The 66,719-nt window shown below is 38.4% G+C and overlaps 4 protein-coding genes across 8 annotated transcripts; 1 reads left to right on the forward strand and 3 right to left on the reverse strand.

Annotated features, from left to right (window-relative positions):
• The first annotated feature begins 6,911 nt into the window (after positions 1-6,911).
• LOC143877318 (protein transport protein SEC16A homolog) lies at positions 6,912-21,418 on the forward strand. Its single transcript, XM_077379315.1, has 13 exons — positions 6,912-7,088; positions 7,192-9,241; positions 9,392-9,712; positions 13,700-13,828; positions 13,911-14,033; positions 14,224-14,394; positions 17,208-17,333; positions 17,416-17,550; positions 18,585-18,712; positions 18,790-19,219; positions 19,331-19,465; positions 19,603-19,901; positions 20,119-21,418. The coding sequence occupies exons 2-13, from the start codon at positions 7,544-7,546 to the stop codon at positions 20,660-20,662; spliced, it is 4,239 nt and encodes a 1,412-aa protein (XP_077235430.1). The 5' UTR covers positions 6,912-7,088; positions 7,192-7,543; the 3' UTR covers positions 20,663-21,418.
• A 624-nt stretch (positions 21,419-22,042) lies between these two features.
• On the reverse strand, positions 22,043-36,258 carry NS1 (Class II aminoacyl-tRNA and biotin synthetases superfamily protein). The gene is made up of 15 exons (XM_077379316.1): positions 35,760-36,258; positions 35,604-35,672; positions 35,120-35,230; positions 34,911-35,018; positions 33,373-33,510; positions 30,171-30,251; positions 29,877-29,954; positions 29,682-29,750; positions 28,930-29,004; positions 28,688-28,771; positions 28,479-28,565; positions 27,224-27,319; positions 27,054-27,128; positions 24,250-24,376; positions 22,043-22,438 (listed from the first exon to the last, which is right to left on the reverse strand). The coding sequence occupies exons 1-15, from the start codon at positions 36,183-36,185 to the stop codon at positions 22,323-22,325; spliced, it is 1,740 nt and encodes a 579-aa protein (XP_077235431.1). The 5' UTR covers positions 36,186-36,258; the 3' UTR covers positions 22,043-22,322.
• Positions 36,259-37,584: 1,326 nt separating this feature from the next.
• On the reverse strand, positions 37,585-47,410 carry LOC143876542 (uncharacterized). 5 transcript variants are annotated; one of them, XM_077378252.1, is made up of 10 exons: positions 46,963-47,387; positions 46,288-46,379; positions 45,514-45,895; positions 44,967-45,090; positions 44,782-44,849; positions 40,157-40,229; positions 39,508-39,623; positions 39,280-39,384; positions 38,936-39,035; positions 37,585-37,880 (listed from the first exon to the last, which is right to left on the reverse strand). In XM_077378252.1, the coding sequence occupies exons 4-10, from the start codon at positions 44,988-44,990 to the stop codon at positions 37,704-37,706; spliced, it is 663 nt and encodes a 220-aa protein (XP_077234367.1). In that variant the 5' UTR covers positions 44,991-45,090; positions 45,514-45,895; positions 46,288-46,379; positions 46,963-47,387; the 3' UTR covers positions 37,585-37,703. The 5 variants fall into 5 exon arrangements, with proteins under 5 accessions (XP_077234367.1, XP_077234369.1, XP_077234368.1 ...); XM_077378254.1 differs by lacking the exons at positions 40,157-40,229; positions 44,967-45,090 and having other exon boundaries at positions 46,963-47,410; XM_077378250.1 differs by lacking the exons at positions 44,967-45,090; positions 45,514-45,895 and having other exon boundaries at positions 37,637-37,880; positions 46,963-47,379.
• A 3,150-nt stretch (positions 47,411-50,560) lies between these two features.
• Positions 50,561-56,584, reverse strand: LOC143877321 (putative glucuronosyltransferase PGSIP8). Its single transcript, XM_077379317.1, has 5 exons — positions 55,928-56,584; positions 53,482-53,740; positions 52,661-52,862; positions 52,385-52,532; positions 50,561-51,455 (listed from the first exon to the last, which is right to left on the reverse strand). The coding sequence occupies exons 1-5, from the start codon at positions 56,203-56,205 to the stop codon at positions 50,915-50,917; spliced, it is 1,428 nt and encodes a 475-aa protein (XP_077235432.1). The 5' UTR covers positions 56,206-56,584; the 3' UTR covers positions 50,561-50,914.
• Between the last annotated feature and the right edge of the window lie 10,135 nt (positions 56,585-66,719).

Genomic DNA, 66,719 nt, shown 5'->3' on the forward strand with positions numbered 1-66,719 from the left:
CTAAGAAGTGTGTTTGGTGAAAATTTATTACAAATTACAAGTGAGCTTGCGTTCAAAAGCATTCAAGGCATATATGCCAGCCTTGTGCATACCCCTCACTTTATTTTCTGTCTGCTGCCACAACTTTCTTTTCATCACTTGTACTTTACCATTTTTTATATAGACATCAAACCTTTGATTCACGCTACAAACACCATTATTTCACCCCTCCTTTCTACACATACCACTTCGAACAAACACATGTGCCACGTGAAATTTCTCGGTGTATAGTTTGGGTCTAGTCCACCACATCATGATTCTCTCACCTTAGTTCAAACGGTTGTTAGGTTCGCTTACACCGAGAATTCGGTGTAATTTGATTACACTGTCCGGGCAATTCCTCTTTACCTGCACCTCTACTACTAGTTAGCAGGGTATGATTCTGTTTCTAGACGGCAACATTTGGAAAGATCACATAATTGGAATATGACATGGTATCTTGATAGAAGTGGGAGTATTCTGATATTATTATTATATTGAGTTAGGCCATTAAATTATCCTGCCAACTTGCCCTTACTGGAAAGAACCTCACTTAGCGGTCCCCCACAGTGTAGATGAGTAGTTAGGGTTGGGTCTTTTCTCTATCTCTTCTTTTTTATCTTTTTTCATTAGGGTTGATCCCTACCAAAAGAAAATTGACCCCTAACCTCAAGTGATGACCCTTACATACTAACTAATTAGGTTTAAGGGTCACTAAAAATAAAGAAGTTAACGAAAATTATAGAACACGGATGCGAAAACCATCGCTAGAGATTATCTCAGCAAATAAATGGGGTTTAATTGCTAGGGTCGAAGGTTTGGAAGGATAAACATGCAACCCCATTGGTCGTTTCGTGTCAAGAGTTGATGATGACTTAAGCCTTTTGATGGGTCACTAGTAGGGGAAGTGACGGGACGAGATTAGGAGTTTTTGATTAAAGGCAAGTTAGATCATCATTTTACCTTTTAATCATTTTTATTTAAGAATTCTTCTTCTAGCTTCATCGTGGGTTCTTATATGTTTCCTCATTCATATGATCCTTTCAATCGTTGTTGTACGCAATCTCAAAAAAGTGTTGAGAGATCCAATAATTTGATCATGGGAAGCTTAGGATGCACTCTCAATCAACCTAATCTGATCATGGGAAGCTTAAAAGGGATTTGGAATTCAAGCCCATAACTTTAGGCATTTTACACTGTGTTAGTTTCTCTTATTTTGCTCTTACTTATTCTACATATAGGATAAAGTGAGGTGGATGTCATGGCTATTTTTGGGTATCTATACATTAAAAGTTGATCACACAAAGTTACTTCTAAGTGGTGTTTTTAGTCTGATTGATTGGGGCTCAAGTCTAAGGGATTCCTTGGATGGCATAAAAAAAATTATCCTTATTTACAAATAGAATTATTTTAATTTCTTGTTCGTAGACAGGACATTAAGGCCTCTTTGGAAGCCATTAACTATTATAACCATTATTTACATATAATCATATTTAGCTTCATAAGCATTTGGATATAAGATAATGTACAAATAATTTTAAGAGGTATCCAAAGAGGCCCTAAGGTATGCTGAGAGCTTTTGATTTTGTTTTGTGTGCAGAAGTTTTAAAGAAATGTAGAGTGGGAGTGGCTTTCAGTTTCACGCTTATGTTGGGTTCCTCAAAATAGGCAGTTTGAGAATTGAAAAGGTTTTCAGTGATGGGCATGTTTTGGGTATGCTGGGCTACCAAATGTTTTGGGTATTCCCAGGAGAAAGAAGCATAGCTATACCAATGGTTTTCTTTCAAGGTTTTTGATGAAATTTTTACCTGAAGAACTGCTGCCTAAAAATATGGGCTACCAAATCTTGGAAAATTTCTTTTCTGGGATAAGCTTTTGAGGAAATTTTTTTCATTTCTGCCAAATTATAAATATGGGTTGCCAAATCATGGAAAATTTGCCTTTTGGGATAAGTTTTTCAGGGAAAAAATTTCAGCTAAGCCAAATTAACATGCCCAATGCATCTGAAAAATTCAAGGAATTTCCACTCAACCTAAAAAAACGGGTTCTTCTCTACTATGCAGTTGCAATCAGATGACAACCGTGAGGGAGATTCCCTCAATGTAATCAGATGACTGGATAGAAGTTCTCCCCACCTTTGGAGATTTTTAGAGTATATAGATGAGATTTTCAATTGACTGGAGGGTCATTTAATTCGATTTAAGCAAGTTCGAAGATTGGAGAAAAAAGAGGCAGACCGTCTAGCTTGGGTAGAGATTTCTTTACTTCACTGTACTTTATGCCCTCATAATCAGATGGTTGGATAGACGTTCTCCCCACCCTCGGAGATTTTGAGAGTATATAGATGAGATTTTCTACGGAGTGGATGGTCATTTAAATGGATGGTCATTTAATTTGATTCAAGCACGTTCGAAGATTGGCGAACAGGGAGGTGGACCGTCTAGAGCGTCTAGACAGTCGCCGTAGTTTTTCGATCTTTTATCCCCTTGGGCACCTATATAGATTTCTCTTAACTTCTCTGTACTTTATGATCCTTCAACCGGCTGGGGCGTGGTTTTGTCTTTCTAATAAAATCCCTCGATTTGAAAAAAAAATAAACAAAATTGTGAGAGCTGTTATATTGCCCATTTTGATTAGTGGAGATTTCATTGGATTTGCCTTGTGGTTTTTTCTTCTTCATTAAAGGGATTTTTCAAATAAATCTTTGATTTTGCCGTGTGCTTGCTGTATTTGATTATTTGTCTCACTTAGAATTGCTTTATTACTATTATTGCTGTGCTTGGTATTATCCAATCAGTTGGCGATTGCATACTTTAAAGCATTTTGGCAGTCGGTTTTTAATTCACACGTAAACTTGTTTTGGAAATATCAGATAGCTAAGACTAGATCCACTCTAACTGCTGGGATATAGCCTATCCAAATGGTGAGGATGATAGGGCTTTGAAAGTTCCAACTTCCAATTCCAAAGGCTTGCTAGGATTAGAAATTCTAATTTCATACTCAACCAAGGCTTATTGGTGATTTTTATAAGGTTTTTTTTTACATGTATAAGGTTTTGAATAACCTCATGTGCCATCCAAGGTTCCCATTATACACATTATGGTTTACATTTATAAGGTATTTTATGTTTAAGGGACCCCTGCCAAGGCAGCACACTTTAGATAGTAAGTTGGCCCCCTGCCAAATATGAGAGACCTTCCAATGAAGGAATAGTGTGAATCTCACTGACAAGGAGCATAAATTTTCAGGGGCAAATAGGTGCAGCCCATTTAAAACATCCACAACCACCTTTGAGTTGAATTCGATCCAAATGCAACCTGATTAACAATGGCTATTTGATCTTTTGCCATCAAAGGACTTTAGAATCCAAATCCGTTCCCAATAAGGGCCATCGAGTCTTGGGGACTCAAGTTTTTCAACAAGACTCTCCTCTTTTACTCGTCTATCACTCTTCTCTACTTTCTCTCGGCGTACCGGTTGCTTTGAACTTAGGGTGCAGCCCTTGTTCTTAGCATAAGCATTGTACCCACGGGACTAATTTCTTCGCAGCCACATGCTTAAGTGAGTAAATTAAAGTCTTTAAGAGAGAGCCTCTGCTTGCCTTGCCTACATCCCATTTTTATATCTTTTTTTCTATTTTCTCTCTGTGTTTCATAATTTGATTATGTGCATCTCCACCGTTTGATCATTCGTTGTACCAATTTGTTCCAACATTTCCAAGCGCTACCAAATGAGTAGACCCGTAACATGGCTGGCTTCTATACAAGATCAGAAGCTCTAGGGTTGAACACTTTGCCTTGGAGAAGAATTCTTTTCTCAGCAAGAGAATGCCGTGAGAAGAGGTTGAAAGGTTAGATCTGTGATTGGGAGCTTAATGCTAGGCCTTGACCTTTCATTGCCTTAGTAATATGGAAGTTGAGCAAGTATATAAGTAACCCTAGAATGATGTAGGAAATACACTGACTAGAATAAGTAGTACTTAAAAACGACATTAGATTATGTGTACATTATGAGAGACATCCCCAATGATTGAAAACTACGGTGATGCGACTTGTTACTCGAATCCAAGTGAATCTATGTATGTTTGTATCTGCATTGATTTTTACCTTGAGGTATTATTTCTTGAAAACATGAGGCAAATATTCACTGCGCACATGCTACCATTGAATTTGAGTTAATAGCTTTTGCCTGCTGGAGAAGCAGCAGAGAGACTAAGGAATGCATTGGTAAACATACCAATATGGAGTTAATGAATTAGCTGACACTTTATATAGCTGGTTTTTATAGTTTGAGAGCTACTAAAAAGACGCTGTCGAGGAGCTTCCTAAGCCCTCCCTATCATGCCACTTACCCAAAACTACATTGATAGCCCTCTTTTTATAAAAAAAAATAACCTTGTATTTTTTTTTTACAAATAGCAAATATGTCCCTATTTAGCATAGTTTCAAAAGTCCAGTGCATCCGAGTCCACATTTCCCCCCCTACAAAGTCAATCAAAACACCTTTGACTTTCCCGAGTATTCAACCAAGTATACCACTACATTAACCAATTATTTGGCCTAGGGCTGCAACTCGGGTAAGGTTGGATCAGATGGAGGCCAACCCCTAACCCAACCTGAGCTAGCATTCCCTCAACCCTAACCCAACCCAACCCAACCCAACCCGAGCCTCGGGTTGAGGATGGTCAACCCTAACTCAACCCGCCTCTAAATCTCTCAAGCCTAACCCAAACCCATCTAACCCGAAATCGGGTCGGTTGAGTCAGTTTGGTTTGGGTTCACCTTGAGCCAAACAAAGAATACAATAACCCAAAGAAAATCAAGATAAAATTAGAGAATGGAGGTTGGGTTTGGGTCAGGTCTCCAAGGCCTCAACCCTAACCCAACAAGAAATTAAATTGCCACCTTGAGCCAAACAAAGAATACTATAACCCAAAAAAAGCAAGATAAAATTAGAGGACGGAGGTTGGGTTCAGGTCAGGTCTCCAAGGCCTCAACCCTAACCCAACAGGAAATTAAATCGGGTTGGGAACATGAACCCAACCCAACCCGGGGAAATGCCGACCCAACCCAAGCCAAAATCAGGTTGAACCAGTTGGTTTCGGGTTGAGCCCGACTCAAGTTGCACCCCTGATTTGGCCTCGTCAAATGAGTACTCAGCCGCGTCACACGGAATCAACTAGGATTTGCTTTAGTCGCGTTGTGACCTACATCCGCGTTTTGAAACATTGCTATACAGTTACAAATGACAATATTACAAGAGTTGTTTGGATAACCCTAACCATCGTGTGCCTTGGTATCATTTTTTAATGTTCTAAGGTGAATTTTCTATAAAATTCTGGGATCAAATGTTTTATTATATTAACAATGTACTTAGGATTCAACTTTCTTGAAAGCATTGGACCATTTGCCATTGCTATAGTGTAGACAACGATACTAATATTTAGTTAGTACTTTGTTGTCATCTTTGGACAAAGGTTTTAATGTTTTATTAGACTCAGACCAACTTTCAATACATTTGTGACAGTGATGGGTAATTAATTTTGTCTAGAAGCTTTATTGGAGGCCCTCACCGATCATAACTGTACAAATGTCTGTTTAGAGTAATGGAAAGTTCTCATTATACCAACTAATGTTGGAAAAAGTTTTTTCGGATTATTTCTGTGGAAAATAATGTTTTCACTGTTTGGTAAACTCATTTTCCATGGAAAATTTCCCCCAAATAGGAATTTTTTCCATATTTTCAAGGAAAACTACAAACCCTCTAGACCTTGGAATTTTATTTTCCACGGACAATATTATTTCCCACACTTTTCTTTTCTATGTATCCAAATGCCACCTAAGGACCTGTTTGGATCTATGAAAACAATTCTTCAAATAAATATTCCATGGAAAAAGAAATTTCAGGGAATTTTTTCTAGAAAAAGGGAAATTTTTGGTTTCTAGAAAAAAATTCTATAGAAAACTAGTTAGCCAAACATCAGAAAATTAACTCTCATACGAAATTTTCTTCCATGATTTTTTTTATTTTTATTTTTAGAGGTCCAATCATCCAAACAGCCCCTGAAGTCACAATGGTCAAAAGTCCATTGATCAATGCCTTCCATAGTCCGGAATTGGACTCTGTCTCTTTTTACAGGTTCAAAGATTCATGCATGGCCCACTTTAATTTATGGTAGAAGATTGGCAATTCAAAACCAACTTATTACAAAAAAAAAAAAGGGCAAATTACGGTGTACTAAGATTTAGACGTTGTAATACTTCATTGCGCGGGTCCCACCTTCGATTGATCCAAACCGTTCATTCTAAAAACCTTGGATTGGATCTTCAATGACTCAAAAAATACCCCAACCTAGCTTGTAAAATCCTGGATTATATAAACCTTGTATCCAAACGAGCCCTAAAAGAAGAGTGGCCAGGGTTAAAGTGTACCAAAAATCAGCCCTATAGGACCATCCTAATCCAATCAAAGGTGGAGTGGAAAATGGACAGACATTATGTGTCCATGTTTAAGAACACTTTCCTCTAAAAAAACATTGAAAACATTTTTCATTATTACCAAACAAGTCCTCCAAAGGGCAAAATTTGGATTCTTCCGAGCTCTTTTTACCTTGGAAAACCTTTTCTTGCACAACCCAATAAAGCAAAAGAAAAAAAAATGATAAACTTAGGAAATGTTTTCCTGTTCACCACAAACAGAGGTCACGAAACATTCCTCGTAGGACGTACATCACTTTCAGGTTATGAAACCAAACCTGTGTGGGCCCCACGGATAAGTAAGATGTTGCCACGTGTGATTAGTTTTGGGACCTACCAATTTGGTGGTCCTCTCAGAAACGGGGCCCGCACTTAATTTCCTCATATCCCGGCGCATACCTGTAATTTGTTAGTAATTTAAATTCAAAGGCGGATACTGAAAAAATAAAATAAAATAAAATAATACTAAAAACAAAACTGAAGAAAAAACGAAGGCTTTGGTGGGTGGTGATTCGAAATCGAGGGTTTGTTCTCTTCTTCGACTTTCTTCTCGCGCGATCTCTCAAATCGCTACGAAATTCCACAATTTTATCTGTAAGTCGTTGATTTTCATGGTTGTTTTTTACCCTTAATTAATCGTAGGTGTAGAGTTTTAGGGAGAAATTCCCAATTTTAGGTTCTCATTTTTTTTTTCTAGGTTTATGGTTGCGGAGTTTTGAGAAACCCTAGATTTTGCTCCGTTTGAGCTTTTGGTTGATGATTCTGCGATTAAATCCTAATTGCGTAGTTAGAATTGTAGATCTTATTCGTTTCGACTGCCTAGGGTTTTGTTTTCGATTATAGATCTGGATTTTCTGGTAAAATGGGGGGAATTTGAATTCGCGGTGCCGATTAGCTCATTTTTGCAAGTTTTAGGTTAGGCAAGGAGAGGTAAGGAGGTGAATCGGGCGGTTGTGTGATTAATTGGTGTGAATTATAGCCTTGGATCGGATTTTGGGTGGTAATAGGAGGTGATCTTAAGGTTTAGGTTAGGGTTTCACCTGTATTCGATGGAAAATCCTTCATTGCAGGTGGATGATCAGACGGACGCGGATTTTTTCGATAAGCTTGTTGATGATGAGTTTGGAATTACGGAATCTGGTAGGGGTTCTCAAGAAGGTGCTGAATCTGATGTGTCAAAGGCATTCACAAATCTAAGCATGGGGGATCTGCATACAGTCTTGGAAGATTCCAAAGGAGAAGATCGGTCTGAAAGTGTGATCTTACCATCGATAGAGACACACGAGAAGGACATTTTAATTGAGGAAGAGAGTGTTTCCCTAGTGCCTTCTAATTCATTAGGTTTTGACACCGTAACTGAATCCAGTGATGCTGCTAACACGTTAGACAAGGCATCAGATTCCACGATGAGCAAGAGCAGCGGATCTAGGGGCACGGGTGTCAAGGAGGTGCAATGGAGTGCATTTAATACAGATTCAGCTGACCATGATGATGGCGGATTTGGGTCCTATTCGGATTTTTTCACCGAGTTGAAAGATGGTTCGACAGATCCATTCCGGGAGGCGGGAGATAAGTTGAAGGCTAAATCTGACTCTAATCCCATTAGCAGTGTAGGAAAGCCGGCCGCTGATTTGGCAATGTCGTTCAGTTCCTTGGAAAATCAAGATAGTCAAACTTATGGAGCATTCAGCGAACAGAGTCAACAGACTGCAGATGGGCATGATTTGCATAGCAGTCAATATTGGGAAAATCTCTATCCAGGGTGGAAGTATGATCCAATTTCCGGGAAATGGTATCAATTGGATGGTTTTGATGTACCAGAAACTACCCAAGAGACTTTTCAAGACGAGGCTCCGTTATCTGGTGAGGATGTTGTTTCGAACCAGATGTCAGAAATTTCTTATTTGCAGCAATCTGCCCAGTCTGTTGTGGGAACTATGGCTGAGAGTTGCTCTACTGGTAGTGTGTCTAACTGGAACCAGGCTCCCCAACAGAGCACTGAGTACCCCGCAAATATAGTGTTTGATCCTCAGTACCCAGGTTGGTACTATGACACAATTGCCCAAGAATGGCGCTTGTTGGAATCTTATACTCAAACTAATCAGACGGCAAGTACAGCTCTTGAACAGAAAATTCAAGATAAAGATGCTTCTTCGGCTGGTTTCTTTTCGGACAAAGATCATAGTCTATATAATGGATTCGGTCAGAATAATTCACAAGCCCAAGGTGGTCTCTGCCAAATTGGTGATTGGGCTGGATTTGCAGGTAACTATACTCAGCAGAATATGTGGCAACCTGGGCCCGTTGCTCAGAGTGGTGCTGTGTCCGCATTCACTGGAAACCAGCAGATAGGGAATTATTCTACAGAGCATGTGAATAACTACACAGACCAGGGTTTCGAGGCCATACAGGCAAATCATAGCTATGACAACAATAATGGTGTGACTGGGTTCCAGAGCTTTGCTTCCACAGAGAACTTGCAACAGTTTAATCAAACAAAGTTTGATCCGAGCCAGCAGACACATTTCTCCCCTGATTACCCTGGCATTCAGAAATCAATAAATTATTCTCAGCAGCCGGTTGAGACTGGAAATGCTTCTTTTAGTCAGTTCTCTTATGCTCCTGCTGAAGGGAGGTCATCCGCAGGCCGTCCTCCACATGCTTTGGTTACATTTGGATTTGGTGGAAAACTTGTAGTCATGAAAAATATTAGTTCATCTGGCACAAGCTCGGCTTATGGAAACCAGGTGAGTCTCCAAGTCCATGTAGCTCCAATTTCCTGTTTGAAATGGATCTGTTTAGTATTTTAGATGTTCTGTACTTGTTACAGTTTAAGATTGTAAACTTTGACGATGGGTACTGCCTAAAGGTCTTGATGATTTGTGTTTTATTTGAAGGACCCTGTAGGACACTCAGTTTCACTCCTCAACTTGATGGAAGTTGTCATTGACAAAACTGATGCTGCAAGTAGTGGGTTTGGTGCTTTCAGTTACTTCCATGCTTTGTGCCAGCAAACATTTCCTGGTCCACTTGTTGGTGGGAATGTGTCAACTAAGGAATTAAATAAGTGGATTGATGAGAGGATTGCAAACTGTGGATCTACAAGCATGGATTTCAGAAAGGCAGAACTATTGAGGTTGCTATTTTCTTTGTTGAAAATATCTTGTCAGCATTATGGAAGACTTCGATCTCCTTTTGGTGCTGACCCAACATTACAGGTAAAATGCAACAAGTGTTCCTATTGCAACAAGTGTTCTCTAAGTGTCATATAATATCATTTTCATTTCAAGTCTTTATGTATCTTTATACTCACTGTACTTAACATAAATGTGCTGAAGCATACTGTTTTCAGGGAAATTATATGATGCCCGACCGTGAAGTCCCGTCAAGGTGGTACGTCAGAGGTACCAGCCTTGATATTTGATCCAACAGCAGCCTCTTAAAAAGTGGTCTGCTGTTGGATCAAATATCAAGCGTGGTACCGATTTGACGGTACTTCACGGTTGGGCATCATATAAAAACTCCTGTTTTCATACCATATATGTTTTTGGAAACACTTGTTAATTTTTCGGCCTCAAGCTGATTATTTTGGATTCCTGCTCCTCTTGTTTTATGCAATCAACTCTATTCATCTTTCACCTAACTATTGTTTATGTTGGGAAAGTTGCCTTATTTCTCACCATGATCAGTTGCTTGGGTGGGAAGGCAAGAGGCAAAAAGGAAAGCTATCTTTTTAGGAAACCTAAATATCAAAAGAGAGTGGGTTTTCTCTAGCGGAAGGACATCAAGAGAGGACGACGAGAGGCTTGGGTGTGACGTCTACCCTAAGGGAGAGAGAGAAGAAGAGAGAGAAGAAGAAGGAAGAAAAGGGTTTTTTTTTTCTTCGGTTCTTCTCGAGTTCCTCTTGGGTTTTCTTTCGGGTTTTCTCGGGTTTCTCTTGTGTACGATCTTGGGTTTGAGAAGCAAGGAAAGAGTTGCAGGTTTGTGGGTTTGTGATTAATCCATTGTAATCCTTGTATTTTGTTTTTCTCATAGTGGAAGATCGTGTTTCTCGCCCATGGAGTAGGCTTGGCCGAACCACATAAATCTTGGTGTTCATCTTGTGGCTTGCTTGTGTTTATTTAACTTTCCGTTTAATTTGTGCACGATCGGATTGATATGCCTGGTGGATTTTCTCTACAGTTTACATACTATAACTCCTAAGGGTCTGTTTAAATGCACAGCATAAGCTCGGAGAGTAGTGAAATAAGTAGTCAACAAGGAGGAGACAAGCATTGGATTTGCCTGGAACTTACCTAGGAGAACAGTGGTAAGTAGTGTTTGGTTGTCAACCTAGTAGAGTAGCGGTAGGGGGTGTCATTACCAATATATAGAGAGGAAAGAGGGAAGAGAGAGAGAGAGAAAAAAAAGCATCATTCCCGAGAAATCCAAGAAAAATCCCCCCTTTTTTGAGGATTTTGGCTTGGATGTCATAAGGAGGGGACAGGGGTGACACATCACCCTACATGCAATTATTAGCCAGGATACATCCCTGGGAGTCTCCTGGGATGTCAATGCTATATTGGCAGCCAAACAAGGGGTTTTGCTGATGTGGCACCCAAATGCCAAGCAAAACCCCTTAAGCCATCCCGGCTTTTGTGCAACCAAAGACACCCTAAGGCAATTTCCCTTCATTTTGATCATCTGTCTCATTGAAAACCATCAAGCATTTTAGATTATTGGATGCAAGCATAATTTACTATTGCATTTTTTTGAAACATGATAGTTTAGTATATTCATAATTTTTTATATTAAATTTTGAGTGTATTTATTTTTATATATCTTATTATATGCATACAATGTATGAGTATAAATGAAACACTAACATGAATAATAGCATAATTAAAAACACGGACAAGAATTTTTTCCTATGGTTAAGCTGGTACATTTATACCTAAAGTCATTTTCGCTTTTCTAAGGGGCATTGTTGATTATACCCTTCTAGAGGCAGTGTTATTAATCCTAGTCACAAGCAGTCACCTAGGTCTTTTGTGGTTCCCTAGAAAGCTGAGAACCTCCTTGCCTTGGTCACTAAACAACCTTTGCCTAGGTGAAAGACCCAGCTTGGCACATATATAATCAAGGATCATTTGACACTTTGGTGCGTGAATCTTTCCATACAGGCAATCAATTTTTTAATCTCCATGTGGTGTATCTAGTTTACCTACTAAATATGTTATATCTTATTGCCACACACACCCACACACACACCCACTCTCTCTCTCTCACACACACACACACACTGGAAAAAAATGACCATTTCAAGTGCCTGTTTTATATCATAATAGGGTAGATAAAGGGGTTGTTATTTTTTAAAAGATTGTTTTGATGGACATATCTGTAGAGGTATTGAAGCAAACCCTCAATGCTGAAATTTATTGAAATCAGCTTTTCTTCTTTCTCGCCTTTCCAATGTAAGCTCTGAACTCAAGCAATCTCATCTATCATAGTTTGAGAAGTTCCGCATCAGTTTGAGTGGTGATTCGCAAACGAAAACTGTTTTGAAGTTTAATGTCCATTTTTCAGTGTTGCTTTAAAGGCATTTCTCTTTATTATTTGTCAAGTGACCGGAATGGTTCAAGCTAAATTTTGATGGAAGTTCTTAGTGTATTCATGCAAATGTGACTGAGAGTCATAGAACTGGTTGGAGCTGGACAATGATTGATCATATGAGTAATGATATATTGGCCTATGCGGATGTGGGTCATGTAGGTGAGAATCACCTACACTTGTGCTGAACTCCGGACAAGATGAAATGGTGTGAAGCTTCTTCCTATGATGCAGCTGGGTAAGTATGGGATTGAAGGGGATCTGTAGATACGATTGATTGGTTTCATAAGAAATCTCATACTCCTTGAAGATGCTGGTTTCGACTTAGGGAATTTGTTTTCATGTTGTCTTTTTTGAAGATTATTCAGGCCTTTCATATTAATTGAGAAGGTTCATTTGCTAAGTTTGGTTGTAGATATAATCAAATTTTATATTAGTTGTACATGCCTGGTATTTTAGAGTGGTCCATAGGTTGAGGTCTTTCTTTTTTGGTGCTTTCTTCATTCCATTTTGATGCTCGCTTTCTGTACAGTTTTTTCTCCTGTTCAATAACATCTGTTTCATCTGTTTAAAAAAAAGGAAAAGATAGAAGGAAGAAAGTTCAGTACAATCGTTACTTGGACAGAGTTTGTTCGGAGTGTTCATGATTTGGCCATCTTATCTCAGTCTCTCTGTAAACTTTTCTATCTTACCTTTGAACATTGATGATATGATTGTCTTGTTGAACTTTATATCAGTGTTTAAAAAAGCGGATGCGAGTCAAAATGCGGCCAAGAAAAATCCTTGTCGACTCGGTGCAGACATGGCCAAGAACGCAGTTGACGCAGTCATAAGTCGGGAGAGTCAAAGGAGTTTTTATTGACTCTATGGGGCAAAATGTGGAACGCGACAGCAAAATGTGGAACGAGGCCTAGGGAAAAGGGAGTCCATGATGACATGGGGAAGTTTTAAAACTATGCTTTATATTTGCCGCGAAGGAATTGAGTCCCTTTAGCATTGGATTGGAGGTTGCATATTATTCTCATGGCTGCCTATGATCTGAAGTCAAATATAGTCATGATGATCACTTCACCATGACCATATCACAAGAGGGGTGTTCAACAGTCCTTCCTATTATAGTTCTGCTGAGTGATATTTGCGATATTATGATGTAATTATGCAGATATAACATTCTGTTTGGCTTTCCAAGACCGAAAATCTCCTCTCCATATCTAGCCCTGATGCAATTCCATATTTAAGTAAAACAGTGGGGTTCCTTTTTGTTCCGAATATCATGCTTGTTTGTGAATTTGTTAATTTTTTTATAACCTTGGCTTTTTTTTTAATGTCAATGTAACCTTAGATTATTAAGAACCAGTCTTAGTTCTTACACTCATAGAATTGTCCCATATTGGCGTTTGATCCATGCTTAAAGTAGCTGGATGTTAGTAAGTGATTTCTGAGTCAGGTTGTGAAGGTAAAACATATGGTTTATATTGTCTTCTTAGTCATCCATTGATGTCTACAGATATGCGTGTTTAACTTCTTTTTCCCATTATAAATCATGTCTCATGTAGATTTACTTATATCTTCACATGAGTTTTTCCTTTGTGTTTCTTATTTCTCCTTTCTAATAGGAAGCGGACGGTCCAGAATCAGCTGTTACTAAGCTTTTTGCCTCTGCTAGAAGGAATGGTTCTCAATTGAGCGAGTATGGTGCCTTCACTCATTGTATGCAAAATTTGCCATCTGAAGGGCAGATTCGAGTATGTCTTATTTTTGTTGCAAGCTTATTCACTTAAAATAAGCATGGAGTTCAAGTAATAACATATACATTATTTGTTTTAGACAACTGCTGTTGAGGTACAGAACCTTCTTGTTTCTGGTAGAAGGCAAGAAGCTCTCCAATGTGCACAAGAAGGTCAGTTATGGGGCCCCGCTCTTCTTATCGCAGCACAACTTGGTGAGAAGGTTTGTACCGCTTTCTTCTGCTTATTCATGCCGGTCATTTCCATTTTTTAGTTAGAGCGTTTTCTATCTATACTGTCTTTGATTTTTATGGTTATTTCCATTTTATATATGTTATTGTTTGATGGGGTAAAAAGGGTTTTCCCGGTATTTTACTTGAAACCAGCATCTCATGGTTCCTGTTGATATGCAGTTTTATGTTGATACTGCGAAGCAAATGGCTCATCGCCAGTTTGTATCTGGATCGCCTCTTCGGACATTATGCCTGCTCATTGCAGGGCAACCCGAAGATGTTTTCTCTGCCGGCAACTCAGTCAATGCTAGTGTATCTGCTGCCATAAATACATCTCATCAGCCTATGCAGGTAATCTATCTACGTGATTATTTTTATGTGATTATTTTTTTGGTTGCCCGCATTTTACTGGTTTAACGGGTCAATATGTCATCAAGGTTTTAAATTTCGGTTTCGGTTTCAGTTTTGGTTAGCACTGAAACATTTCAGTTTCGGTTGGAAATTTCAGTGGAAATCTTCTAAATTCACGGAAACGTATGGAAACACATGCGAATGATCCATTCCAAAAAATATATATATGCAAATGATAAAATTGTAAGATAAAGCTGCGGGAAATGCTAGAATAAGAACAAATACATACTTAAAAACCATCACATAAGTAAGAAAGCCATCCATAATGGCTTAATTGCATCAAGCACCTAGCGACATTCGCTGTAGCCAAGGTTTTAAATTTCGGGATTCACCGAAACTGAAATTTCTGCCGAAATCCCGAAATTTCGGTCGAGAATTGGTAGAACTTATCGAAACCACTGATTTTTCTCTCGAAATTTCGCCCGAAATTACCGAAATTTCTGTTGAAATTTCGTAAAGGAATAAAATAATAATATTATATTGAAATTTCGACCGAAATTTGGTACGTTTCGGAAATTTCGGTTTTGGAATGTTTCAGTGTTGACCGAAATCCAAAATTTCGAAATTTCGGATTTTAGTCGAAATTTATGACCATCGTTGTAGCACATGTCAGGAGCAATAAAGTCAATAAAGAAGTATAATGTAATGAAGTATAAGAAAGTACAATGCCCAATCATCTCTGCAAGGACCCCCAACTTTATGTTAGTACCTTATAGAGTTATGAGGTGGTATTAGTCCCATGTCAATCTGACATCCCATGCATAATATCCGATTACTTTGTTGTGCAGTCCAATTATGCTGTCTACCAAATATCATTATCTACATAACTCAACTCAACTCAACTCAACTAAGCCTTTGTCCCAAACTAGTTGGGGTCGGCTTATGAATCCTTTAGAAAATTTTCATAAAGAAGGTGAAAGGATCTACCCGGCTCAAATTAACTAAGTCTAATCCCGATACTACTTTGGTTCGTCTACGTGGATCATTTTCTTCCAATCTATCTTATCCAAGGTCATGTTCTCTGTTATGTTCATAGCCCTCAAGTCTTTCCTCACTCAAGTTGTTTTCGGTCTGCCCCTACCTCTTTTTACTCCATCAACTTGGCACGAGTCACTTCTTCTCACTGGAGCATCCAAAGGCCTACTTTGGATATGCCCAAACCATCTTAAGCTGTTCTCTCTTATCTTCTCCTCAATTGTTGCCACCCCCACCTTTTTTACGGATGTCTTCCTTTTTAATTCGATCTAACCTTGTGTGACTGCACATCCATATAATCATTCGCATCTCCGGTACCCTCATCTCATGCACATGATGTTTCTTGGTGGCCCAACATTCTGAGCCATACAACATGGTTGGCTTCATAGCTGTCTTATAAAACTTTCCCTTCAACTTGGTAGGTATTTTACAATCGCACAAAACTCCAGAAGCATGCTTCCACTTCAACCAACCTGCTCTTATTATGTGGTTCAGTTCACGAAGGCGGCCCAGTGCACGAGGCTCCCACCATTGTAGGGTCTGGGGAGGGATAGATGTATGTAGCCTTACCCCTGCTTTGCAGAGAGGCTGATTCCGTTACTTGAACCCGTGATCACCAGGTCACAGTGGAGCAACCTTACTGTTGCGCCAAGGCTCGCCCTCTGCAAAAGAAAACATTTCCTCTTTATGTGCTTAGTTAGAGACTCATCATTTGTATGATGCATAGGTTTTGAAATTTGAAATGCTAGTGATTTCACATTGAAATGAAAAGTGGGTCCACCTTCGATTCAGCTAGGATGGGCCCACAAAGCATGTTGACAAAGATTTTTAAAAAAAAAAATTAGTATTTTTCTACCTTTTCGATTGGTATTGGCACCACTATTTGCATCATTTATATTCGAATGACAACTTATCTATAAATGCAACAAATCAAAGGTTGAAAAATCAAAGAAACACGTTTTATGGAAAAAATTCTAATTTTTTAGGGTGTTCTAAAACAGGGTTTTCCGAAAAAATTTCCAAACATTTTAGGATTTTCCACACCAGGGTTTCCCAGAAAAAATTCCATAAAGAGCAGAAAAAACACATTTCTTTGATGTTCAGGGTTTTTTCAATTTACGGTAGATTGGGGAAAGATTTTATTTTGTCTTGAGAAAAAACTGTTTTATATGCTAGTAACAAATAAGTTAAAAAATGGCGGGTTTTAAACTCTTTAGTTCGCATGTTCTTAACTTATTGGGCCCTTTTATTCCAATAATTTACTTAGTGAACCTTCTTCGATTCAAACTTGAGATGTTATATCATGCATCATTATCATCTTGTTCTTGTTCACCATTGCCCATCAATGTGAAGTTTTCAATCATTAAATGTTCTTACTGAAAATCTTTTTCCTCTATCTTACTGAGAACCCTGTGAGAAAATTCGTACACAATCCTAAAGTTGTTACTGAAAACATAATTCTCATGAGACCCCACCAACCTTCCTATACTGGGATCCTTCTTAAGTTGGTGATATAATTATAAAACAAGGCTCAATAACTATGGTTCTATTTTAAGATAGGTGGATCATTTTTTTCTCGAAAAAGAAACGCAAATTCTTATGGAGAATGGACTTTGAAGCATGCAGTGACTTGAGATGCATCTTACAGGCACACTGGCTACCCATGTGGAGTCTTAGTTCCTTCTCAACTTGGAACTTTGAATTATGAAATTTTCAATATTTCCTTTGTAATATTTGTAATTTCAGCGAACTCATCTGATATTTTCTCCTTTGTATAGATTCTTCCTGTAGGCATGCTGGATGATTGGGAAGAGAATCTCGCCATCATAACTGCAAACAGGACAAAAAATGATGAACTTGTAATTATTCATCTTGGAGATTGCCTATGGAAGGAAAGGGGAGAGGTCTATATTCCAATCATTTCTCTCTCACAGATTTTCTTATCCTGAACTTTGGCATCGGTCTGACACAAGTGTTATTCTGCAGATTGCTGCTGCCCACACCTGCTACTTAGTTGCAGAAGCAAACTTCGAGTCATATTCTGATAGTGCGAGACTGTGTCTTGTTGGTGCAGACCACTGGAAATATCCCCGAACATATGCTAGTCCTGATGCTATTCAGGTCACCACCGCTCTCATTTGGCTTTTATTTTGTCCATTTCTCCAGGAAGTTTCAAGATATCACTTCTTAACATATTCTGCAGTCTTGAGGCTATGGGTTTAATGCTATTTTCACTACCAAAAAAGAAATGTAAAGCTTCACCGGTTGAACTTCTATATCTGGGTTGTGTATTCTTCCTCATGGGTGTCATTTTCTATGTTTCCATTTTTGGTTTGCACACATATTGACCAAAGGTTTATCTTCATATTAGATGTCAGCACGATGGGGCCCCACCCTCTTCGGTTTGAACCAAAAACTTGGTTTGCTGGTAGTTTTCACATGTCAGAATTTAGGTCAATTTTTCTGATTATCTCCATGTTTCTAATTTCTGTGGGCATGCAATTACTGGGAAGTGGGATGTATCCAATATGGGAAGGACTGGAAGAGAAAATGGCTGGGATTTTGAAAGGCTGTGGTTTAGGAGTTACTTATGGGTTGGAATTTCCGCAGTAAAGGTTAAGAATTTTCCCCTCTTCGGTTTGCACAAAAAACTTGTTTTCCTGATAGTTTTCAAAACTTGGTTTCCTGATAGTTTTCACATGTCAGGATTTAGGTTAATCTTTCTGATTATCTCCATGTTTCTAATTTTGGTGTGAATGCAATTACTGGGAAGTGGGACATATCCAATTTGGGAAGGACTGGAAGAGAAAATGGCTGGGATTTTGGAAGGTTGTGGTTTAGGAGTTATTTATGGGTTGGAATTTCCGCAGTCCAAGTTCTGCCATTTTCTATTGGCTGATGGTAGATATTTATAAATTAGCATGTGGTACAGACTTTGGACGCATAGAAATTAAGATTCTGTAGTTTACAAGTTGTGAGTCACATGTTTAGTTTCACCAGTCTTTGCTTCAATTTGCATCCACAACTCCTTTGTATTTTACTAAGTTTCTCCTATTTTCAATTTTTTGGATATTCACAAGCATAATTATTATGCATCTGTTTTCAGTATCATTTAAAAAATTTATACTGATTTGAGCTATTGATTTTCTCAACAGCGGACAGAGTTATATGAATATTCAAGGGTGCTTGGGAATTCTCAGTTTATCTTACTTCCATTTCAGCCTTATAAGATCATCTACGCCCACATGCTGGCAGAAGTTGGAAAAATTTCGGATTCTTTAAGGTAACTAGCATTATCTCCATCCCTTGATGGGTTTGGATTGTCACCTTCAATTTTCTTAATTATCACTGTTTACTCAGGTACTGTCAAGCAATATTAAAGGCACTGAAAAATTCTGGCCGTGCACCGGAAGTAGAAACTTGGAAATCATTGCTATCATCCCTTGAGGAGCGCATTCGAACTCACCAGCAGGGTGGATACAGCACAAATTTAGCCCCTGCAAAACTTGTGGGTAAATTGTTCAACTCTATTGATCGATCTATTCACCGTATGATTGGTGCCCCACCACCACCTACACCATCAATGTCTCTAAGTAACTTCCCAAGTAATGAATATGATAACCACTCAATGGCCCCACCAAAGGTAGCAAATAGTCAATCAACGATGGCCATGTCATCTTTGATGCCATCTGCATCAATGGAACCCATAAGTGACTGGACGGCTGATGGCAATAGAAGGACAATGCACAATAGAAGTATTTCAGAGCCCGATTTCGCAAGCCCAAAACAGGTGGATATTCATTTGAACAAATAAATATTGGTGCATATATTAATTTTATTTGTGGGTCATATGCTCTTGTAGAACTTTTGATTACCATTTACTTGATTCATATGGGATCAGGTGGATGCATCAAAGGAAGGTGATGCACGAAGTAAAGCATCAATGGCTGGTGGGCCATCTCGCTTCGGCCGCTTTGGATCACAACTCCTCCAGAAGACCGTGGGATGGGTCTCAAGATCTCGGACAGATCGCGAGGTAATTACCTGTACAAGACTTTTTAGTCATCTTCTCTTATCATCCAGCCTCTTTGTTTGTGGTTGGCTTGCTTTTATTTTTTATTTTTTTGAGGAGTTTGCTTTTAATAGTTCTTATATTTGCTGCATGCTTTAAAGGCAAAATTGGGTGAAAAGAACAAATTCTATTATGATGAAAAGCTTAAGAGATGGGTAGAAGAAGGTGCTGCACCCCCAGCTGAAGAAGCAGCCTTACCACCCCCTCCCACAGCTGCATCTTTCCAAAATGGTACTTCTGATCATAACATAAACAGTGCATTCAAAACCCAAAATTTTCCCGCTAATGGAGGGCCGGAAGCTAAAAGTCCAAATCCCATGGAACGTAGTTCTGGGATTCCACCAATCCCACCTAGCAATAACCAATTCTCTGCTCGTGGCCGAATGGGTGTACGATCGAGGTAGATGTAATTTTAGATGTCACACTCGCTCTCTAATATTCAATTTTCTTCAGTCTCTATTTCTTTCAATGTTAAATGGGCGTAAAACAAATTTTACACCCATTTTTAAGTGGAAAATGGACGTAATATTTGCTTTACATCCCAATTTACGTCGAAAGAAACAGAGCCCTAGGGATGCAGTGGTGGCTAAATTACTCCATTGTATGCTTTCTTCCAGGTACGTTGACACCTTCAACAAGGGTGGAGGAGCTCCAACAAACTTATTCCAGTCACCATCTGTTCCAGCTCCCAAACCTGCGGGTGCTGCCAAATTTTTTGTTCCCACCCCCACCCCCAGGCCCACAGCCTTAGGTGAGCAGACAATAGATGCAACAGGAGAGAGCTTTCAAGAAGTTGCCTATAACGAAGAGCCTTCTACATCAATGAATAAGGATCCATCCTTTTCATCACAGTCATCATCATCTTCATACATCCAAAGGTTTCCGAGCATGAATAACATTTCCCCTGTTGTGAACAAGGGAATGGGAGGTTTGCAAAATGGCAATGGTTCCCTTGCTACTCGCTCAAGGGCAGCATCGTGGAGTGGAAGCTATACGGATATGTTCCTTAGTAAAACTACTGAAATAAAACCTCTGGGAGAGGTGTTAGGCATACCCCAGTCAACCTTTAAGCCCCATGAATCTTCATTAATGAGTCCTGACAGCACATCGTTGCCGATGAATGGTGGCAGTTTTGGTGACCTTCACGAAGTTGAGCTCTGAGCCACCACAGCAAAATGGAAAACCCAATGGCTGTTTTGGTTCTTCTTGATGGTCATCTTGGGTTGTTTTGGTTCTTCATGATGGTCATCAGGTCATTGATTTCCCCATTTGCATCCCCCTAAAGATGGAAGGTTGAGAAAGGAGTCGAATTTTGCAAAGGAAACTTGGTGGGAATTCAATGTGTTGGTTTTCTGTACACTATATCCAGTTTTGGATGCCCGGTGAGTTGCGCTCTGATTTAAGCTTGCCAACGAGAACGTGTGGGCACCACTGTACAGTTCATTTGTTGATTTATTGGGGACAGGAATTCCCATATAATACCATTCAAAAAAAAAGGAGTTCCCATATATTGTTTTGTAAGTGGCCCTGGAAGAAGAAAGGAAGAGCATAAAGAAAAAGCACACTGCTTTTCCGACTTCATCAGGGAAGTGAATTGCTGATTGCAAAATAAGATGTTATTGCCTTCCTAGTCTTGTTGTTTGCACAGGAAAGCCCGATATAGAAAGCCAAGAGTTACTTTTTTAATCTTTCTGCCGAAGCTCAAGTGTATCTCGGATGGACAGTTCGGTTGGGGATGGTAATTTGGCTGTTTCATATACTTCAAATGCGGTTGAATTGCCATCCTTTAAGTGTTTTTGCATTTAATATGTTATTATCTACAATTTTGTCCGAATCAGAAGATGTTTTCAGTTCAGTTCGCAATCAAAAGATGTTTCCAAACAGTGCTGAAATAGAGTAATCTAGACATTTGGTGCATGTACATCATGCGGCCTCCCTCCTACAGAGGTTGATCAGCTTGTCTTATGGATTTATAAAATTCTAAAACAATTGATTATCTAATGCGAACTTCTCTCATGAAGACCTTAGGTTTTTGGTAGGTAACTTACCTTTTCTTAGTTACAAAACAACCCTTAAACCAATAATTAGATAAAACAAAAACAAGCTTTCTCAATAGTAAAAATTCTCTTCGTGAAGTCAAAAGAAAGGATATTTCAAGATGGAAAACACTTAAGAACTCCATTAGGGGGTGAAAAAAAACACGAAAGTGGAGACTGACGATCTGATCATTTCCAGTGTTTTTGGCATTTGATGGGATTCAAGCTCACTTCATTCTTCTTTTGCATGTGTCACTGGGATCCCATTTTGCTAGCAGTCCTCTTTCAAGATTGATAGTGTTCAAGCGAGTTGCCTGAGAGGAAAAATCGAGTCGGGTCGCTCTACCCTTCTTACAGTGTTTGTTGGGATCACAAAAAAAAAGCATTGCCGAGTTTGGTTCGAGGTTTTCATCTCGTCTGCAGACGGCCAATTATGTGTATCCTCTATAGAAGTCTTGCTGTTGGTGCTCATTAAATTATAACACTGCAAAGAGACAATCAATAATAGCAAATATTCAGTGATTATGCATCAGCAATTCTGCAGCCATTTGATATAATAATTGAAATGGCCAATGATACAAAGCCGGATAATGTGATCAAGTAGGTATACTTTCCAGTTCCTTCACATAAATTCGTAAAATAGAAAACAAAAAAAACAATTTGCAGATGACATTATGACTGGATACCGAAATAATTTAATTTAAGCAACTTAAAAGCCAGAATGAAAAAAAGAAAAGAAAAAGAATATGCTGCTCCTCGATGTGGTCCCCAGATTCAAGCAGCATCTAGAAATCGGCAGATCCAGGCGTCCGGGGAAATGGAATGGCATCCCTTATGTTCTCCATACCAGTTGCGAACTGCACAAGCCTTTCGAAACCCAATCCAAAGCCAGCATGAGGAACTGCCAACAGAGGAGACCAGGAAGATATCAGACTACACACTTGATGCAACCTAATTGGTCATTTTTTAAGTGCAAATGTCATCAGGATATATGACAACCAAATAAGAACAATTTTCAGTGACAATCAATAATTTGTTATAAAAAAGAAGAAGACAGAGGAGGAGAGTTTTCCCAATACATAAAGTTCATATCATGGCTTAAAGCAACCATCCGCTTAGTCTCAAATTTTCAAAATTGATGACACGCATTAGAAGTGCATGCATCATCCAATACATCACTGTTTATCCAAAACCACAATCCGTAAGATCTATCCAAATGCTTCGGGTAAGATACGTTATCAAACTTTTGGTATCCAACATGTACCACGTTTCCAGTACTTCAAACCATGGTCTAAAGAGTCCTCACTTACAAAAGTGTTCCCACTTCCTCATTGTTCTTATGCAAGATGTAATTGATGGTTACATTCAACATGACTCGTTATGTCCACTATCTCATCACTGATGCATTTTTTGCTTTCCCTTTGAAACTATTGCAGAAATTTTATTATAAATGCCCAAAAAGAAGATTACAGGTCAAGATGGGATCAGAGATTGCCCCAGAAATAGCAGTCTACAGACGTCCCCTTTAGCAAGAGTGTCCACAGTATCACTAGCACTGCAGTGGGCACAGGAGTACACAGGATGAGAGTATCCACTCAGCAACTCCCTGATCTCGTCCGATAGAAGCAACTCTCCAGGGGTCCCATCACCAAAGATGAACGCTACTCTCAAAAAGCCCGATTCCCAAGGGACCCAAGAATGTTCACCCTCAGAAAACCTGCCACCTTCAAACCAGCAAGCTCACTCACTTTTAAAAATTGCAACAACATACTCATCTATGTTTATTCACCTTGTGATTTTGCACCACCATATCCTTCGCAGGCATGATCTTCATGACCTCGTCTCAAAGGAAGGAGATTCTATTAGTTCCACATGCAAGCCAGGTGCAGTCAGATTTTCTCTATGGTTCAAATCTCATCCACCTCCAGATGCATCTTAACAAACAAAGAACTAATTTTTTTTAACCTCAAAGATTCACTTAAAGAAAAGTGTGTGCACGCGCACGAGCGCGTGCAAGCCGACCCCAACTAGTTTGGTACAAAGGCTTAGTTGAGTTGAGTTGAGTTGAGTTGGGGTAGGGGGTAACTGGACGCTTGCACCCTGTCGTCTTGTTTTAAATCCCTTAATGACAATGTGCCTCGCTCCTATTATGTATAATCAAATTTCAAGTAACGTGGTTCCCCACAACATCAACATACCAATGCACTGGTAACCCCTTATTTTCACCATGCGTCATGCCCATGCGACAATGATCCATGATCAAAATATGCATTGTCAATCACAATCTGCACAGACACTACTCATCACAAGGATAGGTGCTCACCACAATCATGTTCTCACATACCCACGAGGCAGCATCATTTGAGAATCACATCCGTCATGAGTGCTTTTTTTTTTTTTGGCTTCATTTAACATTTATGTGCATGTTCCTTCTTGTACATGTTTCAGTACATCAAGGCTAAAACTACTGAACAACAAATCCATCCAAAAATAACAATGGAAATACATAAGTAGTACATTGAGGAAATTTTTTTAAAAAAAAAGGTAGTACACTGAGGGCATCATCATACAGTCACTATAAAAGTTGGGTTATGTAATAGCATATGAGTGGCTCGGTATATGGTTATGTACATCAGGAAACTGTGCAAGGGTTAGAATACTCGATGTCATAACATTATTCATTCCCAAGGAAAAGGAAAAGAGATCCCTGACCTGAACCAAATCGCCGCAGATCAAGGTACCACCAATAATTGTCCTTATTGAGGTTCAACTCATCTAAACGGTTTTCAAGAAATTCAAGTCGTTCTTCTCTTTGACTCCCACCAATGAGCTCACCAACCTGATACACAATGTGTTGGGAGGCAAACCCAGTTAGAATCAGATAAAAAGAGTAAAGGAAAACAGACATTTCCCAATCATCACCACAAAAAGGGATCAAATAAAAAGGTCATAAAAATAGAATGCTGGGAAGAATATCAAATGCAAGTGAAGTTCATGAACTGATGAACAAGCCCATAATTCTGCAAAGATGATTCCCAAGGAGAATCAATCGAGAACCAAAAGTACATCGGAGGGGAACAAAAACATCAATGTAATGTCAATAGTGAGCCCCAAAAATCCATTTAAAGCCCTTTGAATGCATTTCTTTTAACCTATTGATCAAATACAGGGTCCCGCCACTTAAATAGCATAATCCCTTCATATATATACCCTAAATAACAACCTAAATGGACTAACTTTGGAAAACCTAAAGAAACTCCATCCCAACTCTGCCGTTCTTTCTCTTCGCCTCCCCTCCTCTACTAGACATTCTTCCTTACCACTCCCCACTTGCTTCTTTGTCTATTTCTTTGTTACTTTCCGCCTCTTACATCCCTATATCATTTTCTACCCTCCCTTCAGTTGGGTTCATAAACCGTTTCCCCTCGGTTGGGCATATAAATTGTTCCCCCTCGGTTGGGTTCTTAAACCGGTTCCCATCTTCTATTTCAATATTTCCCACTCTTGATCTTGATCCTTCTTTCGTTTATCTCTCATTATCTTGGCTGAGACCAGTCCCTTTTTATCTCTACTCTAGCTATCTCTCTTCTTTCTCTTGGAGCTTACCTACATATGGATGACTAAGATTAAGGTCCTACATACCACCCAGTTATGGATTTTCCCTATGTTCTTATTTTCATTACAACCTACTAGTATTTCCCTCTTTGAGCCTCTCCCGTTAGTTTTACAACCTTGCTTGCCTTAACCAGCCTACCCTAATTCCCCCTAATTATGTACGCTACACCTATCCCTTATCCCTATCCCTTCTAGATTTCTTTGGACCAAATTTAGGGAGTTTATTTTATAGATATGACTTGTTTGACAGGCCTGATTAGATATCTGATTATTATTGATTAGTGAGCTGATTCCCCCTCAAAAGCTTTGATTCTCTGTGAAAACCAAACTACCGTTTGATTACTATGATGTTTATTCTGGTACGAGAATGTATAGTATTGTTTTAATGAAATTAGAACCTAACTATTAAAAAAAAAAATGAAATAAGAACTGATTTACGCTCTAAAAGTTTAAATGATTCGCAAGCCCTAGGTTTGCAATAAATTGGTATCACATCCAGGCTTGCATCATACATCAAGTTGGCTACATTTTGCATATATAGAAATCGTGGTGTTCCAACTTTTGGCATAGACAGAGACGTCATGTTCCAAGAAACTGTGTTCTTCAGGCATGTCATCGAAAAGCTGGTAAGCCTTGGAAACCATCGGAAATCAATCCGGTTTCAATCTGAATTTCTTCCATGTAGGATTCAATCGTAGTTGGGGTTGTATCCTTCCGTGGTGAGCTTGTTTGTTCTGTGTTAATGCGAGCGGAAGAAGAAGAAATAGCAAAACCAATAACTCAAATATAAATTTTCCTCTTTGGTCTGTGCTTTTCACAAAAACCCATAATACAAAGAAGAGAAACAGTAAAAATATCCAAACGTCTAGAAAGTCCCTTTTTCCTATGCTCCAACGTGCATATATAGTTCATTAACAAAATAAAAGACTCCATCTTAAAAAAGACTCTTAACTTTAGATAACCACTAAACCTATTAAATGACACAAGCGACCCCATATGTAACTCCCAAGTAAAGTAAAACTCCAAAAAGAACTCCTAAAATCTCTTAATACTAGCTATTTTCTAGCTATGATAAAGATTATCATTATAAGCTAAAATCTCTAATGTGAAGCTTGATTCTCAGCTCCAAGTTTCCCGACATTGCGCCTGCATCATGCATGAGAACCAGCTTGCCTTCAGGTTGATTGCCTTGTTCTTCTTTGCAATGCTGAATCAGATTTGATTCTCTTCATAAGATTTTTTTTTTAATGGTAGCCATTTTTATTTCAAGAAAAAGGGGGACCGAGATGGTCGATTATCTTCATAAGATAGCTGCAAACTGGTCGAAATCGCTGCAACAACTTTTTTTTGTGAAACTTTTTGAGTGTTCACCAACCGGAACTGGTTTGAAATCTGCTGTTGCTTTAGATACACGGCAGGTCAATTCACTCTCGGGAAAGAGGAGAGGAGGGCAATATAGTTGATGCCAACGTCGGGTACGGGAGACTACGTCGGTGTGGGAGTTTGGGCGGCATGCATTTTATAACTACGCCAGCTTCTTGCACCTGATATTATAAGCTCCAGCAAATATTACAAAATTTGGCAACTAGAATAAACAAACATGGTTTTCCAGTGCTATGTTTCATCAAACACATTCAAAGCATAAAAAAAACTCTACATGTAACCATTCCTTCTTTTTTTTGTGAACTGGTAAACCATACCTACTCTACCTGTAACCATCAAACAGTTGCTCATGCGTTTAAACATGAAAATTTATAAATTAAGAACAACAAGCAGTTTCAACTTTCAATGTCGAAGTATAAATTGCCAACCAATGTATATTACTTACAACTATTACTATGCCTAAAAGGCGGAAGATGATAATGACTGGAAGTAATAGACCAAGAATTTCAGAGGATTACCCGGGGAACCAAGAGGTCCATGGCTGCAACAGTTTTCCCATCATCATTTTCCCGCATATAAAAAGCTTTTATTGCCTGAAAAGTTCAAATTTTGAAAACTTCAGATATAAAAATCAAGCATATATATGCTTCTTACATGATCAAAGGCAGGGATTTAAATGAGAATGTGCCTTTGGATAGTCTCTGATTATTACAGGGCATCCAGCAAAAGCATCTTCGGTGATATAACGCTCATGCTCACTTTGCAGATCACATCCCCACTTTACCTATCAAATGAATAGCATCCACATAAAAGCAAATATTCAATGTACTTCCGGCGAAAGCCCAATTTTATGGAAGTTGAAGACCTAAAATTGTCATTCACAACTTTCTATTTTCATCACAATAGTGATGAATTTTAGTTTTACTTTTTTATAGGCTACAACGAAACATACTAAAGCCCAGTGTTTAAAAACTCGTTGACACGACAAGGAACTCGCCCGAGTCGACAAGGATTTTTCTTGGCCGTGTTCCGTGTTGCACCACATCCGCATTCCGCATTTTGCCCTACGGAGTCAATAAAAACTCCTTTGACTCTTCCGAGTTATGACCGTGTCAACCGCATTCTTGGCTGCATCCGCACCGAGTCGACAGGGATTTTTCTTGACCGCGTTCCGCGTCACGTCCGCATTTTTAAACACCGCTAAAACCTAATATACTTCCTGTTTGTCTCTAACTTGAGACAAAAGGAAAATGTTATTCACCAAAAGTATATCTTCTGTTGGTCCATCGCAATCATATATATCCGACTTAAATACATTAGTCAGCATCATTTTGATAAGTTCACCATTAAAAAAAAACACATCATTTTGACAAGTTAAACTGCTTCTGGAAATGCATAAACCCAATCACTGAGATAGTGGATGGAATGTATCTTTCTTTCATGAACCTGAGGTGGCCAATGATGTCGAGGAAGACTTGGCCAAATGAAGTGAAAATAGGGATGTATTGTATGTGGTGAAATCTCAGCCCCTAATGTAATTCATGTTCTTTGTGAACAAATTCCGTCACCGTTGAAAAAACACTATATTAAGGGATAGTATTTCATTCAAAATATTAACATATAGCAACAAAACAACAATTGGGCGTGAATTGCTTTGACTAAACCCACAAGCAATAGAAAAGTAAAAATTCACACCAGTAAAGGATTGAACATCTATACAATACAGTTATCAAAGCACATCAAATTTAAATTATTAACATTTAATAAGATGGTCGGCTCCCTCAAAGTATTGACTGCTCAAGCATTACAGAGCATAAAATGGAACAAGGAAAAAAGGCAGTACTGAAAACCAGACATAACTCAGGCATATGTATTAGTATTACAATAAGGCATATTTGTGGCATTACGAACTGTAGATTAGGATAATTGAAAATGTGCAATACCGGGAATTCAAATTTCTTCTTTGCTCTCAGGAGTAGTTCGATGGCATCAGTGTATGTCAACTGCACAAAGTCCTTTTCTGCCACATTCTGTCAACAGTAAAGATCAAAATATGTGCAAAGTAATCGATACTATTTGTTGTTTAACTGGATCAGAATCCACTATGTAGCAAAAAGCCTCAAGAAGGGAATAAGTTAAACTGAACCCATACACTCAATCTATCAATAATTCCTTTCTCAATCCAGGTATTGAAGAAATCCATGTCTTCCTTGCAGTTCTCGAGAACATACCTCACCTACCATAGAATAGAGTTTATCATGTTACAATGAGGATCTAGAGATGAAATTACAATGCACAAAAAATAGAATGAATAATAAAAATAATATATACATATAACAGAGTATATATCTCCAGCATTAAGTATTAGACAAATAGATGTGAAAAGTAACCTACTACATACTGGAGATAGGCAGTTGCGCATGCCATGTCATCATTTAGATCAGCAAATGCAAGTTCTGGTTCAATCATCTTCAAGAAAAAAGAGAAAATATGTAAGAGGCACAGTTTAAAAAGATGCAGTAAGTGAACCATGATGATTACAAGATGAAGACAAAGAAAACTGCAAAGCTGATCCTATAACAGCAAAAAAAAAAAGGCAAATTATGTAGCAAGTGAACCATGATGAAACATTTTTTTGTTTTGAAAAAAAAATATTTATCCATTTTCAACTAATTATTATATTTCAGGTGTTTTTAAAATATTGGAAAAATAGAATTTAAAATTGAAAGCTATTTAAAGAGTATTTGAAGCCGTTGTTTTCTGTTTTTAACACGATTTTTATCGCTTTTCTCCTATTTCGAGTACAAATGGAAAGAAACCCTAAACACGCAGATATCTTGAAAACAATACAAATTCTTCGCCTATTGCAAACCTATTTCTTTTTATGTCTGATAATCAAATATATTTTTATTTAGAAGCCCTAATTGTTTTGCCAAAAATTAGTCATGAGCAAAAAATTTCCCTTTTTCAGGAGGCTGTTTTGCTACTCCATTTTTCAAACCATAGCCAAACAAAATCAGTACGATATCAAAAAGTAGGGGAAAAAGTATGTTGGACTTCTCATTAAAATGGACAATTCATTTTTCGCTAATATCGCAGAAAACAGGTCAATATATTGAAGAAATTTGAACAGAAACAAAAGATACCCAGAATTCAGCTAAATGCCTTGAAGTGTTAGAATTTTCTGCTCGGAAAGTCGGACCAAATGTATATACCTGGAGGCTAGTAAAGAGATTTAGTCAGAAACATATTAAAATATGATAACTACCAAGGAAAATGCCAGACAACCTGACTTCCATCAAGAAAAATATCATGAGCCAGAATACGAAAAGAATTCATACATCAGAGAGGGCAGTTGCATATGTTTCAGCATTGAGTTGACCGGAGACTGTCAAAAATGCTGGTTTTCCAAAAAAATCCTAGCAACAAAAGCAGAAAAATGAGAAATATATCACTAATGCTTACACTGCCTAATGCAATACTGGTTCTTTATGACATAACAGGTACTCTTTCTACTATAAAGGCAAACAATAAAATTGAAAAAGTAACCAGTTAGAAACAGTGAGAACCTTATCTGTTGCATAAAAAAGGAAATATATGTAACTATCGCATAGGAAGAGTGAATCCAACCCCACCTGTGACCAATCAATTGACCCATCCTTATTACAAGGAATGTTACCAAAGGGTGTACCAGTACCTTCTCCAGGGCTTGAAATCTATCAAATGAAAGAAATAGAAGAGAAGCATTAAAAAGAAAAACAGTACAAGACTGCCAAACTCAGTAACAAAATTGTATGTTCATCTTGCAACATTTTAAGAAGAGAAAAATGGAAGTTAGAAGCTTCTGATCTTCAGATCACTAAACACCTCCTATAAAGCTATATTGAATCCATTGGTCATTAACTAGCAAATACACAGAAATTGCAATGTGCACCATACAAGTATCAAGGATTAACTTCAAATCAAATATGATGCATGGATGCATGGATGCACACAGTTGATATATCAGTTCAACTGTGTTTGTTATTGGAATAATTAGCCAACTATCAGCTTGCACTCAGACAAAATATACCTGGTATCAGTGGTATCTTGTCTCATTGTCTCTTGGAAAGAGGACCATTTGTTCCTCATTGATTTCCATTCAAAGATGCTCACATGTCTCCTTGATAAGGGAGATATACCTGATTGTGGCATAGAGCCACAGACAATGTGAAAGGGGAAACCTTCAGCTGTAATAAAAGCTTTTTTTTTATAGGTAGCTGTAATTAAAGCTGATCAATATTTGTAGTCTCACAGCTACGAGAGCAAACTTTCAACGGAACCAAGCTATATAATCGTAGTCTCAGTCAGAGGTGTTTTTGTAGTCTCACGGGTGTTTTTCTTCAAAACGGTTGGTGGAACCAAGCAATTTAATAGTTTAACCTTCCTTATTATCTCTAGGCCTCTTTTAAAAAAGAATTGAGAAATGCGAGAATGAAAGGGTACATTCATAATGGCAGCCTTATCTGAGCTATCTAATAGTTTAACATTAGTTACCATAGTGGAAAGTGAGAGCAGGAAGTGAGGCGTATAAAAAAGAGAGAATGCAAAAAAGTGGAAAATAAACAACAAAGAAACAATGGGAAAAATAAAGAGGAAAAATGTGGGAAGTATTAAAAAAACATGGGAACTGAACAAGAAAGTGTATGAACTATGAAGCCTACCATGAAAAAAAAATGAACTATGAAGCCTATATGGAAGAGAAGAATGGAAAGAGGAAAGGCAATCACAGAGGTTAGGGGCGAAGGAATGATGTAGGTTAGGGTTACAAGTAGTTAAAGGGTACTTCACAGCTTTGTAGAATTCAAAAGTTTAGAGATTTATAGCTATACAAGCTTGAATTTTTAAACATATTGTTAAGTTTTTGAAAAATAATTCCTATAAATTCTATTTGGAAAGGGAAACGATATCAGCACAACCCTATGGCCTATTTTGATATTTTCTCAAACCATCTATTCTTTTAGTATTTTAAGACCAGTCAAAGGGTTATTACATCTCCCAAAAAGATCTAACGAGACAGCTGGGCTTGTGCAAATATCAAAATGTGGTTGTGCTGATAACATTTCCCTTTGGAAATTAAAATGATTTTTTAAAGTTCTAAATACACTTTCAAGTTTTGAAGACACTTCTTTGGCATGAGCAAAAGGGGAAAGCACTTTAGTAGAAACTAATCACATAAATGGGAATCCTTAAATTTTACAAAGTGAGAAGAATTTAGCTTCCAGTGTGAGCTTCCGACCCAACTAGGGAAATTCCGGTAACTAACTTTAGCCTTCCATGTTTGTTGTTTCCAGGTCCCTTGTGGAATGAGTTCGAGAGATGAGACAATGAGAAGGATACATTCATAATGACAGCCCTTCTAACCCAAGCTAACTAATGGTTTTTTTTAACCTTCCCTGTTTGTTTTTTCCAGTCTCCTGTGAAAAGAGTAGAGAGATGAGAGAATGAGGAATACAATCGTAATTACAGCCCTTTCAATCAGTAGAAAGTGACAAAGTGTGATGATAATTCTCTTGCTAAGGACAGAGCTTTGAGGTCCATTATTGTTGATTACGACTGAAACACCACTGGTGTAATTTTTATTTTCTCTTTTTAATGCCTTGTGTCTTTATTATGCATCCTTCTATCTCCTGAATAAATTGTTATTATTGACCAGAAAAGGAGAGAAAAATAAAGAAAGAAAAAGTAAAAGATAGCAATAACCTATTAACCTTATCCAAGTATAAAACAAAGGATAAAATGGATGGACTCATTTTAAGAAAAAAAACACAAGATAAATATAAGAACATAATAAAATAACCTTTACGATAAATATAAGAACATAATAAATATATATTAATTAAGATAAATATAAGAACATAATAAATAACCTCTTTTTCAAATATAAAACAGAAGACCCCATTAAAAAAACATAGAGCAATAAAATAAAAGGATGGCCTCACTGTAAGAGCAACACAGATGCAGGTCAAAAAGCGACCGAAGAAAATCATAGTCAAATCGGCACGAAGCGGTCGAGTACTCGGTTGATGTGGCAAAATACTAGGTTGGCATGGTCATAACTCGGAAGAGTCGAAGGAGTTTTTATTGATTTTGAAGGAAAAAAACAGAATGCGGCCGGGGCAAAAAGCGGAACGCTGCCAGGGCAAAAGGGAGTCGATTCGGGGGAGTACACGATGATGGGGAGAGTTTTGAAACAATGCTTACACCTACTCAAACTAGAGAATGTATGTCAGTCATTCCCAACTTTCTTATGAAACTCTGGAAGCCTGGAACTTGTCTCTATCAAAGATGGTCAACACATCTGCAATCTAATATTTGCACCTCAAAAGCGATATGGGTGAATAAATATTGGAGAGAAAATTCACAACTCACCCTAAAGATTCAAAATGTATTGAACAATGATATAATCGTAATAGAAATAGAAAGAGAGAAAAAACAATCATAAGACGACAACATTTAACAGAACCCTTTCCACTCATCCGTTAGTGCATAACCGGAATTTACATAAAGACAATCCAAGACATCTAATTCATTGATCATAGGACTTGCTTAAGTAGGTCACTGATCATAGGACTTGCTGAAGTATACCAAGAGTACATTTTCATGGTTAATACGAAATAATATAAATGAATAGATCGAATCATGAACTTTTAATAATAATAATAATAATAATAATGAATAGATCGAATTATGAACTTTAAAGTTATTAAAATAAACAAAAAATGATTGAGACAAGAGAACATAAGTAAATTTAATTCATAGATTTGCTTCAAAGCAGAAAAGTATTGATATGCATACCAAGGTAGTCACACAGAACTGTTCACCAGCTCCTTCGCAATCTGAAGCAGTAATAATTGGACTTGAAATCCAAACAAACCCATTTTCATGAAAAAACTTGTGAGTTGCATATGCTAAGGCATTCCTCACTCTCATAACCTGCAAACAGATTGCATAGTACAGATTACCATGTTAATTCCTTATAAAAGGTAAAATTTAGCAACTCCTCACATTCATAATCAAAGCAGAATGCATATAATAATGCAGGACAAGGCCATTACAAAAAAAGAAAAAGAAAAAAAGGAAGCCACCAAAACATTAAAGGAGGAGAAATAAAAGGGGAGAAGAAAGAGCATAATTAGTTTTGTACTGTTGAGTGCTGACATCAGTACGACGGGTGCTAATGTCAGCAGGAGGATCCAACATGGACAGATGGAGCTAAAATTCTCCGAAGTCTGACATTTTGCATGCTGGGAACTCTAAAAATTGTGGAGTTCCGATCCGAATTTTTCTACAGTAAAAATTCAAGAGGTCCAGTCTAATTCCTAAGGTTGTGAAAGCTGTTTTATCCTATCTTTGATATTTCAGTAACCTGAATTTTAGTGTAAGTACTAGTTCAGAATTGAAATTTCTGACATAGTAGATCATGTAGTTACTTAATCCCAGTGTATTTCTCAGCAAGATGTGACTAATTTATTTACAGACTGTCTCGCGAATAACAAGTAAAACATGAAGCAAAAGCAAAAGCAAAATTGTCTGGGTGGGGAACCATTTCAAACTAAAATGTATCAAATGGATTTCAAACTAATATGAAACAAAAAGCTAAGACAAGGGTGCTTTGGATAGCTCTCAAAATTATTTGCATATAATCTTATATGCAAATGATTTTGAAGTCAAATATGACTATTTGCAAATAATGGATGGTTATAATAGCTTTAGAAGCAATTCAATTAGTGGCTTCCAAAGAGGCCTTTATGCCCAACTTGCAAATAAGATTAACTTAAAATAAATGTATTTGCAACTAAGGACCAATTTTGATGGCATCCAAAGAGGCCCTAACACAATAAATTAGTTTTGAAGTAAATCAGCATATGGATTCCAAATAAATATGAAACATGCATCTAACATTCACAATGTAAGCCTAGTTTCATACTAAAGTGAAGCACATGTACTTCAAACTAATATGAAGAAGAGATCTAACGACTAACCTTAACCTTATAAGCTAGTTAGTACTAAATTTCAAGCTATATGCAAAATATGGATTGTAAGACCATTTTGTCCTTCTTTGACCTCGCACATCACCTTAACCTTTCATAATACAAATTGAACTCAGCCTCTCGTGAAAACAGTGGCTTAAATGTCTTAAGGAAAGCAGTTCGAAGAAGAAAAAACAAAATTCAAACCTAACCAATGACAGATCAGAAGCTTAATTGTCTTCTGTAAGGCGTTTAAAGGTAGCACCATTTAAAGAATCAATATTCCAAGATGTCCACCAAACCATTCAAAAAATATATAAAATAAATAAATAAACAAATGCTCAACAAGAAGCAGAATCATACCGCACCAAACGTATTCGTCCTAGGACGAAGATGAGCTATAGTTCTCAAAAATTCTCTGCTTGCTCTCTTCTTTTGAATAGGGAAGGCCGTAGGATCGCTCTTCCCAACCTATACAGGTGTTATTTCACAATAGTCTATTATTAACTAGAGACATGCTTAATCCACAATAAATATTGCAGCAAGTTCCAAACAAGAGATGAGCTCCTTACCGTTACGAGTCTTGCTACCTTCAATTCTACTTTCTGCTTAGACCCTTGACTCCTTACCAAAATCCCTTCTATCAACACAGATGCACCAGTTGTGATGGCTCCCGATTCGACCTAATAACAAACCCCGGCATCAACTAACTTACCCGAAATTTGAAAAAAAGAAAAGAAAAAAAAGTATACATACTATGACATCAAGAGTCGAATTTCTGGACTCAATTACATTATGGGGCCGTTTGGATAGATGGGTTGTATACTCCATGATTGTAAAATCTTGGATTTTACAAGCTTAGACCTAGATTTTTTTTTTGTTAGAGCAAAAACCTGGATTTTAAATGCATAAATAAGGTGTGTCACCACTCAATCTTGTAAATTCCTGATTTTATCTTAAAAAATCTAGGTTCTAGCTTGTAAAATCTCCTGGATTATAAAATCCATATATCTAAAAAGAAAAAAAAAGATTCATAACTACGCGTTTGAGAAATACCTGATCATAACCTAGGGCATCTGAGTTTATCACGCATTGCATGTTGGAAAGGCAAGAACCATCATTAAGCTAAAATTTTCAAGAAATTGGGATCAGTCTAAAGTGGATTGTAAGAAAGAGAGTTGAATCGAAATTGAGAGCATCAAAGGCTCAGACCTCAATGAAAGTAACACTGCTCTGAACGCGGCAGGTCCGAACCCAACCCCTCACGATTAGATTCTGCCCTAACCGATCCAACCCTTCCTCGGGCCCACCCTTTATGTCGACAATCTTCAGACGCTTTTGAAACTTTCGGACCTTTTCACCGGTACCTGGCTTGTTGCCGGATTCTGTGGTGGGCTCTGAAGAAGAAGAGAGAGCGCTGGTGCAGAAACACTTTGAATTGGTGATGGGGAGTTGGAAGTGGAGAGGGGGAAAGTGGGAACGAAGAAGAAGTGATTTTGGAGGGAGAAGAGAGGGATTCATTAGGGTTTTGAATGTGTAGAGGGGTTTAGGGTTTTTGGCGGTGTAAAAGAGGAAGAGACGAGCTGCAGAACGAGTGTGGAGGCGGTAAGAAGAGGAGGAAGAGAGAGACGCGGCCATCTTTTTTCGCGGCTATTCCTGGCCACTTACTGCCTACCGTTTTTTATCGATTTCTTCTTCTTTAACAACCTGTAGCCGGGGCTCTGATATGGCCGCTAGGGGTGCAACTTGGGTCGGGCTCAACCCGAACCCGACGGGTTCAACCCGATTTTGGCTCGGGTTGGGTTGGCATTTTCTCGGGTTGGATTGGGAAAAGCCAACCCGATTTTAAATCGGGTTGGTTAGGGTTAAGACCTTGGCAACCCGACCTGACCCAAACCCCGACCTCTGTCTTCTAATTTTATCATGATTTTCTCAAGATTATGTTTTTCTTTCTTGTATTTTTCTGTTTGGTCGTAGATGACTCGATCCTAACCCGACTCAACTTGACGCAACAGAAATTCGGGCTGGCTTAGGGTTGACCATCCTCAACCTGAGGCTTGGGTTGGGTTGGGTAAGGGTTGAGGAAATGTATCTCAGGTTGGGTTAGGGTTGAATTGCACCCCTAGAAATGGCCGGGGCTTGGGTTGTGTCGCCCTTTTAGGCTCTTTTTCTTTCCTGGAAAAAGATTTCTTCGGAAAGTGCAAAATCCAAGCTTTGGTAACCAACTTCAATATTTTAAAAAAAAAAGTAATGTATGGGTAATCATATTATGTTGAAATCTAACACAATTCATCATCTCCTTCATTTGTACTTGTTTTTTTTTTTTTTTTTGCATTGTCATTCATGAAACTACAAATCCTAACCACAGGCTAATTGTCATTTGGCCATGTTGGATTGTTACAGCCGTCTAAGGATGGGCGCAAGGTCATATCGGAAACAAGGGAGAAACAATTATACAAAATCAATGGCAACAATATTGACATGTGCTCATGTTTAGAGTGCATTTGAAGCCCTTGTGTTTGTAACTAGAAGAGTTTGTTCTTGAAAATTCTTTCCAAGTACACTAGGAGTATATTTGTTATTGTCCTGAGTAGGGGTCTGAGTGGGGGCCTGCCTAGGTATGAGACTAGGTGGGATCAAGCCTAGTATGGGACAGGTTTAAAGGACCTAGCCTAAGGCATTTCATTAGCTCCGAAAGCTTCTGGCATATTGCTTATGTACCTAAGATTTGATATCAGAACAACCACCATGCCCCCTATCTAAGTCTCAAAGTGCAACAGGACTACATGGAAAGAACTACCCGGTAAAAAGCTAGAGTGAAAGCAGTCATAGAGTTGGCCAACAAGGATGGCGGATGCAAATGGTGGGATGTTACGGCCGTGAGTGGGGTCCGCCTTGATAGGTGGGACACAGCTTAGTATGGGGCGGGTCAGTCTTAAAGGCCCTAGCAACGCGTTCCATTCGCTCTCGAGCTTTTGGCATATTTGTTAGGCACCTAACAGTACTTGGATTCATCATACATTTCTTTTGGGCGTGCTGAACAAAGAAACGTCTCTCTCGTCCTTCAATTTGCTTCAAAACACAGTAAATAAGATGGTAATAACTTCTCTCTTAAATTTTAACAATGTAGATAAAAAATAATAATCCGCCCTCCTTTCAAGTGACACGAATGAGAAGAACAACCATGACAAAGATGCATGTCATGAAAAAGATTATGAGCCAAGTGAAGCAGGTGGTCTTGAAAGTTTCTGAATATATTTCCATGGCTCGTGTGTTGGCGTAACCAGTGCTCGCCAGGCTATGCTCCACTGCTCTTTCAGTAGAATCAAGTATCTGCTCAAATGAAATAAAAGTTAATATCAGTCCTAGAAAAAGGGAAAGCCATAACCATTACAACCCTTGACAGAAATCAACTGAAAGGCAGAAAAAATATGAATCTGACAGAAGATAACACTATCTGCATTTGTTTAGTCCGCTTATTTTGATTTTGAGAACCAATTGTGAGTACAAAACTGATTATTGGACTCAAAATTAAACGTAAATTTGTCTAATAATAAGTTTTGGACTCAATTGGTTCTCAAAATCCAAAACAAACAGGGCCTTAGACTAGCTATTTCTGATGCATGAGCACCTCAATAATCATGATCATTTACAGCTCGTGTCTTAAGTTTTAAAACCCCAAGATAGCCACACACAAAAAATACCTGTTAGAATTACATGGTTTGAAAGTAGAAGTATTCAACGGACTTGCTTAGTCAACTCGACCGGATAAAAATTCGTGGCGAATTTAATGGGGAAACTCGGCCATTAAAGAATCTGAGAAAACTCAGTTATATGCTTGAGGAGCACAAACAAATAAAAAATGATTGAAAATCTCAGAGGTATACCATACCGCAAAACCTCCTAAACTAAAAAAATGAAAGAAGAAAGGATTGTGTACTGTAACCAAATTCAAAGGCCAGACAACTCAGTAACTCATTGAAACTGAGATAAGTTCAGAGTTTTTAAGCCAAGAATCAGAATTTAAAACTGTAATTAACTTGTACTCCTTTGTTACAAACCTATGGCAGTCTTGGTTTCAGTTTTTGAATCCCCAGTAAGAGACTGCTTTAATTCTCTCTTTTTTCACCTATTCTGTGTCTCATTAGAGCCTTTAAATGTCAGAGAAGTAAACGTTCGAGCAGAACAGTTTTGGAAGGCAAATAGTTCCAAAAAAAAAAAAAAAAAACAGTTTTGGAAGGTAAAAAGGGGACTGCTAATCAGGAAGCCATCTGCCAGTCAAGTCCAAAATCTATACAGGTGTGGTAAAAAACTACATTTTGTTTTCTTGACTGAACAACCTAATGCTGAAACTGCACATGGACATTTGATCCAATTGAAGGGACTACCTTCTCAGTGCCTTCCAAGGATTGGTTCATCAAGAGACTACTCTCTTTGAGTTGTTGAGCTAATCCAACCATCTCATCTGTCAAATCTTCTTGAAGCTTTCTGTTAAAAAAGGATGTTGAAATAGTGAGAATCTAATTCCAAAGAATAAAATAAAAGCAGATTGCTCTCTGCAATAGAATTTAGAGGTGTAATCCATAGGGCTCGATGTTCCTAGGCTAATCTAATCTACATCTACAAACACAGAGAGGCGAGATAGATATATAAACTGCATTGATCTTATAAAGTGACAACAGTTCTAAAAAAGAGAAATAACAGTTCAATAGAATTTGAAGATAGCAGGTACCTGTGTTTCTCAATGTGTGCTTGTGCCAAGGCATCCAACTTAACAGGCATTGTAGGATCACCTTCTGTAATCTCATGAGTTGCTGCTTCAACTTTCTTATGGAGTCTGCATATTTGCACCGAGTAATTCAATCAAAAATGAATTTTTAAAAAAAAAACATAAAAGAAATGTGTGAATATGATCCAAGCACCAATTATGTCAGAACACAAACAGTAGAGTTTCAGTTACCCATATCTCCTTTTTCGTAGTCCTGGAGATATATGAGAGCCAACTTCCTCTGTTCTAGAAAGCACTTCCTCAACTTGAGCTCCTTCAACAGCCTCTAAGGATGCCGGCACAGAAGGCTGGCAATGCTTGCAGAAAGCTAGTTAGGAGGATGACTTGATCTGCTTAATAGCAGAACTACAGGAATAAACCAATTCTTTTGAAATACTTAACTATAACCTACAGCCTTCAGAAATGACCATGACTCAAAAATAAAATCAAAATGGCCATCATGTTTGAAGGAGAAAAGCATAAAAATGGCTCATGTTGTCAAAAGTAGAAATCTTCATTTTATTTTATTTCACAGTTCACTGAAACATTACCCAAAATGACGATTCAATTCACAATTTGTGCTCTATTTTGGTTTGATATTTTATTACGTTTTTAGTACTTTTTCCACTACATGATATTTTAAAACTTTAGTTTATATTAAATTATGAGTGCTAATTAATCAGGTAAGTCAGAACTTTCCTTTGGTAACTGACAGATAACGCTCTTAAGGTACTTTATTATACTCAATACAGATCCTCACTAAAATGAAATGCTAAATAATGAAAAGCAGAAGTTTCTTATTAATTTGAGACTTGCCAAAGGAGGTGACCAACACACGCACCGGTTGAGCTGCTAATTTGGCAGCGAGGGCTTCAATCTTCTCTGAATAGTCATTCACTTTTGCTTTTGAAATTCTGTAGAAACCAGTCCAAAGAAGACTCCTTTACTACAATATAACTAAAGAAGTTACAAAAAGCTTTCAATACTTTCAGATGTAAAAGGCCTAGTAGGAACATGAAAACATAAATAACACTTTCTTGTTCATGTTCTGGTCCCTCCAATAATTTTAAATGTGTTGCTTATATGATGCATGTGCTTTTGCTAGACCTTTGGCCTGTTTAGTCTCAATATCCATATTCAGTGACTTTTTTCAATTAGTATCACATTTATCAATAAAAAAAAAGTGAGATACAACAAGGGCAGAGTTTACCCAATACAAGGAACTTGGTCAAGACCTTTTGAAATAAGGTTGGTTTTCTCAATGGGCACAGGAATATATGGTTGAAAGAGGCCCCTAGACCACCAGGCAAAACCAAAATTCCATTGAGAGAGAGAGAGAGAGAGAGAGAGAAATTCAACAAAGAACTAACCAAACAAGAATTTCAAAATATATTAACACTTCCAAGAGCATTTCCTTCATGAGGAAGGCAACCAAAACGCATCCACGAGCAATCAACCTCGTCCTCATTTGAGTCTTTGGGATTTGATGTGATCCAGGGAAGAGAAATAGCATAAAGAGGAGAAAAGAGAAGAATAAGGGGAAGAGAAGAAGAATAGATGGAGGGAAGGAGAGACGAATCCTAGAATCCAGTAGGAAAGAAGAGAGAAGATAAGAAATTAGAGGGGAGAAATAGAAGATTAAGAGAAGAAGAATCCTAGAATCCACTAGGAAGGAAGAGAAGAGAATAAAGGGGAGAAGAAGAGGTATAGGGGAGAATCTCTGTTCTCAATTCATTCATCAAAATCTTAAAAAAAACCCTAATGCATGAGGGGCTATATATAGGCAATTAAAATAACATGGAAAATAAAATCCCTAAAAAACTAAAACATGGAAATAAAAGTCCTAAAAACTAAATGACATGTAAATAAAAATCCTAAAAGTTTTAATGGGCAAACATGCCACTTATTGGGCCTACAATACGCATCATTCTCCCCTTGTTGAAAAGAACTCGCCTCGAGTTCTAGTCCACCTGGATCAAATATATAAATGACTCACTCCAATAGTAGAAGACCATCAGTGTCATACATCTGCCTAATAGAGATCGCCATAAGCAATCCATCCTGACAAGTGCAGCAGGATGTAGAAATAGTAATTCCAATCATCTGTTGAAACATACAGGTGATCTCGCTCGTGTTGGGTGTAACATCCACAGGCAGTACCATATCCACATAAATAATATCTGTCAATATCTCTGTGTCTGCACAAAGTTCTGCAATCTGCTCAATCGGCTCAAAGATATGGCAATCCTCCACAATGTGCTCTCGATCATCCGTCTCTTGTAGTAGCTCATCGGTCAGGACACTCGCCTCTGACTCGAGATTGTGCTCTGTCGATGGGTCAGCCTTGCGTGGCCCAGCCACAATATTTGCCTCAACTGTGGAAGTGTAAGGCTTGCTATCTAGATGCTCGGCAGTCGGCCGTGAGGAAATCTCAAAATCATCATGCTCATCGACGTTGGCCTCATCAACAATATCATCTAACCGACGACTGAAAATACTTGTGTCTGTTTCTAAGACAATGGCCTCTAGCAGACCACTAGCATCATTTATGTCTGGCATGTTGTGGGCGTCGGCAATATCAGTCGTGGCATCTTCCTTCCCTTCTAGAGATGCAGCCTCATCGACATGGGAAGAAGGACATGGGTAGGCTGAGCATGAATTCCTGATAGTCGTGGCCTCCTTGAGAGCCTTAAGCGCAAGATGCTTGTTAATGCGACTCAAGGTTACTTTCATAGCCGCTATCATGTCTAAGTGCTGATCCAAAGTAGCTTGAGTGTGTTTCTCCCAGTCCCCTCGTGGTTGGACTTGTCTTTGCCTCTGATGATATCGATAATAAGCCTTTCGAGCATATACCTTCGCGAACTCATCACGGACACCTTGCCATCGACTAAAACAAGGCATGCCTAAATCATTGCGCTCTCGCAAGAAGTGTCTCCATTTCACCTTAGCATCTCTGCATATTGTATCCTTGACTCGACGAATGGTCATTTGATGATCATAACCATAGTACTTATGGTATGCATCAATAGCCTTGATCCATTGTAAACACGCAACATCGTAATCTCCATAGGGATAGTAGTAGGCATCGGAACCATAGAAATATGGAACCCGTGGTGCAGTCATAGTGGGGCGAATCAATGTAGCATGGCCCAAGATGGAATCTGTGGAAATCATCGGTAAGATATGTCTGTGATGTCGATAGGAAAATAATGCTTTTCGCGGATCGTCGATCGGATGTTAGAAAGTTGCCGATCGGATGATGGAACGTGATCGACGGCTGAGATTTCTCCTGAAATTGTGCTGAAAGCCACTATCTGCGGCTGAAAATGAGATGGATGTGCTCTCCTTTCTGCGTGGAACAACTTCCATGTAGAAGTCACAGACAAATTTCGAGCGAAAATAGCCCGAAAGTGGAGAGAGAAACTAGATGGAGAGAGGATAGAGAGACTAGAGAGAGAGAAAAGAAAACTCTATTTCTTTTTTTTTGGGCGGATGCCTAAAGATAAAAGAGGGGGGGAAAGGAAAAGTAATGAGTTACCCAAGGTAAGAATGGGGGTCAAACTAATGAGTTACTTAAGTGAGGGTGTCTAAAGGAGGAAAAGGGGCTGGAAATTTACCTTATGGTATAAGGTATTCAATGATTAACAGGGGGGTGTCCAAGGAACAAAGGGGGGGGGAGGTTATCTATTTTGTCAAGTAAAGAAACTGACAGATGTAAGGATGTAAATCAAACAACTTGCCTTGGGCAAGTAAAGAAACTGAGAGATTTAAGGATGTAAATCAAGCAACTGGCCTTTCTAAAGTTACCACCAAAATTGTAAAAGATAAGTTTGGGCACTTGCCTTATATTTTGTGAAACTTGCTATGCAAGTTACGTACTCACCCATGAATCTATTTTTTTTTTTGGTGGAACACAGCAACATGGCAATAGCAACAGCTTGCCTAGACCCAAAAATCCTCACGTAATAGATTTCTAATTACTAAGAAGGGGGGAAAGGAACTATAGCTTCAACAATCCTTTCATGGAAAGTACTCTCTGAACAATATCCTATGCGATTCTTTGAGGGCAAAGTTCTGAGAAATGGCGGGAATAGCTCTGTTGTTGGATGTTTTGAAGAAAAATCCTAATTTTTCGAGCCAAGCCCTTCACTCACGGTTTATTTTCAGCTTTTGTCGCTGCATTTGTTGATGCAGATTCTATTTCTGAAGGAAGGCCTGGGTTTTAGAATTAATGTGCCTAAACTCTCTAGGTGTTTAGGAAGGCCGAATGGTGGCTGGTTTGTGGTGGAGTTGCGGTTTAGGACAGATGGTGGATCTGTGATAGGCAGGGGATCGAGGCATTGGCTGGTGTTTTGAAGGCTTAAATAATAGGAAAACAAGAATGCTGTTGAAGATTTTTTTATTTTTTTTGGTTCTGTTTTGGGATTGGATTAGATGAGGGAGAGGGTTTGGGTTTGCGGAAGATGGTGGGGTCTGAGAGATAAATAGGATGGAAGATGGTGAAGAGAAGGAAAGAGAGAATAGAGAGAACGAGAAGCAAGGGGAAAGAGAATAGGGAGAGAAAAAGAGGGTTGGATCTTTTGCTCTGATACCAAATTAATGTGGCCCAAGGAAGGAGAAATAGAATATAGAGGGGAGAAATAGAAGATTAAGAGAAGAAGAATCCTGGAATCCACGAGGAAGGAAGAGAATAGAATAAAGGGAAGAAGAAGAGGAATAGGGGAGAATCTCTGTTCTCAATTCATTCATCAAAATCTAAAAAAAACCCTAATACATGAGGGCCTATATATAGGCAATTAAAATAACATGGAAATAAAAATAACATGGAAAATAAAATCCCTAAAAAACTAAAACATGGAAATAAAAGTCCTAAAAACTAAATGACATGTAAATAAAAATCCTAAAAGTTTTAATGGGCAAACATGCCACTTATTGGGCCTACAATACGCATCAGGATTTGATGTATTGAACACTAGTATTAGTGTTTTGATATGCCAAACACCGCTATAATTGAATCAACCATATGAAGAAAAAAGACATAAAAAACGATGCAACTCCACCCACCCTGACCATCAGTGTAGCCTTCACCTGCTTCCTACCACAAGGACAGACTACAAAGAGTGGAGGAAGACTTGTGGCCCCTAGGTCCATCAGTAAGGACACCAAAGTGTGGAAATTAAATATGTATTATGGGCATCATATATTAAAGCATGACCAGCAAAAGGAAGCATTCCAATATTGCACATGCAAGGTAGATGGTTGCTACAGACAATCTGCACCCATTTTCTCAAACAAAAGACTGTCGAAAGCATACTACACAGTACATTCTAGGTGAAAAGCCCTCGAATATAATTGAAGATACAGTAATAGTTCCAAGTGGTCTACAGAATCATTCAAGAAAGAAATTTGTATGCATACTTCTGAAGCGATAAAAAACAAAGAAAAACAAAAAGTGATTAGCCAAACCTTGGTAGGCCATCGGGTGTAATCTCTGCCCCAAGGTTCTCTAGCAGTTCCCGTAAAGAAGCAACATACTGCAGTCAATAAAATAGTTAGATCAAGTCTAATAGTATGAATGGATCATCACGTAATAAACCATTTCATTCCAATGTAAGACGCCTCATGAAATTAGTATGCAAATTATGAATTACACTGATCTGTTTAAGCAGTTGCATAATTCCAGCCTTCCAGGAAAGGAAATGATATCAGCACTGTAATGTTTTGATATTCCACAGTCCGAGCTTGTCTTTTAGTGTTTAAAGAGCATTTTGGAAACTGTAAAAATAAAATGATAAGAGAAAATCATCCAAAGACACAAAAGAAGTAGAAACTCGAACGGTAGATGCAACATCCCAAACTAAGCACCAGATGAGCTAAAATAACAATCATGGAACTTCCTTCAGAAGGGGACCTAGAGAATCCGAGTCTTGTGGAGGAGGTTCGTGATCTTTTGAAATAAAGATGCTAACCTCCAAGGAAAAGTGCATTGAAATGACAACCGTAGGTCTAGGGTATAAAAAAAAGATAACCAAAAGGTTTCAGAGTGAGAACTAGGACTGATAGCAAGGCTCAGATGGTGGATGGTTTACAGAAGTAAATTGATCTTGCAAAGAAATTCATTGGATGTGGTTTCATGTTGAAACAGCATCCCCAGAATCCTAGGTTTAATTCACTGTATTAAAAAAAAAAAAAACTCACTGTATTCAATGCGTCTATTTTCGTTTTGAGATGCTTTAGTGAGATTCATCAGTACTTTAATCAGTTTCTTCTCGCTGCACTCATCAATTTAGTCTTCCTCGACTTCATTCACAGATTCTATAGACCAATAGTAAGGGAAACAATATCATCTAAAAATTCAATAACGCATTATGATTTCAGATTTCATTGTTCCAGAGCTCCTAAACTGTGAGGAATGTTTTTATCAATTCAATATAGCCTTTGATCAATTTCTGCTCACTATGCTCATTTGCATGGAAGTGCTCAACACATCTTGGGTAAGGAAAATGAAGCACATAAGTTAGCCTAGAACGGCATGGTATCTCCCCATCAAAAGAATAGGTTTTGTAACATAGAAAACCACCTGAAAGCCAAAAAAAAAAAGACAAAATAAAATATATGATACTGATATCAAAGTTGGCCGACTACAACAATACATTTGTGGAAGCTCAAAATGGTTCACTAGAGTTTATGGAATGATTCATATGTTACACCATCAACACGACAACATGCTTACATCACACAGAGCGTTTAGTATTTCTAAGATTTGGCATGATTAAATCAAGCCTAGTATCTAATATTCTAATGTATGCATTGGTCAACCAAATGATGTCCATGAAAGCAAAATATGAAAAGAGATACAAAGTTAGCACATTTACAAGTCATGGCAACATGTTCCTACATGGATGGCATCTATGTTTGGCCGGCACATGTCAAATGGTTACACATGCATTCAACACACTATTTTGCACTCACATGTGCGAGCTTTGCCTGATTTTGTTGCTCTGGAGCAGCAGCAAGCAACCTCCTTAAGTTCACTTCAGTTTTGCTGAATCCCATGACACAACCTATCCACATAGACAAACTTAACAAATTATATCTGGTTGTAGTCCATAGTTATACTTACAAGTAGTTTTGAGAAATACCCATGAAACTATAAGGAGAAGAATATAGCATAGCCTGCTCTTAGAGGAGCGAGATCTTGTTTGTACTAAAAATCATTTCTAGCATGTTTACACAAATCATTCATTAAACCAATCATTAAATGAAAAAATCACCACCTCCTTTAGATTTTGTTGTTTCTTCTCCAGGATTAAACATGTATTCAGTCAAAATTGACCCTATCATTGAATTTCCACACGATCCTCTAATAGAATCAATCCCCATTAACGTTCTCAGCCTTAGCATTTGTTTGCTGCTGATTTGGGTTGACATTAAGGCATTCAATATAGCCTCTACTATGCTAAAGAAAAATACCGAATTCAAGAAGGTTGCAGAGGGAAAAAAACCCTAGACAAACAAAACTGTAAAGAAATTGAAGAGGACGATCTTCGATCCTAACCAAGAGAAACAAAACAGTCTATAGGTTTGAAACAGAAAAAATAACGATGAAGCGAAGGATTTTTGGGGGAAGTTCTTCGATTAATCTACCTGTAAAAGATCTGGAAGGAAAGCAGCTCGAGGGTTTTTTTTGGTTGTCACAGCTCCTCTCTCACTTTTTCTTCAATTTCAATTCACGTTAAAGGGGGCGCATTATCCTACAGGGGGTGTGAAAAAAAATCATCTCCCTTCCGCATTTTGTTCTTTTTTCTCTTCTTCCATGGAAATAAAAAAGCGGGCTCCGGTCCACCGAAATATAACGGAATGGAACTTAAAAAGGAGTGAAAAGGACGAACGAGTGCTTCGTTACAGACTTACAGTACAATACAATTATATTACCGGATTCGGATTCGGATTCGGATTTGGATCGGACCATGTTCAAGGTTAAGGCCGTCTGAAGAGTAAAGACCTAATTGTAAGGGATCGTGAGGGGCCCTTTGGATGAGTGTTAAGTATAAGAGGAATTTAAGGGCTCAATCCTCAATTCTCTTCATTTGGGAAAAACTGTGAGAGATAATGAAAATGAAAACAGTGTAAAAGAGGGTTCATGATTAGAGAAATTATACGGTGGCAACCCTTTACGTATAAAGGGCGGAGAGAGAAAATATCAACCCTCTTAATTTTTTATCAAGGGTAAAGTAAAAAAAAAGGGGGTTTGACCTGGATTAAAAATTAAGGGGGAGAGTTTTTTCTCTCTCTACCCTTATTGGCTGACGGTCGGCCACCATATAAAAACTCTCATGATCAAGCTGCTGTCATGGTTTGAAATTTCGGTTTTGGCATAAATTTCAGACCTAGCCGAAATCCCAAAATTTTGGCTGAAATTTGGGAAAGGAATAAAAAATTAATATTTTTTTCCAAATTTTGCTGAAATTTCCGAAATTTCAGCCCAAATTTCCTAAATTTCGACCAACATTTGGTACGTTTCACCAATTTTGGTTTCGGTCTTGACCGAAATCCAGACAATTTAAAACCATGGATGCTGTATGCTGTCAGCATTTCTTGGATTTTAAATAAGAAATCCATGTTCTAGAAATATCTCCACCATCTTGAGATTTCTAAAATCTGAAAATATGGGATGATCTCCTACTCTCTTTCTGTCGGAAAGAAGGGCTAGAAATCAGAAAACGACGGCTGGTCTTACTTAGAAATCAGAAATCCAAGGTTCTAAAATCCGTGTATCCAAACAGCCCCTAGATGTTTTTATCCATTCTTCCTTTCCAAAAACTATAGAAAACACTTGTGAGGCAACACTACACGTTATAAGATCAACCTCATTAATCAGATTGGACAAGATCTCTCACAATTTAAGGCATTACAGGGAATGGAGGTGAACAGGTGAACGGGGACGGACAGATTGGACAAGATCTTTTTGTGTCCTGACAAAATTCTAGAATTCAATGGGGTGGAATTTTGTCCAATGACTTATGATTTCAGGGTCTTGTTGGGATAGGGGTCCTGGAGCGAACCAGTCATGTGCCACACAAGGACATTTAGTGAGTAGCTTGGTCCTGTGGCCGACAAGTTAGCAAGAAACGCCTTATTGATTAAGTCAAGTTCAAAGCCCCTAACTAATGTGAGTGTGTGCGCGCGCGAGGATGGACAGGGGACTATTAGCTCTTATTAGTTTCTCTCAAACTATATTAGTAAATGAACAAGTAATAAAGAGTATGCAAGCTTACATTTTGGAGCAAGCTATACTAATAAGACCTATGATTGCCCCTCAAGCAAGGACCCTAAACGGCCTTATTATGATCATGCCTTACTAATAGGTCCTCCCTAATTAGGTCCCTCTCACACAGTTATTAGCATGTCCTATATGCCTTGATGTCTTTTTTTTTTATTCATGTGATACTTAGTTGCAATCTTGTTATGCTGGAAACATCTTCTTCTTTGAAATCTGCATCAGGCATAGTTTAACTATAGATGACAAACAAACTTCCTAGGTATTTGATCATAATTTTTAAACTAAGCATTGGAAATCATTGTTGGGAGTTTCTTGATCTTGTGCTCCCAGTGGTATTTTCTCATTCTTTGCAACTTTATTAGTTGATTGCAACAATCTTATGAACAAACTTTTACTGACATAGACCAGATGGAGAACAGTTGTGCATATACAAACACCCTAACCATATAAGCTCACGAGACCACAAGACCACAATCACAGGTACAAGAATGTTGTAGCATAACTATATACATGCCTTTTGTACTAGACATGTATTCTGCTGCTGAAAATACAACCGTTTATGAGGGCTGATGCCGTTCTGCTACCTGATTCGAATCAAATGCTTCACTCTGTGGCATCTTAAATTCTTAACTGACATCGTTCATATGAGTTCTCTTCTTGGTAACTTCTCATGTCTCCATGAAACTCCTTTGCTCACTTTCACAATATTTGTTTTGGTAGGAAAGTTAAGAGAATGGTGCAGTAGCAGAAATTCAATCCTGAAAAATAAGAAAGAAATAAATTTCTTATTATTATTTTTTAAGTTGGTTCGTCGGTGAGCCAGTGACTATGGTATGGGAACAAGGAGGCAAGTAGTGTCTTTGTTGTGTTGGAATCCACCGTTGGACCATTTAATCAGGCCTGTTGGAAAGGCATGCGTTTTGTTTTGGTTTTGGTTTTGGTCATATCATTGCTCTGTTCGTGTGGTTGTAGATCTGAGTGTCTATCCGTTATGCTTGTACATATGTTTTGATCTGTTTGTAGGAGCAGATTTTAAATATCCCCTTGTTTTGATAGATGCATTCCTTTTTTATCTTTGATTCGCCGTTTCAATTCCCGACGACAAGGTTGTAACACCCATGATTTTAAATTTCGACAGAAATCCAAAATTTCATTTAAATTTCAGGTTTCCAAAACCGAAATTGGGTAAACACGAAACATTACAAAATTTCGATCGAAATTTCGAAAGTTTGGAAGAAATTTCGATTTCCCTGAAATATCGGTCCGAAATTTAACGAATGCCACCAAAAAATCTGAATTTTATTCATTATTTAATAAAATATTCTGAAATTTCAGCCGAAATTACTGAAATCACAAGGGTTTATTCATCAAAACAAGTGCAATAAGATTAACTCATGGAGGAGCTCCAAAGCAAACAACTCAAATCCATCAACAAAACAAGCGAAAAGAAGACTGTTAAACTAAGGAGGGAAAAGTTCCCAATCCTTCTTAAACACCCCAAGAGCTAATCTATCGGCTACCCCGTCAGCCGGCCTCCTAATTTTAAATAATGGCACTTTTCTATATGTTTTAAAACAAAGAAAGGGGCATTTTGGGTGTGAGATATTCGAATCCAAATACAAAGATTGACCAAACATGAAATTCGGAAATATGGGATTTCAAATTCAAATCCTCACATGACCATCCAAACAAAATACTTACAATTATGCAGATTTGGAAATTGTGGATTTCAAATTCACATTTCTAAGTCGTAAATCACAGTCCAAGGCTATCCAGATGTGTAGAATTAGGAAAATGTAATGCTGTTTGTCGTTTCTGAGAAGATTTTTTTATGTTATGAAAAAGGCCTTCATAAATACACAGGAACAAATATATGAAGGATATTTTTGTGCACTCGAAATAGGTGGATTTTGTGGCTACCTCACAATATAATTTGGGACCTCCAGGCAAGAATCTAACGGATATGGTTTGGATCCAGATGCTGTGCCCAAATCCTGTCTAATTAATGTTTAGATCATTTCAATCCTTCGGTACATTGACACCCCTACTAATTTTCACTCTTGGATTTCAATCCAACAGGGGACAACCTGTTAAGAATTGTTGGCAATATAGCTACCTGATAACCTAACAGATGATTCTCATCTCTCCACAAATGCCGGCACCCTCTTCACTAGCTTGTGTTATGTATAACAATGTGATCATGAGCATAAATAGAACAAATACAGGAAGGCCACAATGATCAAAATGGTGTATTTGAGAATGAGATCAATCAATCTAAATCTTCTTGCTGACTGTGGATTTAGGCTGTTTTGTGTCTCAATACAGCTTAGTGAACTCAGGCAGCTGTGGAGACTCTCCGAGTCTGGGAAAGAAGCCCTCTCTTTCGAGGGATACCTGCAAGCAAGTCACAACCTTCTGAACTGATCCCCATAAGAGCGGTGCAACACAGAAAGCGTAGCCAAACACAGACAGTGCTCGAACAACCCCGTCTGAGTACCAAGGAAACACCATGACGCCTAGAGTACCAACGATACACAGCCATGGCGTGAGAACGGGAAGTGTTGGTAGGATGAAGGCATTGATGACAACAGATGAGAGCGCTGCTGAGCCAAGCAAGTATAGCATCCAGCCTAGAATCGGATGAACGGTTCGAGGGATGAGGAAGAATGGGACCATGTAGGCAGCTAGGATTGCCCAAAAGGCCACCGTCTTGAGAATTGTATGTAAGCAGGTGATGCTTTTCTCCTGCCGCCGATAACACAGCTTTGATAGGTTGGGCCGTGCTAACCGGGTTACTGCCATGATCACTAGGTACATCACCGCCTGGATTAGCACTACGGGGACCTCAGAACTGTACCTGCTTATACATCAATCCCCAGTCAAGAACGAACACCGAACAATGTCATTGGTAATAACAGGTATGCAGATGCAGTTAAGTAGCATAAACGAGGACCCACGGTGTTTCCAAGCTATGAAGCTATTGTTAGTTTTAGGATTTTTTTATTTTTTTTTTATAAAGATACCAAATTCATTGAAAGAAAAAATTATAAGTGCACTTTGACGGTAAAGATTGCTGCATATAAAATGAGGTGCTTGATGCTCCTGATTTGGCTAGACAATCTGCCAGATGGTACTTCTAGGAATGAGAGAAAAAGAAAAAACACCATGCAAGTACAAATCTTTGATCTCATCCATGAGATTAGCTAGTCTCCGCAGCTCTTTGCAAATCTCTTTGGCCCACAAAATAGTATTAGAAGAATCGCTTTCTACCTCTGAACTGCCCTCCATCAGGGTGATGAAAATGGACAATCCTTGGTGAATAGCATGTAACTCGGCTTCTAGGTGATGAAAATGAACAGTTCTTGGTGAATGCCCAAACCAAGGTTTCAGAATGTATCTCATTAAGTAGGCCCACCGACCAAAGACCAGCTTGATCTGATTGTTCATCTGTGCATTATGTTTATGCCATAGCGTAAAATCACTCCCATTGAACAATGTGATTCCTAATCATCATACATTCAATCTTTAAGTTTCATTTTCGTGCTACAGTAGATATACAGTAGATGGCTAGGAATCAAGTTGTTCAATGTAAAGTAGGCGATTTTCAAGCTATTGGTCCCAATCGGCAAGAGTGTCCCAATCAGTATGGCCCATTAATGCCTACAGCTCCCCTATATGGTTGCTAGTGAGAAAGGAGTTGTCAGAATGCGTTTTGAGTTACAGAAATTTCAAATCCTTATTAACAGAAGTTCTTTTTTTTTTTTTCGCAGGGGAAAATGTTCTCACCCGAGGGTCTTTCTACGTTCTTCATGCCATGAGATGCCCAATGGAAGAACAGGCCACGCCCACCAATACCAGGGTTTCAACCAGGGTGCACTCGGGAATGTGATCACGCTGTTAGGCCCACAGGGTATGCTCCATCGAAGCTTCAAATCTGCATTCCAAACAAATACATCCCTACCATTCATGTTTCAAGCAAAAAGTGCCTGTGATTTTACTCTCTCCGGTATAGCTACTTGCAGTAATAGGAAACCAAATAAGCAGGCAAGTGAGAAAACATACAGAAGTAGGAAGCATCCATTTGGTAACCTAAAGGAAGGCGGTAGTCGCCATCGAGCTTGGTGCCATTGGCGGGTGGATGGAACATTGGACCGTCTAGCAAGTCCGAGAAGTAGCCTGAAAGAAATCCCTGATCTGCACCATCCGGGTTGTCTCGCCCGATCTCCAATTCGTGGCGCATGTTCTTGAACACTTCCATCGAAGGCTGCACTCGCCCAAAGGAACCCATTTCATCAAGTCTTGAATTTACAGAGTCCAGTGACATGATTTGTAGAACGAGATATGTTGAAGTACAAATAAATAAATAATACCAACTCTAACAGCTTAAGCTTTTGGAGTAATTGGTTGCTTCACATGGTATAGAGCTATTGCCTCACGGCAGGTCCTGGGTTCAAAACCCAACAACTCCTTGATATTAAAAATCCATGTGTACTGCCAACCCGAAGGAGGGGCAACATGTGCCACGTGCATGGCTAACCCAAAAAAAAAAGAGGAAAAAAGAGGGGCCACACGTGAGGGAGTATTGAAGTATAAATGATTAAATAGAGGAGTTCTAAACTGAAGGGCGCCCTTGCAAAAAAATCGATGAAAGGGCGCCCCTATTGGTTGCACATCACCAGAGTGCACTAAATGGGATGAAAAGTAGAAGAACATTAAGTGCACATTGCTGACGTGCCACCAATGGGGGCGCCCTTTCATCCCATTTTTGCGAGGGCGCCCCTCAGTTTAGCATTCCTCGATTAAATAATACCAACTCTAACAGCTTAAGCTTTTGAAGTAATTGGTTGTTTCACAAGATTAAAAAGAATGGCTTTTCCTAGTACCTGCAAGACGAAGAGGCCAGTGTGGAAGATGCATGGATTGATGAAAACAGCGCAGAATTGGCCACACTGGAAGAGTTCATCAGTGTTTTGCAGGAAGAGGTTGTCGGAGTCGAGCATGACAACACGATCATATTCCACCAGGCTCCATGCGTACAGCTTGTTCAGCGTCAGCTTGAATCTCTTGTTGAAGTTCTCCTGATTCTTATACGGGTTATCCATGTTTTGCACTGTCACCACCTTCACACCATCTTCTTCTTTCCTGCCCACCACATTAAACACATGAATCAGTACATAGATATGGGATCTCTCCAACTTCAAGGCAAAAGTTTGGAAAATGTTTGGGAAAAATCATAGAAGAATTCGGGAAAAAAACAACTTATATATTGGCACTACCATGTTTTAATAATAGCACCAACTCGTTTTGTCTTTTATTATTTAAACAGTTGTCAAAACATTGTTAATTACAGTTCCCAAAAAGCTTTGAGAAGCCAATTAAACAAGGGGAGTGATAAATCGACTCCCATATATCTTAAATCGACCCCCCATGTGTCTATCTCTCTCCTCTTTCTCTCTCTAACCCAGAGCAGAGAGCAAGACACATAGGGAGTCGATTTAAGATATTTGGGAGTCGATTTATCACTGCTCTCAAACAAGGAAAGACAAGCTAAGTTAGTGCAATTATCAAAAAATGGTAGTGCCAATATCAGTAGCCTTCGGAAAAATGAAGGTAAATATTACATAATAATGACAAGTGTATTTACAATATATGTATACCTATTTTACTAAACAAGACGACAAAAAGCATGAGGTATGGAAATTAGAGATTTTCTAAATTATTAGGGATTTTAGTAAAGTTTAAAAAAAGAGGAGAAATTTCTGGGGAATTTTTATTTCTTAATAATTCAGAGAATTTTGTAAATATGGTTACAATTCCAAAGATGCTCGCAACAACCACTAAGAAAAGCGGTTAATATGAGGCAGAGTGTCATTATCAAAACAATCGGAGCGGCAATATCACCATCCTTTTCTTTTGATTTTACGGTCAGTCGCAATTGACGAAAACGGTGGACAGTTCAGAATCAAGACCATCTAAGTATCTAACTATCCAGTCAATCATATTGAGTTATGGTCATGGGTGACTGACCCCTCTCAGTAAATCGCAACCGAACGGGGATTATATTGTGGGGGGGCGCGTTGGATGTTGACAAGCACAATGAATAAATTATCATTTTCAAATCAACTTATGCTTCTTAAAGTTGAAAATAAGACGCACTATTACTGGGGTCATTGTCATTAGAAATTTAGAACTGATAAGATCACAATTCTGTCTCTACATATTAGGTCTCAAATTACCAAAACAATCTTCCAATACAGGGGTAATTCAGTCATTTTGGTCAAGAGCAAACAGCATGTTCTACGGCACATTAAATGTACACTGGGAAGGTCAATGTGTTGCAGACGGTCGAGATCAACCCGAAACTCTAATTCTTTAACGGCAATAAACGTCACACCTTGCTGGATATAAAAACTTAACAAAGGTATTAAAAAGTCATATAATAAATAAACCCAGATTGGTAATGACACCCTCTGCACAAACAATTCGACATGATGGGATTGGTATTGGATCCTGTAATACCATATGGTTACCATGACCCTAGCCAATCAAGCCGCAAATATCACATAGTTTCCAGGTGCGCGACTGGTGCTAGCCACTCTCTGTGTTTTTTTTGTAAGAATTTCAAATTTGGAACGCTAGGCCCACTCTTTGTCAAGATTTTTTTCTCCTCACTGGCAATTCCACTGTACAAGAGCAAGATGTGGGGAACTAATCAACTAAGGCAGTTAGGTGGGGACCACTGATGAGCAGGTGGGTCGACCCTGGGCCCACACAACGCTTGGATAAACATAGCCCCGAGGAAATCCAATACGTTTTTTCACGCGTTATTTGAACGAATTGTGATCCGTCTGACATGTGCTGGAAGTACCTATATGACAGTTGTGGCCCACAATAATCAAAGGCCACAATCGCGAAAAAGAAAAAGAAAAAGAAAAATCTTGCTCGCGTGATTCAGCCTGGCATTCGAGTTAGAATAGTCTGACAACTTATCCGATTCTAATTGGAGATAGCTCAAAAGGAAAGGAATCAGGTGAGCTAATAGCGAAGAGATAAGGGGGAAAAAAAAATTTAATTAGATACAGTAGATCCAAGCCGTCCGATTGATTGTCGGAAATGTTGATTTGTTGGCGATTTACAGCCATTGAATTCAACGGCTAGGATGTTCCTATTTCTGAAACATGGAAGCTTCAACCTTCAGAGAAGTATCTGAAATTAAAGTTGCAACCTTTCTAATCCGAGAACCAAAAAAACAAGGCCTCAAAGATGCCTAAATCGAACGGCTCAAAATGAAAGAGAGAGAGAGAGAGGTGAGATTTTGATTTTACTTACAGAGCTTCAATCCATCGGATCGGAACATCAGGTGAAGCGATGAGAACAAGATCTGCCTCGACCTTGAGCTTAGCAAGAGATCTGAACATCACACGTGCCGCAACATAGAACTCGTAATCTCTCGGAGTCCCCATATACATCATCGCCACGTAAGCGTTCCTGTAACGCTGCTCTTCCAAACCGGTTCCGATCACCGTTCCAAACCCCACCGACACGAGAATAACGGCAATCACCAACAGGCTCTTTCCAAACCCTAACTTTCTCCTCCATTTCTCCATTTTACCCCACTTCCTCTCACTTCCCACTCATAAAACCCCAACTACAAAGAAATAGAATCAAACTCCAAAAATCAGCTACTAATTGCAAAAAATTCGAAACTTTTCCCTCTCATCTCGATTTCAACATTGCCAGGTAATCTCCCGCGGGTACTGTACAAGGAACCGGAATCCGCGGCCGGAAAAAAAGAATCGCAGGTTTTCCGGCAAAGATATAGTTTTCTTTGCAGGAAGAAAAAAAATTAAAGAGGAACGAAGTATGTCTGGCTTTAGAAAGAGAGGAAATCAGAGAGAGTTGCAGAGAGAAAAGGTAAAGGGGGTGAAAGAAAACGCGAGTTTGTTCTTCTTACAAAGAGGAGAAAGAATAAGAGAAATGCCCTAAAAGCCAAACCCGGCTTTCGTTTATTCTTAAGAATTAAGATGCGGAAAATAAATAATAATTATTTATCTAAAACGGAAAAGGACATACGGTGTTTTGACCTGTACATTAGATTAGATCATCGGTTTATACGACCGTTAGATGACAATTGTACGGTGAAAAGAAAGATAGGAAACTCGTTTTTTTTTATAAATGAGTCCACACGTGATGGTTCTGCGGGTCCCGGTTTTGTAGCCGGTTACAGCGTGACCCTGTTCAAGAACTGATAGACGGTCCCCCATCTGACTTGTTGCCACGTGTCGCTGATCTGTTGGCACATGCCGTGTGCCTAAGAACCATATATAAATATTTTATGGGAGATATTTTGGTGTCGAGTATCTACATTGAATATTCTGTGCATACACGCTATTCCCCAACACTTGCCCCTGACCTTGCTCTGTGATTCCCCCTTGAGAAAGGGTGGGGAATAAGGGCCTATTGATTCAAAGGATCCCAACATTAATAGACAGGTTTTGGGGACTACCACTGAATCAGAGAGTGTCCATTAGATCTAAACCAAAGGTCTGAAATCAATTTGGATCATAACCCGGACCTAGTCACAAAATTCAGGATCCAAATGGACGGTTAATGTACAAAAATACCCACCATATTTGCATTTGGTACATCTCGTAAATCTCTTCCTTCTTCTCCCACTGACCCTAAGCTCTAATTGGGTACAATCACAATGTAAGTAGGACTTAAGACAATCCTATGGACTGCCCGATTTGAAATGGAGCCTGGCCCAAACTCAAAGCATTACCCGAAATGGATCTGACCAATATAGGATCCCAAGGGATCATGACCCAGTCATAGGTACTAGGCCCCTAGTTGGAAACACAAAGTATACGCCATATTCTGGGTGTACAGCTTATACATTGGAACATGTCGATATTGAGGTTGCTAGGTTAGGTCAACGGCAACGTGTTTTCGGTTTGGAAACTAAGACGTAAAACACCGGCCTTGGTTGTACCGTATATGAAGTTGACCTCTTCGTTGATATTTGCAAATGGCAAAATTAGAGTGCACAAGTCATGAGAATTGAGAAACGGGTTTTGTTGAATTTTTCCCCTTTTTTGTATTTTTCCCGGCTTTTGTCTACAAATCACACATGCCACCTCCCACTAGGGAAAAAAATAATAATAAACGAAAACAGATAGAAATTAAAGCCAGCAAAGAGATGGACTGGAAATTAGTTAAACCCTTTCTTAAAAATAAAGTATGAAATTCCCATTTTGCCGTTGCGTGATGGGAGCAATCTAATATCTTGCCCATAGTTAGGAAATGTCAAACGGGAATGAAACGTCTCTAGCTCAAAATATCTGATAGAAAAATAATATCAAAATGGCATTGTCGTACTTGTCATTGTATTTCACCTAATTCTAAAATCTAAAATAGTAATCCATGATTTATCTAGGGCAGTGATAAATCGACTCCTATGTTTTTATCTCTCTCCTCTTTCTCTCTCTAACCCAGAGGAGAGAGAAAGACACATGGGGAGTCGATTTATCACTCTCCTTTATCTATTGCTTATTATATTGAACAAACAAAATTATGTAAATATTAGCAATTTAATATTTCTACAAATGCTACAAAATGTTCACGTGCATAAAAGGGTCTCAAAAATAAGTTTTTTTGTAGAAAAAATATAAGATTTTTAAGTTCTGTTTTTTTTAGGAAGTCTAGACTGAAGGAACCCTTGCAAAAAAAGAGGTGAAAGGGCTCTCCTATTGGCTACACGTCACCATTATGCATTAATAACAGCTAAAAAGTCAAACATGATCGTGATGTGCAATGGGTGAGCCATTTCACCTCTTTTTTGCAAGGGTTCCTATAGTCTGGAATTCTTTTTTTTTTTTTTTTTTGAAGTGTTAATGAAAATTTGTCAATAAAAGGGAAAAATACACTTAGACCCCCTGTGGTTTCTGACACATTCAACTTAACCGCTAATGCTTAAAAAGTTACAAGTAGACCCCTATGGTTTCAATTTGTATAAGGTAGGCCCTCTCTTTTGAAACACTATCAATGCCAATGAAGACCCCATACACCCCTCCAAACCCAAAAACTACCAAAAACATAGTGGGCCCACATTGTTTGGATGATCTAAAGCGTTCATTTGATGGGCCCTGACATAGATAGGGTGTGCCCAAAAAATCAGCTCCATCGGATCATCCTAACCCTTCAATCTGTGGACGAACCGTGAACTGAGGGGGTCTACCTTACACAAATTGAAACCACAGGGGGTCTAAGTGTATTTTTCCCTAAGATTTTTGTAGAAAAAATAGAAATAATATAACTATTTTGGGTCTCACACAGGAATGTATGTGTAATTGAGACCGTTGATCTTGTAGAACATCATACATCATAAGGGGAGCCACATGGTCTCTCGGCCCCATGTCTAAGATAAAGGACTCCAAAAATTGACGATTTTTTACTGGTAGAATCGTAAATGTGAATTGAATAGATCAAAGGGCTATGATCAACCGATCAAGGTGGTCCCCACACCAATTAGTGGGACTAGTGGACGAAGGTAGTAGAAACGGATCCAAGGGCATTCACGTGGCCCATATTGTTAGCCCCAAAAAGTGGCTGATAGAAAAGAGGCCAAGGACCAATATCTTTTTAGCATTTTAAAACAAGAACAGATGCCCATGTTTTCCAAGCACGGCTAACAGGAAATAAGGACATGCGTCCCTACAATCTACAAATCGTTATTCTTTCCTCTATGGATCGGAGGGTTAGGACTATCCTATATATGGAAATGATTTTTGGGGCACAGCCTATTTACGTTGTGGCCCGACAAATGGACGGTCTGGATCATCCTATGCAGTTAAAACATACATACTGGACTACATGGCCATACACCATATAAAAACTCTTCTATTAATTCAAGCCCTCAACTAAATTTAACCTGCTGCTTTATTTTCTTCCCATGTGTTTTATGGATGTCAAAAAGGCAAATCCATCTCTTTTTTCTTAAAAAGATTCTGTGTGATAAATCAGTCCACTAATAATGGATTAACCCTAAGCCTTTTAAAACCTTATCTTAATTTTTGAGAGAGAGAGAGAGAGAGAGAGGTGTTTGTTTTCTTCTTCCTTTTTTGGGTCTACATGTTTATAGTGTTTTAAAAAAAGAGGTGTTTGTTTTCATCTTCCTTTATTTTGGATCTATATGTTTATAATGTATAAAAAAGCTGTGGGCATAGAGATGCGGCTTATCTCATAGAGAGGTGCCATCCCAACGCATAGAGAGCCAACTTTCTTGTGCAGGTGTGCTTTTTTAATACAAGGCTTCGGAGTTACTTAGGCAGACATAGAGTTATGCGGTTAGTATCATGTGAACAAGCAAAAGATTTATCCCTATCTTATATTATACCGACCGAGTAGGCAAACTATAGTAATATAATATCCCTTATATTTTATTTGAGAAATGGGATTGGTTGTGTGGAGAGAGATTTAATGGGAACGAGGTGTGAGATAGAAACCGTTGAAAATACTTATGTTCTTAGAGACGTGGGTTTACCTTTAAAATAATCTTCTTTTAATTTTTCTAACTCTGTTGAAAAACGGTTCTTAGGAAGGTCGTGGCTGGACCGCAGCATCTACTGAGTATTTATATTTTAGAATTTTGTTTAAGTCAGAGGAAGAAGATGGTTTACCATTAAAGAAGGGGAATTATTATTTGTCTAATGTGCATACACTGGATGTTTTGTGTATGAGATCACACCTTCATCCCTCTGGGCCACTAGACGGTTTTGTTTTTGGTTTCGGATCTGGCCTTATGTTGTTGGGTCCATTGCATACACCATTGGCAGAGGGTATCATCCCTCGCAAGTGTGGCTAGCAGCTTATCTTTGTAATCCCTTGTGTCTTGGAGATTTTATATGAAGTGTGGCCGTGTAGTCCAGTATTTTTTCAAACAAAATGTGCAGTCCCTTTTTAGATCGGAGGGTTAGGATCAGTCTATGGAGCTGATTTACAGGGCATATATAGGTTGCGGCCCACTAAATGAATGGTTTGGATCACTCTATGAAGTGGGTCTCACTCTACTTTCTGAAAAATACTAGGCTTCACATTCACACACGTACACCATAAAAAAACCTCATTTTTTATTTTATTTTTCCTCATTTATTGTTACAATTCCAATCATAAGACCGCTTAAATTCAATAGAGAAAAGTACCGAATGGGCACATGTTTCAAGAATTACGGATTTGGGGCACCTTTTAAAACAAGAATAAAAAAGGGCTAATCTCCAAAATTGGGTGAGAAAAAGACCTCGAGACCCTTCTGACATCAACATAAATCTCCTTTTTCTTTACTGCCTATTAAATTGGCGCATTTCACGAGGCTTCTTTTGGTTCGTGTAAATGTGTATTTGAACCGACAGAACCTTGGATTTGTTTCTATCTTGGCCGTCAGAAATAGCTAAAGACGGGTGGATGCTGAACACATGTTGAAAAACTTTTTAGAACGCCAACGCCTCTATACACAACCGGTTTGGTTTGGATTTGAAATCTTTCTTTGAACCCAGAGTTTCATGGCTCTTTTAAATCTTGGCCGTCGCTAATATGCATAGACTGTCGGATCCACGACACGTGGACATAAATATGGAGCGGTGATTGTCTTCTAATAATACCTCCTTTCTGTATGAGATTCCGCCGGCATACCCATTATTTCCGCTTACTCCCTATTTCTGTCGGTGCGCCCCTTGATATTCCGGCGGCGTACTCGATACATTTGGAACACAAGTTTAAACCCAGAAAATCCGGCAATGTACTCGATAATCCGGTGGCGTACTGTATAATTCGGCGGCGTACTCGGTACGTTTGGAACACAAGTTTGAACCCAGATAATCTGGCAACGTACTCGATATTCCGACGGCATACTATATAATCCAGCGGCGTACTTGATACGTTTGGAACACAAGTTTGAACCCAGAAAATCCTAGCAGCGTACTTGATATTCCGACGACATACTTTATAATTCGGCGGCATATTCGATACGTTTGGAATACATGTTTGAACCTAGAAAATCCGGCAGCATACTCGAGATTTCTGCGACGTACTCTAGAATCATGCGGCATTCTTTTTATTCTGGCGGGTTATTAGCCAAAAAGACGTGAGAAATAATAAAATATTAATAAACGTGTATTAGTAAATTAGTTATAATTTGCCCCTTGTATCGCACGTTTTGTCCACTTGTATTCAATAACGTAGCTGTTTTCAGGGTTGTCCACTAGTATTCAATAACATAGTCGTTTTAGCCCAAAAGATAAGTGAGAAATAATAAAATATTACTTTAAAGATAATGATTACGTTGGGTTGTGAATTTGTCAGGAAGGGCAACATACGAGGACTCTGTTAATCTCAGAAGGGTATCAGGGTCTTTTTACCACCCGATTTCATTCTTGTTTTAAAAGGTGCTTGAAATCTGTAATTCCTCGAGACATGTACCTAGATTCCGTACTTTTCTCAATTAAATAAGAATCCATATAGTACCGTAGATATCAATTCTAATGATGGACCGAATTTGTGCTTCCCGGTCAAATCAAGGGAGTAGATCACATCCAAGTGGCACAAGTACAGCAGCCACATAGGATAAATTAAACGAATAAGATGAAAAAGGGAGCCTCTGTGGCTGCTCTCTCATGCAACAGCCGGTCCGAGAAATGCCTTCTGTGATGGTCCCTAGCAAATCGGATGAATTTATATGCACGGCCATTTGCTTTCTAGCTGAATTTATACACGCAACCATTTGCTTTCTAGCTTTATTTTTTCTAGTGTAGTCATTTAAAGTAGATTTTTATTCGGCTCCCACTATACAGAACATTTTGTGGAATGTTGGTGAGAAGCACATATACGGAAATACATATGGGGTGGTGGGACCCACATTGGTTTACCCCTTATCCTGATAAAGACGATAAGGTATTAGTAAGCATGTGGTGTATACGAAACACGCTAGATAATTATCAATTAGAGGTGAGTATTGAGTAATGCACTTGAGTTCATACCTAAAAATTTGGTACTTGATAACTGAACAGGGCTGCTAGTGCCACACGCCTAAGAGCCTGCACAAGCATGAACCTCGCTGGTAGTGGGACGGCCCCTTACCCATACTATTTATAAAGGTACTAGGCGTATCTTGTTTTAACTAGCAGTATTGTATTGTTACCCCCCCCCCCCCCCCCCCCCCCCCCCCGAAAAAAAATGTATATTTTTGTTTCGAAATGAAAAAGAAAAAACATAATTTATATCATGTTTGGCAGCCATGAAAACTTATTCCATGGAATATTAGGGAGGCAAGTTGTGAGAGTCAGGGGAACATAAAAAAACCCTTGAAAAAAAAATACCCCAATTTGAAGTACTGTATTTGATTTCACAGTTTTTAGGGATTTCTCATACTCACTCTCCATGTTCTCTCTAGTTGTGTCCTCTAAAGTCTCTCCCTCTCCATCCTTCTCAGCTCTTCTTTCACAGTTGGACCCTTGAATATTCTGTGAAATAATTCATGGTTGCCAAACATATCCTTAGTGGATGGATAAATTAATTGGTGCATATGCTTATTCTTGTTTGATAAAACAATACTTCCGCCACTTTTTTTTCGAGCATTTGCTCCCCCTTTTGTTTCACAAAGGCTCTGTTGACTTGTTTTCCTGGGAAAGGAAAAGAAAATGTTTTCCGGGAATCTGACGTGGCATTAGAAAAAGAAATCCAGGGAATCTGTGTAGGAAAAGGTTTCCCTGAACTGTTTCTTGACTGTTCACTTGCGAAGGAAAATGTTTCTAGGGAATCTGCTTGCCCTTCTTTTTGCACTAGTTTTCCAGGAAAACGAAATCCGTGTGTTTTTTGTCGGAAATGAAATCCCTAAAGGGGGGGGAAATGGGCTTTTCCATGTCATTTTTTTGACTTATTGCAGAAATTCCACATGTGTAATTCTATTTTCCCTGGAAAGCAAGTGAACACCAGAATTCTGTCTTGTCAAGGAAAAAAGATGCTGTTTTCCAGGGATTTGCTTTCCAGGGAACACAAGTGAACAGAGCCTTTAGTGGAGATTGGGACGGGGGAGAAGAGTTTCAAAGAAGCTTTTAATATTAAATCCTTTTTCAATAAAGAAACAAAGCAACATCAATAATATTTAGAAAGAGAATTTATATGATGCCCGACTGTTAAAATCAGACGGGCTAGGTGGCAAACCACCTGGCCCTTGGATTTTGATCTGGTCAAAACACTCAAAAAATATATTTTGACCGGATCAAACGCCAAGGGCAGGTGGTTTGCCACCTAGCCCTTGAGATTTTGACGGTCGGGCACCATATAAAAACTCATTTAGAAAAGGCCTAACATGATGTATAATGGCACTCGCGTACGAATTATTACCCACTATTATTGTGCATCATATACACCAAATCTTGGGAATATTGACGCGGATAAAGAAAGTTTTTCATTATTTTATAGAGCATGCTTTGAAAGTGTACATCTTCCATGTACGAAGTATGTACGTCATTATCTAATGAACTTGATAATCGAGTAATTTACCATCGATTACATATCTCATCATATTTATGAATTTAGGTTTGACTTTAATTATTAATTACAGATAGAGTACGAACGTTGCTGAAAAATAACATTATACTTTCTGAAAATGACAATGAAGTCTTTTTTATTATTGAGAGTTTACTTTACTAGCTAACTCACTATATTTTAATATCAATGAGAGAAATAAGAATGATTTCTTGAGTCCTTTCTAGGTTGCATATGAAATTAATGTTCTTTGATAAATATTCTTGATAAAGTTTTTTAACTCCTAAAATTTTAGAAAATAAGGAAAACTTTTTAAATAAGTTGAAAAAGTAAATTCGGTTAAACTTGAGGATGTGGAACCAATCAAGGGCCCTTTTTCCAGCTCTTTATGCAAGGGCTCCCTTGCATCTATCATTGCTCTATTTATGTATATCTGAACTTAATAAATCTTTGCTAACATAGAAAGGTGGAGATATAGTTTCTCTATATGAAGCAGCTTAAGGATGGTTGAATTTTCACCTTCTTTTGTTTGTCTTTTTCTTCAGTTTTAGGAAAAGTTAAGTAGGGCCCTTTGGCCATGTTCGTTTTGGATTTTGAGAATTGATTTTGTTGGACCCAAATATATAAGCTCCTTCAGACCAAAAATGATACACACACACACACTCTTTGTTTTGATAATGACAATCCTCTCTTCACTTTACACATTACCAATTAGAGGTCAACAACTACCTCAATTTCCCAAAGCTATCAAAATAGATTTTTTTTTTACTATCTAAAATAAATAAATAAATTATCAAATGGGAAAATGCACATTAAATCCTGCAAAAAAACATGAATTTAAGTCATTGAAGTCAGTCAAATAATCCACAAGTCTGCTGGCAAAAGAAAATATGCTTTAAGCTTGTTTTAATGAAAAAAAAAAACCTACATTAGTTAAGAAGATTAATGGAGGTTTTTCTTAAAACATGGGAGGAGTGATACTTCAACCTCCCATGTTTGTGTTGTTTACTTTCCAATATACATATATGACAACAGATAAAGGTTTCTGAGCGATACCTCAGATAGCTTATCTGAGCATGCTCGTATAGATAGTGTATGTAACTATGTTGTTTGGGTCATGTTATATGTTGATTCTATAGAACTTAACATAGATAGGGTGTCCCTAAGAAATCATCTCTATAGGATCATGGTAAGAGTTGATTTGTGGAGGTTTAAAATGGACGTCTAGAAAATGGGTCCATTTTGTACTTCTATAGATCGAATGGTTAGGATGATTGTATGGAGATGGTTTGTTGGAAAATCCCTATCTATGACAGGTTCTATAGAATGAATGGGTTGGATGACTCAAACAACATGGTAGATATATGGTGTATTTATAGTGGCTTGCTCAGATAAGCTATCTGAGCTATAGCTCATAAACCTCGCCCCCATATAACAAAAACAAAATCAAGAAGATAAATACTGGTGTTACTCAAAACATGGGAGAAGGAGTGATAATCAGAAAAGAGAAATGATTTCGTACTCACTCATTTGTTTTGATAATGACACTGCACACATTATTATCTGATTTGCTAGTTATTAACATTTGGAGATTGGAACTCTTTTATTTTAAGCTAATTAGAAAAGTGTAAAAACAAAGTGGGGATAGATAATTATTTAAGCAAGGGAGTGTGAATTTAATTTCCCATAAAAAATTGTTTAATAAAGTAAGCAGTGCTATGTTCAAAATGAGGGAAAGCAAATATCATTTGCCTCCACTTCAATTTGAACTTAGAAGTTTGAACGGTAGCTTCCCTCTTTTGACCATTGGTTAGCCTATGGATCCCTTTGGGATCAGTTTGGGGCCTGATCTGAGTCCGGTCAAATGCTGTTGAGACTTGAGAATACCCTTAGGGCCCGTTTGGATGGAGAGAAGATTTTGATTTGGATTTCTCACATTTGCAGCCCATTTTGCGTTGTGATTTGGATCAAGATCAAATTCTTGGATTTCCAAATCAGCGACTGACTGTGAAAAAAATCAAATTTCCAAATATGATGTGAAAATAAGTAATTGGAAATCCACAGATCTGGCAGTTTCCTTCACCCTCGTTGCTCATCAACCTCTCCCCTCCAGTAGGAAGTACCCCCTTGCCTCTCTGTCTCCCTCAACATGAGCTGGCGGATCTATTCATTTTGTATTCAAAACTCAATTCCAAATCTAAATACAAAATATAAGGTATCGAAATAGGCCCTTAGTTAATTCCAAGTTGTAGAATATATGTTGAATCACCACTTAGCGACTAGAGTCTCTTTCTTGGGTGGGACGCTAGGTACATCTCTCTTTAGTCTTTACCAATTAAATAATCATACGGACATACGGTGTTGATCCATCAAGCCTTGTTTAAGGTTCCGCCAAGAAAAGCTAAGCCATTGACTTTTGTAGTCATTTATCTTATTTATGGGTTTCGCTACCTCAGCAAAATAACCATTTGATTGTCTATAGAATTTTGAAATCCAATAAACACTCCCTGGGATGTCATCTATCAGACCAATACAATGATTTTTAGTACATAGTCTCTTTAAATTTTAGGGCGATGATAAA

Source organism: Tasmannia lanceolata, unplaced genomic scaffold (genome assembly GCF_043159265.1).
Source record: "Tasmannia lanceolata isolate RefF3 unplaced genomic scaffold, GAP_Taslan_0.1 ptg000005l, whole genome shotgun sequence".
Taxonomy (NCBI): domain Eukaryota; kingdom Viridiplantae; phylum Streptophyta; class Magnoliopsida; order Canellales; family Winteraceae; genus Tasmannia; species Tasmannia lanceolata.

Bases quoted from the DNA above. Each gene is read 5' to 3' on its own strand.
- NS1 (XM_077379316.1), bottom strand. From the start codon at position 36,185: ATGGCCGCGTCTCTCTCTTCCTCCTCTTCTTACCGCCTCCACACTCGT. The intron at 33,511-34,910 runs GTATGATTCTGC...ATCTGTTTGCAG, and splicing joins GGACGAATACGTTTGGTGCG to GTTATGAGAGTGAGGAATGC. The intron at 24,377-27,053 runs GTAATCCTCTGA...ATTGTGTATCAG, and splicing joins TGGACCTCTTGGTTCCCCGG to GTTGGTGAGCTCATTGGTGG.
- LOC143876542 (XM_077378250.1), bottom strand. From the start codon at position 46,371: ATGGGATTCAGCAAAACTGAAGTGAACTTAAGGAGGTTGCTTGCTGCT. The intron at 44,850-46,287 runs GTGAGTGCAAAA...TATTGACTGCAG, and splicing joins ATCAGGCAAAGCTCGCACAT to TATGTTGCTTCTTTACGGGA. The intron at 39,385-39,507 runs GTAACTGAAACT...GCAAATATGCAG, and splicing joins CTACGAAAAAGGAGATATGG to ACTCCATAAGAAAGTTGAAG.
- LOC143877321 (XM_077379317.1), bottom strand. From the start codon at position 56,205: ATGGAGAAATGGAGGAGAAAGTTAGGGTTTGGAAAGAGCCTGTTGGTG. The intron at 52,533-52,660 runs GTATGTTTTCTC...TTTGGAATGCAG, and splicing joins AATGGATGCTTCCTACTTCT to ATTTGAAGCTTCGATGGAGC. The intron at 51,456-52,384 runs GTGAGAACATTT...ATGTATAAGCAG, and splicing joins GAACGTAGAAAGACCCTCGG to GTACAGTTCTGAGGTCCCCG.
- LOC143877318 (XM_077379315.1), top strand. From the start codon at position 7,544: ATGGAAAATCCTTCATTGCAGGTGGATGATCAGACGGACGCGGATTTT. The intron at 17,334-17,415 runs GTCTATATTCCA...GTTATTCTGCAG, and splicing joins TATGGAAGGAAAGGGGAGAG to ATTGCTGCTGCCCACACCTG. The intron at 18,713-18,789 runs GTAACTAGCATT...CTGTTTACTCAG, and splicing joins AAAATTTCGGATTCTTTAAG to GTACTGTCAAGCAATATTAA.